General features: G+C 43.3%; 1 protein-coding gene across 5 annotated transcripts; it reads right to left on the bottom strand.

Moving 5' to 3' along the window:
• Window positions 1-35,153: 35,153 nt before the first annotated feature.
• LOC147446313 (RNA-binding protein BRN2-like) lies at window positions 35,154-54,635 on the bottom strand. Of its 5 annotated transcripts, none has more exons than XM_086525570.1 (12): window positions 54,500-54,635; window positions 54,238-54,424; window positions 53,440-53,522; window positions 53,308-53,359; window positions 53,088-53,210; window positions 39,140-39,219; window positions 38,410-38,583; window positions 36,804-37,173; window positions 36,580-36,738; window positions 36,263-36,507; window positions 35,586-35,638; window positions 35,154-35,500 (listed from the first exon to the last, which is right to left on the bottom strand). In XM_086525570.1, exons 2-10 carry the CDS (start codon window positions 54,398-54,400, stop codon window positions 36,380-36,382), a joined length of 1,332 nt encoding a protein of 443 aa, XP_086381696.1. In that variant the 5' UTR covers window positions 54,401-54,424; window positions 54,500-54,635; the 3' UTR covers window positions 35,154-35,500; window positions 35,586-35,638; window positions 36,263-36,379. The 5 variants fall into 5 exon arrangements, with proteins under 5 accessions (XP_086381696.1, XP_086381698.1, XP_086381695.1 ...); XM_086525572.1 differs by having other exon boundaries at window positions 35,154-35,398; XM_086525569.1 differs by having other exon boundaries at window positions 35,154-35,638.
• Between the last annotated feature and the right edge of the window lie 17,454 nt (window positions 54,636-72,089).

Here is a 72,089-nt window from a genome sequence, read left to right as displayed (position 1 = left end):
GAGGGATCCAATTTCAGGGTTTAAAAATGTTGACTTAATCACACGGGTAGATTGCCATTTGCCTTCTTTGTGGGATTTGTGCATATTCTTGAGCTCGTTTGCTTTGAGTTTAAGTTGTTTGGTGGTCAATTACTTGCCAATCCAAAATATTGTTCCCTTAAGAAGATGGGATTGGTACAATATCTGCATAAACTTCTTTCTCCTTGAAGGCGAGATTCGAGAGGAATGCACCTATTTGTGTCATTGATCCAAAAGATTATGTTGGGTTTGATGGTGATCGGTTGGAAGATATCATTGAGCATGGAGATCAACTCTTCTAGTATCTCCTCGTTGGTAAAACATGGTGATCAAACCCCTAATTTTTACTTTGAGATTGTAGATTCTCAAAGTTGGCATTCTTGAAGGGTGACCTGTATTTTCATGTCAATCTTCTACGTGATGTGTCAACTTGTGGAATTTTTTTTGAACTATGATAGACTCGATGAGGGAGGCTTCAAACTCTACTACTTTTGCAAGTAGGGTTTGACTCACTGCTTCCTTAGTGATCTTTTGCTTGTGTATCCAATACTTAAAGATTGTGTTTCTCCATGTGACCTCCTGAATCAAGGCCTCAAGAGCAAAGATTCTTGCTTCTCTGTGAGTAGAGTCGGCCTTTTGGGGGGGGGGGGGGGGGGGGGGGGGGGAAGGAGGGCTACCACATCAAGGAAGCTCTAGAGGTGAGATGTCATTGTGCCAAAGGTAGACATGTTGCCCATGAGCTGTATGGTTGAGACTTGTCGACAGCTATATTGAGACCTTAAGAACTCAAATGATGAGAAGGTAGTGCATTGAGTTGAAGAGATGATGCCAAGATAGGTGTGGTGGGCTTGTTGTGCTAGTTTGGGAAGGACATGCAATAATTGCCCTGGCTAAGCAATGCAACGTAGTGGAGAGTGTACAAAAGCTTGGGTTGAGAGAGAGAGAGAGAGAGAGAGAGAGAGAGCGAGAGAGAGAGATTTATTTTAGTAACGTCCTTGGAGGATAAATAAGACCTATGGGACCAAAGATACATGTGACGTACTGCGTATAAGGCTAATAAGTGATTCTTGATGCTCAAGGATTGTGTGATGTGAATTTCAATCGAGAGAGCACACTGTGGGTGGGAGAGAAAAGTGTATAGAATCCAAGTCTAAGCTAAAAATATGATGAGAGGTAACTTGAACACAAGCAAAAATTGAGTACTCTAGTAGTATGTAATACTCGACTCTCAAACTTTTAGTAAGCATAATGTTCAAAGTCAATTAGACTCTTCTCCAGTGCTACACCTCCTTCTCTCGAACCCAAGGGATGGGGAGCTAAACCAAATGGCTAAATTAGTGATTAACATTGACAAGGGATAGGCTCAAGCATATAAGGGTGAGTGCGGTTTCCTCTTTCGGTAAAGAACATTTATTTATAGTTGGGAGCAATAGAGGTTGTGTAATGTATAAGGCATGACCCATCAAATTCTTCCCATGTTGTAATACATTGGTCTTGTAAAAGCTTTATTCACTTGGGAGTCCATTGAGGCATCATGTGTAATGTATCCCATCTCGCAAACCATTCCTTAAAGTCTTCCATCCATCTTGTGCTCAAGGTCTTGTTTCTACGTGTCTTAATTTTTTTTTTCTTAGCTTCCCATTAAAATTTTAAAAAAGTTGATGCAAGAGGTATTGATGCATCTTTATGATGTACTCCACAACCCTTTGCCCATAACCTCAATTGGAAGAGATTTCGCTACAAAAGTGAGTGTATATAGTGTTTGTCTTAATTTGGAGACAGTTTGTAAAAAAACGCTTTTGAACATTCTCAAACTCTTTGCAAGTATACTTTGAAATGCTCTTACCCCACACCATAACTGACACACATGAAGGCCTTGAGCCAAAACGAATGCGGCAAAGCTTGACTTTTGACGATACAAGTGGAGCATCCAAACCGAATAAAGTTGACCAATCCAATATATGTACTAGGGGAATAATCTCTAAGGGCTACATAAACAAGAGCTATCAAAGGGTTTGAACTCCAAGACCTTTGACACAAGAGGCTCTTGCTCTACCACCTACCCTAGCGCTCGGTTGACGTATAGGGATTGATTATTGAGTTGAGCAATCTTTAATGAGGCAACATGACTTACAATAAAAAGGCTAATATGTCAATTAAAACAAGTTATCTACTCACTATGAGAGCTGCTTCATATGAATTTCATTTGTTGCGCTTGGTTTCGGTGATAGACGATGGGGACACTCCCCGATGCCTGCACCTAGCAGACATTGGTTGAGATCATGTGCAATTAGAGAGTATGCAACTACGCTAGATTGCCAACGTACAAGTCACAAAGGTGCTAGAACACTTTCAAGGTTGTCCTAAACCCTAGAAGTAGGAATTAGCTTTCCCACATGCACATAGGATTAGATGGGCATGTGACTTCACTAGGATCGCCTTGCACCTACCACAAGCTTAAAGTGTAACCTCCCGTTTGCATGAATTGCTACCCGCCAGTTGATTAGATTTAGCATGTTTATCTTACACGCATCTTAGCAAGACTTTAAATTGCTCACTTAAAAAAATATCATACAAAAATATACGTTAAATGAAGTAAAAGCATGTTCCCACATATATTAAAAAAGTCTCGAACATCAAACACATCCAACATTGGCGCCTACCCTACTGTCTTTCCAGCATATATTAAAAAAGTTTTGATAGGCTCACATTGGCGCCTACCCTACTGTCTTTCCAACATATATTAAAAAAGTCAAGCATATTGAAAACATACAAAGTCTCAATAACAACAAGGTTAAAGGCTCATACTGACATTCTAAAACAATAAATTAAAAAAACAGGAAGTAAAGTCATATGTAAGGCTCTTGGCGAAAAATACCCATTGCCAAACTAAGATATTAAAGCTTACATATGAAAACGTAAATAAAACTAGCATAGAAAATAATTTAACTAAATGGGGGAATCTTTTACAAAATAAAATATCAAAGACAAAACTGAATTCATCAATTATTCGCATCGGCTACGCCTATCGCATTTCTTCACTAAAGCTTATTTTAGGCAGCCAAAAATGGATTGGAAAAGAGTTAGCTACGACAGTAAAGATGAATTGGGAACGAGAAAGGAGACGCGAGCTAATCGACTCCCATCACTCACATGTTCATCACTCCAATACTAAGTTCTTTGATCAGTCCAATAGTTCCTTCAAAATTGTAGCAGCAAAAGTCAACCAAGAAAAGGCCAAGAAAGCTTGGACACACAACTCATAGGATAATTAAACTTTAAATATGGGGTCATAAATCAACTCGCAAGATATATACAACACCATGAGCTCCATCTGGAGAATTCTGATTGAAGCAATGTAATAGAGATATCAAATGTATGCCTTTGTATAACAGCCTCACGCATGCTCGACGAAGCTTCAGCTGTAAGAGACTTCTCTCAAAGTCTTCTCAGTCTATAGTGACGGGCATATTTCAATAGGGGTGCAATCTCTTCCTCCCCACACATAAAGAATTCAGATAAGAGATTTTTTTGAAGTGATTACATAAGCTGGATAGTTTGCAAAAAGGTGAGATCGTAACTCCCTTCAAACTAAAATTTTGCATCACAAAAGATAAGCGCATCCCATCAATAGACTCCTTACGAGCGTTACCCCTTTTTGACACTTTTGCCAGCTTCACAACTTCATCCAAGACATTGAGATCACTATGTTTACTACACACAAAAGAATTCAAGAGAGCTCTATATGTGGATCACGGACTTAAGAAAAGCGGCAGAGACTTGAGAGACTTTTCATGAATTACTAATAGAAGCACTGCAGAGACAAAATTTTCAATAGATTTGGATAATTAAAAGCCCACGACCCCATAATAAAATAATTGGCACCTAAAATAAATAGGCCCAGATGTGGACGGCCAGCAGACGCGGCCAGTCTGTTCAGGCTGCCCTGTTCTAATGCAGTGCTGTTAACCCGTGTGTGCAACATATAAGAATTTGAAATTGACGCAGGTGCGTACAACGAATCGATGACGGCTTCTTGGATAGATCGCATGGCTACTGCAGGCATGGTCACGGAATCAAGGATGCATGCTGCAAAGGTGCACGGACATGGTATGTTCCCGAGTGCCTTTTTTGCACCAATCCTCAGTCCACGATGGATGCAGGGTCCATCCGTGAGCGTTTTGCCTTGCAGTCTGAACTACCCCTAAATGCAAATGCATCAGCCCAAGAGACACACTTGCCATACAAAGCATGCTGTGAACCATAGTGAAACAGCAGAATGGTGTCCTCTCAGCACCTGATGCTGAACAAACCACCAGAAGCTGAAGTTGTGAGACAATGTTTGCTGCAATGTCAACTGAAGGACAATATGAGTGTAGCAGCAATCCCGGGAATGACAACTGCCAAGATATCTCTGAAAGAAGATGCCGTCACACGCAAGTAGAGAACTATTGTACTCCAGCTCTACAAGCGAAAGATACTCTCTTAGAGATAGGACCCATACTTAGCATGGCAACTACTCCTTAAGACTCACTAGTCATAACAGAGTGCCAATAGGCCTGCAAATGTCCAATCTTGCTGATGGAGATCTATGGTCACTCACCCGAAGCAAAGAGCAAGAAACCGCAACCCCAAGCGGCGAGGCGCCTCTGGAAAGGTTCAATCAAGAAGAATGCACCACAAAAGTCCTCCATAACAAGAAAAGCCAAACTCGGCAGTTGTATTGTGGTAGCTACTATACACTGCAGCAGTCGCCGATAGACGGCACGCAACCGGGGAATGGTATCCTATCAGTGAGTAGAGCCCCCCAAGATGAGGGAGAGCCATACGAAACAGTTAGCTCGTAATCATCCTCCATTACAAAGCTAGATGTACGGGTCTGCAGGGTTTCCAGCTGCAGGGAGTTGTCAGAGGAGTTGCAGGGTTTCCAGCTACAGGGCATGAGAGGGGTGCAGAGCATGTGCCAGGACATCTCAGAGGCAATTCCAGCTGAGTAGCACACGCCTCTCGATCCAGTAGCACCCAGGTGGATGGGAGCCTTCACACGACTGGAGGTTCTCATCTCAGTCCGGGCCTGCTCAAAGACTGTTCCCTCCCTTTTTTTCGAGTTACAAGGTGAGGGACGCGTATAGCGAGTTGCAGTAGAGGCCCCGCAGGTGGCAGAGTGCTATTTTCAAAGGATCCGACTGGTGGGCATATGTGGGAGGACTTGTGTCATCGATCCTGACCCAGCAACTCTTGAGACTGGACACTGAAGACTGTGGGCTTAGGAGTACTGTCCACTGGCACGAGTACAACGGGATCCTGGAGAGTGGCTTTGGAGGGACCCTTTCTCTTCTGCAGACCACCCAGGTGTCCCTTTCTTTCAGTACACTGTTCGACTGGGACGTCACATACTGGCAGCACAGAGAGAGGCTCGTCCCGCTGCATCACCTCATTGGCAGGAGGAGCTGAGTTCTTGGCAGCCTTTTGGGAGAGGTTGTGGGACTCCAGACAGCCGAAGCGAGTCACCTTGTTTCAGTGGCTGGTCGCACACAGAGCTACAGCAGTTGGGAGCTGGCTAGTGCATAGTGGTCTCTCGGGCGCATGTGCAGCTTGTGAACATCTTGTGGAGAGTCAACGTCACTGTCTTTGGGACTGTCCTTTGGCACAGCAGGTGTGGCTTCGTGTTCTTCGGCTGATGCCTGCTCTTTCCACGGCTCGACAGTACACTTGGGGAGCAGCTGCTTGGTCCACCCTCACAGGCCCGGCACTTCAGTTTGAGCTATCTTCCACCAACAGGATGATAGTGATGCAAGGGGGGCAACCTACACTCCAGCCTGCCACAGAGCTTACTCCACAGGAGTGGTGCAGTGAGAGAGAGGAGCGTTGGGAGCTCATCAGTGGCCTGACACTCTAGTTCATCTGGCGGGCCCGTTGCTTCCGCATCTTTCAGGCTCGCCCTGTGCCACCAACAGAGACTGTTCGCGATCTTTGGCTAGAGCTGATCCACACTCTCAAAGGACAGCTCGAGAGACTACAGGGCAGCTCCGACCGCATGCGGGAGCACAGAGAGGCTTTCCTTTGACTTTTGCGGCCTGGGCCTTTTTACACCATGGTCCAGGGTGTACTCAGATGGCACTACCGACCACTGTGTGGCTTTTCCCTCCTCCCATCTCTTGATTTAGTCTCTTTGTACACTCGATGTTTTTTCATTGGGAGAGTCTCCCCATCATGCTTGTTTTAGCCCTCTCTCGCAGAGGTGGTTGTAGCCCTATGGGCAGTTTCATTAACTAATAGAAGGATCTTTTTCTCAGAAAAAAATTTATATATGTCTGCTCTTTTGTAGGACCGGTATGCTTTCAAAAAAGCACACGCATGATGCTCTGATACCACTATCACAAGATGGGCACCACGTGCCAATAGAAAAGAGCAGACTAAACAGACTTTTAACACTTCAATAACAACTGAACTGAAAGCGAGAGACGACACGCGACACAGTGGCGGAAATCCACCCCAGAGAGTATTGGCCCCAAACCTTGGCGCCCCTTTCGGTATTTCTTTATATTGCATCAACACAGTACAAGCCGGTACTCCAGACTCTGCACCTTCTCTAGGAAGCATGCCAGAGAATAAGCCCTAACCTCATATTTAAAGGCCCTTGGCCTAAAAAGCAGTTACAATAAAGAGCCTTTAAAACTCAAAAGCTTCTAGTCCAAAAGCAAAGCCAAAAAGCTGTAAGCGCAATTTACGAAAATCCGTACAGCCTGCCACATCATCAACCAACGCAAAACGTGGAAATTCGTACAACCTGCCACATCATCATGTCAGCGCAATTTTCGAAAATCTTCCACGTCATCAGTTTTTGCGTGTGTCCGGGTCCTGCTTTATTTTAATCCCTTTATGTCACTGGGGCCCCATCGGACGAGGTCCCCATAAGTTGGTAGGACTTCTTCTGTTACTTGTTCTTCTTAGGGTTTAGGCCCCTCGGCCCATATCTGTAAGTTGGCTCCATTCTTTAGGCCTTGACACGTCAACACTTTGTTACAGATGCACCCTCCCTTTCTCTCACACGGACACACATCGCTAGACTCATAGATCAGGATTCGATTCAACTAGATACCAGAAGAACATGGATACAGCTGGTAGAAGAGTTGGGCACGAGGATGGCTTTCTATAGAGAGCATCTGGTCCAACTAGCAGAGGATGGATATGTGATCAGGCCGGCCTATATGGACACTCATTTATCCTATGGGATACAATGTGCTATTGGTCAGATGCGCACATCATGGCATCAACTAGAGATTGAGACTAGCAGATGTAGGAGAGTACCACCAGAGCTAGCATATGCAAGTTGTGTCATGTAGAGCCAGAGACAATTACTTCACATTTGTCACTGTCCGGTGGTATACTATGAGATACAAGGCCGCTTTCTCTGTCTATTCAGAGAGGGCTTTGGATTGTTGGCTAGAGTCATGAGATATCGCAATCAGAGATGCCTCGCATTGTTTTTGCTAGAGCTGCGTAGACATAGGGAGAGTCACTTGAGGAGACCAGGGAGTGGGAGACATTCACAGAGGGAGATCACTGACTTCTATAGAGGAGGGACTTAGGAGCCACATGAGCATGCTTCATAGCAGACTTCGGAGCCCACTTCTACAAGAGGTATATTAGTGGATACAGCCACTAAGCTCAGAAGAGGTAGATGCCCACGCCTACGGGGGCAACCACGACATTAACGGAGGCTCCACCAGAGAATAAGGACTATTCTAGCGCGACATGGGAGACGCCCATTACAACTATTTACAGAGGTGGACATTGACGAAGCTCTTCAGCGGACCAATGCAATACTTTGTCGGACAACCCCCGATACCCAGCATCCTCGGGCATGGATGATAATGATGATGATTTCAATGTGACGATTTGTCTTTTAGTTTAGTCTTTCACTTTACTTTATTTTATTTTGTACCCAGACATTGGATTAGATCTACAAGGATTGTATCAATTTGGTCGCATAGGCCATTTTGGCCTTTTAGAGACCTTTGATATAACATTTCATTTCATCCATATCTCTCTCTCTCTCTCTCTCTCTCTCTCTCTCTCTCTCTCTCCCCCCCCCCCCCCCCCCCCCCCACCCACCAGTTAATCAAGTTTTGAAGTGATAAAATGTTGTAGAGTTTTGCACATTTTAGCCGCCTCTGTGTGTTTGTTCAATCCCTCACCGGAAGTGATTACATGTGAGGTTACGGGGGGTTAGTGTAGGCAACTCTCAAGGTAACGATTCAACCGATCAAGGGAGTAGAAGAGCAACAACAAGCCCAACCAAACCAATCTCAAACAACTCTGGATGTAACAAAGAATCCGAAGGTCATGCCTCTAGTAAAAGAGATCCAAAAACGCTTGAGATGGCAAGAACATATCGCGAGGAAGCGCAACACCAAATCTATTAGAACGTGTGCTCTCAAACCATGTGAGTGGGCAAAAAACTCAAGTGTTAGAGAGATAGATAGATAGATTGTATTATCGTCCTCGGAGATCAAATATGACCTATGGGACCAAAGTTACATGTGATGTAGTATGTGTGCAGCTCATGAGTGATTCTCCATGCCCTAAAATTGTGGTGATGAGAATCGCAATGGAGAGCCCACACTGTGGCTGGGAAAGAAAATGGCTCAAAACGTGAGGGAAGCAAGTTCGGATGTGACCAAAAGCTAAGCACTCTAGTAGTGTGTGGTACTCAGACTATCGAACTTGAAGTGAGCATGATGTGCACACTCGATTTGACTCTTCTTTATTGCCCCAACGCCATGTCTCGCATCGAAGGGAGTGGGAGCTAAGCCGAATGGCTGTGATAGTGTGTATCGCTGACAAGGGGATAGGCTCAAGCACGTAAGGGTGAGTACGGTTTCCTCTTTCAACAAAGAACATGATTTTGTAGTTGGGGGCAATATGGGTGGAGTAATGTATGAAGCGTGACCCACCAGATTTCTTCCAAGCTGTAATACATTGGCGATGTAGAAAAGCTTCATTCACTTGGGAGTTGATTGAGGCATAATGTAGCAAGTGTAATGCATCCCATCTTTCAAACCACTCCTTTATATCTTGCATCCATCCTTAGAGAGAGAGAGAGAGAGAGGAGGGGGGCTGATTTGTTCCCCGTAACCATGGTGACCACACACTCTAATGTGGGCACCAAGCAAAGAAAGTGCCCCCAGCCCTTGCCTTTATACCACGGTAGGATTGCTTGGAGAAATACCCGCTGCCCTTCGCATTGCGGTGGGGGTTCATCTGTCACAGTAATCTAGTGACTTGTCAGTCCAAGACATTCCACATGTAACAGTTCAAAGTGTCAACGATTATGTTGTTGTTCCTCCACCTCATTTGACATGTATCATTTATGTTGTGTTCAGCCCTAGATTTTACCCACCCACCCCCCACCCCAAACACCCAACCTTTGCATCTCCTCAAGAATGATGATGGGGTTTTTCATATAGCAAGGCAATTGGAAAAATATTGCCAAGGTTGGGAAAAATAGCCCCAGCCTGCACGAGCCTAATGGCCATGGAACCAAGCCTAAAACTTGAGCTAAACATGGTTAGACATATCCCAACATAAGAAACCTACCTCTCACTTGCCGGGCACAGTCACAAAACAGCCCTCACTCGCTAACATTTGTCCCTGGGATAAACTAGGACAGACTCGACAAATCCAGAGAGATGCCTGAACTCTAGCACCCCCTTTCAGCTCCTGGAAAGGAAGTCGGACCACGGTGCTGGATTGAGCAATCTGCACCTATAAAGAGAGGGTTTCATGGACGAGAATATCTGCTACAAAACTCCAAGGTCGAATCAATACACGACCGTTGAATCATCTAAGCACTACCTCCGAAAGACGTCCAAGACGTACACTGTTGTCCGCTGAAAGTGAATCCAGCTCTATCAAGAATCTCCTCAAGCCAACCAACTCACAAGTGTCACAATCAGCATTTGCAAAAGGTTTGGTTGCTGACCACTACAAGAGAATGCGTTAAAATTGAGGGTAAAGGTGTAAACGACTGGTATCTGGATCATTTTCCAACTCTAAAGTGCTCCACCCTCCAGGAAAGAGTCGGAAATATGCACCTCCGGCCATAGTCCACATGTTGAGACTGCAGCTAACACAACAAGATCAAGGGACTCCACACCCAAGCCTTCCAAGAGAAGAGCACGGTGTTATAGAAAGCCACCATATAGAATGTCAATCATGTTCACTGCACATGGAACCACTCGTACTGAAAGCAAGTAGTCTAAGCAAACTAGCTCCCTAGCTAGCTTCACATCCCCCTCTGAAGGCATAACACTCAAAACTATGGATAATCGTCATAACTCTACAACGGTCTCTACCTGTGTAATTGGATCACCACAGTTAGGTGAATCCAAAAGAAAAATATACATGTGGAACCTGGAACCAAATCTAGGAGAACTAAGAAGATTGTCTCCCCTTTGAAGAATGTCGACTTACTATAATTGGTTCCTAGTCCAAGAAGGACCACTCTCCACCTGTTCGAAGCAACATACTAGTCTAAGGATAAGAGAAGTAGGTGAACCGTGAATGGTACAGTCTCCAGGGATCAATCTGGAAGATGAGGCATAAGAACTACTGCTTGGATACACTGGGAAGAGCAACTGTCACACCACAAATCCAAAAGACGAGGCAGCCACCAAAATGGCTAAAGAGGAACATTCGCCAAGATACTAACTGCACTATGAGATAAAGCACACCATCCAAAGTCGCAAAAAATGGGCAAGGAAACCGAGGACTAGAAGACACCCTGCATGGTACTCGGTTGAATGGAGCACCGGAAGTTGAATGACGATAATAAACTGGAAGCCCCCTTTGAAAGAGAAGTATCCTCAAAAGGATTGAGGTAACATTTGACTCAATCGTCGGTTGTCGATCATCAAGAACACTGCCCGTAAAAGGTTGCAAGCTTGTCCCATAGTTGGTGCTAACAAGCTCACAAGAAGGCAAAGGAATGAATTTGTACGGCCACACTACCACCGGGGAAGGAGAGAACATGGAGAAAAGAGAAGTCCGCACTCCATCAAAACCTTCTCTAATTGTGGTCATTGTCGACTAAGGGTCTGGCACAACATGCTCCACCTCTAACGCTCATCCAAAGCAGTCAGATAATCAAACAAGAATTGGTTCTGGACATAGAAATATGACCCTCTGCCTGTCAAAGCCAACTCCAACACATGCATTGGAACATGCATCTGAACTATTGCATACCGAATAAACAAGAGTCACCTGAAGCCGGATTTGGAACTTCCATCCTTAGATGGACAAGGGAAAATCAAAGAACATCCTCTGTTCCAAGAAGGAAAGCGATCCCCCTCTGTCATCCACAATCCACAATCTAGTACAAAAGTGCCACTAAATCATAATCTGCTACCCATCGGATAGGTAGCTCAGTTGACAAATCCATGGAACATGTGCATTTGTAAAACGCACAACAAATTTGCCAATCCATTTCCTCGAAGAAAACAACCATAGAAACCTCCTCCAAAAGTGTTGACGAAGATCGTACTGCTGTCCAAACACTTCTCTTTGAAGAAGCTAGAAATAAAAAGCTCCCCGTCTAGAGGCAACAACCGCATGTTTGCTCCCCTTGCGGGAAGGCACGGTAATACAACTCCATCTAGGACATCCAAAGCAATCCAACACCAGTACACATCCTGAAGCCTCCATCGGGTTCCCCTCACTGAAGAGCGGTTAGGGTAAGCAAGGTAAAGACGGGGAAGTCGTAGACGAGGATCAAAGGCCTTCACATACCCAAATCAACCCCAAACATGGAGAAAACCAGGAATAAAGAACGAGCTTCTTCTCTCTCAATCATGTCCAAAACGGCACCCAATCAAATCCGAGTATCCAAGGTGGTCGTATCACCTAGGGCTTTGATACCATGACAAAGACAAGATGCAATGAAGATAAGAATTGGCTCGTGATCAGGTGGGCACCTCGACTTCGATCTAGAACACGTGCAATGCCAAACACATGAACAAGGTACACTTGTGGAGAAGAGAGATCACTAAGGTAGAAAGAGAGGACATCTGTGAATGTGAGAATGTGTGTGTGTGTGTGTGTGTGTGTGTGTGTGTGTGAGAGAGAGAGAGAGAGAGAGAGAGAGAGAGAGAGAGAGAGAGAGAGAGACACGGAAAAGGCTCTCCATGTTGATAACAAGTTGCTTATACAAGAGACCAAGGGTGTGGTCCGACATAGAACTCATATGCCAATTGGACAAACCCAAGGTACACACAACTGCGAATGCTACTGACACTACCAACTACTCCTACACATGAGACCACTGTCACGATCTCAACATGGGCTGCCCTAGCCTCCTGTGAAAGAGAGGCTCTTGCGGTATCTTTTCCTTGCAAGAGAACACATCTGTAGAGAGAGGGAAACATGCCTTGAGTAGAGAGCATGGAACCTCCTCTCCAATGTTTGCACCTCTGATGTGGTGCTCTACATCTTGGTGATCACATCGTCTCCGTATAGAAGCTCTGAGAAGAAAAACACTAGGGGAATGCCCCTGTTGCCCATCATCTACATGGCGGTGCCACCCTGATCATGGTGGAGAAAAACGCTAGGGATGGGGACAGCCAGCAAAAACGCTAAGGCTGCTACCCGCCCCACACACCCCCTCCCCCGCGACCCTTCATGCACCTCCTAGGGTTGTCGCCCTGCACCACAAGACTCTGCACACACACACACACCACCTAGTGCCCTACCCACTCCATATATAACCTCTTAAGGATCGAGTCAGCCAGCTATCCACCAGCCACGACTCGGAAAAATGGGGGATGTGTAACAGACTTAGACACTCCAAGTCGAGAATATACCACGACAGCACCAAATAACCACTTCAAAACACTTCACGATTCACAATTTATTCGAAACTGGCCCAGCAGAGTTCCGTGCCTAGAGATATTGGCCCGATAGATTGGCGCCCCTTTCAGTATTTCTTTTTGTATTAATTTGAGTTCAAAGTACAAGAGTGCGGGCAGGCGCTCACACTCAGACTCTGCGTCCACATGCTCAGAGTTGTGAGGGGCCCTGCCTGCTTATTGAAAGAGTACAAAGGGATGCTAAAAGCAGAACCCAAAAGCTGAAAATCAAAAGCTCTTCATAAATAAAGCAGAAGAGGTTTTTTTCTCTCACAAGCATCTCGGCAATAAAAGCAAAGCTTTTAAAAATAAAAGCACTCTCTCTCTCTCTCACTAGCTATATGGCGTAGAATAAAGCAAGCAGCAAATACGGTAGGAAAAAGCTCTAAAATCTGCCGCAAAAGCTACCTGAATTCACAAAATTCCGTACGGGGTGCCACGTGTCATCTGTTCCCGCAATTTGGGGAGTTGCCGTACAACCAACAGCGTCAGCATTTCCGAGAGTCTTCTGCAGCCACGTCACCATTCAGCCTGCCAAGGGGTCCTTGCCGGGGGGGGGAGGTAGCCACGTCACCAGTTTGTGACACACCTACCCCCCTCTTGAAAGCATTGTAATCGCCCTTGATTACGCCTGCAAAACAGACAGAAGCCATAAACTGCCTTAGCAGACACTGACAGTTAGTACCTATGCACTAGGAACACACATCTAGCACATGTACCAATCGACAGTCACATCACACGACATCACAGGACATCACAAGACATCAAAAGACAAATCACATTCAACATTCGTTCGAATCTTAGACAATGATTTATCAGAAAAGCGGTTAGCAATCCCATCTAGATCCACTCAGGACCTCATAGATGCCCGACTGACTAACCCCTATTGCAACCATGTCTATTCGAGATCATTTAGACCAAAATTCTGCAATCATTTCGTCTATCAGTTCCTGCACTTAAAAACAAGTCAAGAACAAATCAGTTTCATATTCCAGAATTCCATTTCGTAAAGTCATCTAGTAGAATACTGTCAGCTCTCAGTATCCCTGAAGCTCAAAGAGACATCAGTGACTCTAGTAGTCAAAAATCGAGGCATTTGTTGACAAAGGAGCGGAGTAACTCCCCTCTTGTACAAACCCACTTCACCAGATATCCGGCCAAGCTGAATTCCGGATTCCATTTGGAATAGAATATGCTAAACCAAAAGCTTCAAGGTAAAGATTCACATTCCAAGGAATATCTACTAGGTCTTCCTCCTCCATTGGCTTCGTATCCATTGACAAGTAGGTCTTGAATTTAACCAAGAACCGTCAGTTCGCTTTACCTTCTTTCTTTCATTCTGTGCCAATTTCTGTTCTGGAATGAGTATCTGCTCGTTTTCGTCCAATTCATATCTAGCTTCCCATCATCAGGTACATCGCCTTCGAAAGTCTTTAAGAGACTCGCATGAAAAACATTGTGAATCTTGCAAGTATTCTGGCAGCTTCAGTCCAAAGGAGATATCATTTATCTTTTCAGGAAATCTACAAAGGTCCACACTATCTCATGCTAAGCTTTCAAAAAAGACACTCCTTTCTCTTCTTTTTCTTTCTCGCGAGTGCCTTCCCATAATGTAAGAGCACCCAATCATTCTCCTTCAATTTCAACTCGCGACAATGGCGATCCTGCTGCCTTTTTCAGTCTTTCTTGAAATTTCTGCAAAGCCTTCCAGACAAAGTCCCTCGTGAATTGGTCGGCTTCAAAGAAAAATCTTATCTTTCGTGCTAAGAAAGGGTGGAACCTTCATAGCAAATTGAAGAATCTCATATGGCACCTTCCCCATCAAAGAGTTAATCGTGTTTCTGTAGGCATATTCCATCAAAGGTAGAAACCTTTCCCAAGTCGTCTTCTGATCCAACAAAGAAGACTTCAACAGATCCAGTACCACTGAATTAGCAATCTTTGATTGCCCGTCAGTCTGCGGGTGGAACGATGACGAGAACTGCAACCGCGTGCCTATGTTCTCCCAAATAGCCATCCGAAACAAACTCGTGAACCTCGAGTCCCTGTCGAAGGCAATTGTCTCAGGCATGCCATATAATCTGAAGACCTGGGCAATAAACAATCGTGCCCATACTGAGTTCTCAGGAGATGAAATCCATTACAATACTTTCCCAGGGCGAGTGGATATGGGTAAAAGGCTGTAACAACCCTGTGCTTTATGCTTGTCAAACTTGACCTTCTGGCATACCAAGCAACTGCGCACAAACTCGTCCACATCCTTCTTGAGTCTCGACCAAAAGAAGTATCTCTCTACCCCTTTCAAGGTGGTAGCAGTGCCGCGGTGACCCGTAACAGTGGCATTCGGTAAGAACCTTTTCCCTCAACGGCTGTGTAATGCACAATGTCCGGGTGCCACTCGAACTACCTCTGCCTGTGGCCTCAATCTATCGGACGTAATTTCAAATCGAGCCGCCAATTCCAAGTGAAAAGAAGTTGGCCTTGGCTCCTTCAAAAGAGCTTCGTGATCTTTTACTTTGCCGCAAAAGCGGCAAAGTTTGTACTTTCATTCATTTGATGCAGTTCAAGCCCCACGCAATGTGGTACAAATTCTGCTTTTTATCTGCCTTTTCTGCCACGTCCCTCAGCTACTTTAGAATCATGTTCATTTGGTGCCTTGTTAGGGCACTTCGCGGAGATATGCCCAGTTCCCCCGCATTCAAAGCACTTCCTCTTCTTTTTGTAGAGAGCCCTCTCTTGAGGAGTAAGCTTGGGTCGTGCATCCTTCTCTTTCTGTTCGGGGTTGCTCTTCCTCTTTCTACTTTCATTTATCGAAGTCTGTTCGGCTCTCTACGTCATGATCTCATATGTGGGGTAGGTCAAACTGCCTGAGTGAATGGCAAAACCCCGTTTCGCATGACTCATCAACTCTTGAATGGAAGATGACTTTTGTTCCAAGCAGTGATCTCTGTAGGTAGACCCAAGGTAAACCGCTCAATCTATTCCTTGAACGAGATCTTCTTAAATGAAGAGGCGGGTAGAAATCTCTCGCAATAAGCCTCCACTATATCCTTCTTGGTTATCCAAAGATGGTTCCAAGCGGTTCGTATATCGCATTTTTACTCTCGAGTCAGCCAAGAAGAAATAAAAAGCCTCTTGAATTTCAGTCATTTAACTTGCGCGGTCTTGCTTAATAGAAGCGTGGACCACCAAGTTCGAGCATTCCTCTTTAAGTAAGAGGCAGCTCTCCGAATCTTAGAGTGCTCTGAGTAACGCACTCCCACGAAAGCGATGTCAAACTGCTGTACAAAAGACAAAGCCTTCAAAGCATCTCTATATTCCGAAAACATGTCAAATTTAATTGACTGTCTACCTTCCTTAAACTCTTGGACTTTCTTGCTTTTATCTTCCAGAAAGTCATACTGGTTGGCTTTGGAAAAATTCTTCTTCTTTGCATAGAAGTTGCTGTCGTCAGAGTCTGAACTATCTGTAAACGAGTCCTTTGTAGAACTGTCACTCACGGGGCGAGATTTACACTTCTTTGCCTTTTTCTTACCCTTTCCGAAGCGTTGATTCTTGCTTCACTTTTTACCTTTTCTGTCTTCTTCGCTCGAGTCCGAGGAGCTAGAAGAATTCTCAGAAGAAGAAGAAGAACTGGGTACTCCTTCAAATCGAACACGCTTCTTCTGCTTTCTTGCCTTTTCAAAAGTAGACTGACGACCCAAATAACCCGAGAAGTCACTGCCTTCCTTCTGCTTTTTGTCGTGCTTTTTAGCTTTGATCTGCGCGTCAAAAAGCTGAGCAATTCGTGCATCAACCACCTCTTCTAATTCTTTCTTTGTATACTTCTTGGGAGTAGGAGGTTTCTTGAAAGGGGGTTTTTGGGGTGGTTCTGTGGTTTTCTGCCACTGCGTGTGCACCTCCTCCAAAGAGGTCTTAACTCATATATTTTGCCATTTTCGGGTCCTTGGCAAAATTAAGCATCGTCTTTGTTGCATCGCCGATCAATCGTTGACGCTCCATCTCTCGACGCTCCGCTTGAGTAGGCCGAGGCAGGCCATACTCCTTGCCTGAATCTTCGTTGTGATCCCTTCCCGCATCTCCGGATGCAGAGGGAGTTGAATGATCTTTGCTCAGCTGAAGTCGTAGGTGCCGGGGAAGAAAATTTTGGGATCGGATTTCCCGTAGACAAGAAATAGGCCGTGCGCTGATACCATTGTAACAGACTTGGACACTCGAAGTCGAGAATCTACCGCGACAGCACTAAATAACCACTTCAAAATACTTCACAATTCACAATTTATTCGACACTAGCCCGGCGGAGTTCCGTGCCTAGAGATATTGGCTCCATAGACTGGCACCCCTTTTGGTATTTCTTTTTGTATTGATCTGAGTTCAAAGTACAAGAGTGCGGGCAGGCGCTCACACTCAGACTCTGCGTCCAGATGCTCTGAGTTGTGAGAGGCCCTGCATGCTTATTTAAAGAGTACAAAGGGATGCTAAAAGCAGAACCCAAAAGCTGAAAATCAAAAGCTCTTCATAAATAAAGCAGAAGAGGTTTTTTTCTCTCACAAGCCATCTTGGCAAGCAAAGCTTTTAAAAATAAAAGCTCTCTCTCTCTCTCTCACTAGCTATATGGCGTAGAATAAAGCAGCCAACAAATAGGGTAGGAAAAAGCTCCAAAACCTGCCGCAAAAGCTACCTGAATTCACGGAATTTCGTACCGGCTGCCACGTGTCATCTGTTTCGCAATTTGCGGAGTTGCCTTACAGCCAACAGCGTCAACATTTTCTGCAGCCACGTCACCACCGGAGGTGATGGGCATCCTGAGCCATGATCAAGGCTAGCATTTTCAAGCTAGAGCAAAAACACTAGAAGCGCTAGAAATCAAAACATCAAAATAGTGTGTTACTAAGTCAAAGAATAAGCAAGCGTTTAAGCTCCCCACTTTTATTGAATTTACTACTGATTATCGTGAACATTCCAAAGGAAGAAACAGTGAAATAAGCTTACTATGATGCAAAAAAGAACGAACGTTTTCCACGATTCTTTTGAATGAGTATCCTTTCTCAACAAGTAAAGAAATAAGATGGCATGACCAAAGAACGAAAGCAGATTTACTAGAACAAAGACAAAAAAATCTAAATAGTTGACAACAAATCACACCGTACATAGCTAAAAGAGTAATGTTTAAAGAAATGTGAGGCATATAGATGATATTTATTCCAATCCAAGCCATTTATCATAGATATCTACTTCCAATACCAAGGGAGTTTGAAAAATTTTAAGGTCTAAAAAGACACAACAATTGGTCCACTTAAGTTTACAAAACTCCTTAAGATAAATTCCTCCACCTATAGAACTCGAATTCAAGTATATAAAATCTTGAAGAGGAGGAGCGTCAAGAACTAAAAGATCATCTACAAAGCGCCTTATATTGCATAACTTGTGCAGAAATATTAGGCAAGTGTTGTAAGGGCAAGGCGCTCCATAAAATCAAACTCATAGATAAAAGATACAAATAAGCAAGAAAAACAACGGAATTGGTGCCCATAGGGATACCAATTGTTTGCTTAAAAAGAGTCACCAAATGTTATATATAAATTATCCAAAAGAAAATCTAACCAAGATATGATGTCAATGTCATCTACAATCCTAGTGAATCTCTTTCTTCCTTTGCCTATGTTTGCATTCTTACCTTTGAACCATAAGAAGTCAAAGTTCAAGGCTGACTTTTCTACTAGAAATGCCTTATAATCCTTCTCAAGCTTGTATGCAAAAACTTTTGAAAATTTAGCTTCATATATAGTGTTGTAAAGTCAAAAGTTTAGAGACATAAAGGAGAAGATTTCCCCTTAATGCTGCTTGAAGAGTTCAAAAACAGGAATCACACCTACTCAATCATTTAAAATCCAACTTGAATTGGTAGGTACGTCTGCTTCCTTTAGGAGATTTTTCCATAGTTCATTTACGTTAAGTAAAATGGCTTTGAAACAATACCTAAGCCGTTTGAAAACCTCGGTCAAAGAGGTGTTACAAGAAGTAGCTACAAATCTAGGTTTTATAGGATTTTTGTGGAGCTTCCAAATGGTATACAAAAATGGTAATTTAGGCCGGCACTTGAAACCAAAAGACTCGCAAAAAACTTGATGTTTCAAGATACCTCTTGCATCAAAAGATCACAACCATTATAAGTTTGAGACTTTACTTCACCTAACAAGCATTCTAAATAGAGCTTTTTGCACTAACAACAAAGTTATTAGAGCACTTATCTACATAAGAAATTACAAAATCACAATGAAATTTCCTAAGAGCATAAGGATCAGAAGAAGATGAGCTATTCCTTCCTGAAGAAACGTTCCTAGAGCAAGATGCTAATTTCAAGAAAACTTTCTTGAGGACTATAAACTTCCAATGCGTAAAAACACCTTGAACTCCTAAAGACTCTAGAAATTCCTTTCTCTATGACTTTAAGAAGGCAAGAGTCATCCGAGGAAGGGAGCCTATAATTAGTACCTCTAGAAAAAAGGTCTTTCAAGAAATCAAAAGAAAAAAATAGAACAATCGCCAGTAACTACATGACCCGAAGCTCCATTTACGTAAGAAGAAAAGGCAGCTTTGCTATAAGGGCGACCAATAGTTGAGATTGCTAGCCTTCTTGCTTTCTAAGGTTACGTTTGTTGTCAAGTTTTCACATATTTGAAAGCTACGACGAGATGGTTCCATACCTTTCTTACACAAGGAGGGAGAGCATCTAAAGCTTCTTCAGATCTTAAAATAGAGCTTAATCCAATCCTGTCTAATCAGGGAAGGTAGAGATAGTTATCAACATATCTTTCTTTCCAACCAAAGAATTTTTCATACTCAGACAACTTAGACTTCAGAAATTTACCTTACAATGTAACAAACTTGGACACCCCAAGTCAAGATTCAACCGCGACACAGTAGAGATTCACTATAAAACAATTCACAATTCACACTTGAGTCGACACAGCTCGACGTAGCTCCGTGCCTAGAGATATTGGCCCCAAAGATTTGCGCCCCTTTCGATATTTCTTTTTGTATTAATTTGTGTTCAATGTACAAGAGAATGGGAGGGTGCTCACTCTCAGACTTTGCGTCCAAATGCTTTGAGAAGAGAGGCCTTGCCCACTTATTTATTGGTTACAAGGGATGCCCAAAAGCTGTCAACTTTAAAAGCTTTCAAAAATAAAGCAACCGGTAAAAAAGTTGTCTCAAAATTCAGCCAGCGTAAAATCAGGAATTCCGTACAACTGTGTCAGCGTAAAAAGCGAAAATTCGTTCGACAGGCCACGTCAAGACTGTCAACGCTTTTCACGCCGCAAAATCCGGAGATCCATGCGGCAATCCATACAACCTGCCACGTTAGCCTGTCAGCGCTTATCCGAGTCTGCTACCGCTCTGTGTGCCACCAGGAGGTGTATTTTTCCTGTTGCCTTCCGTAAATAAGTACTAGATATATTTATTTTATTTTTACTTGTTTGTCCCGGAACCCTTGAAAAGGTGCAAGTGGACATTGCATGGCCAGTGTGAAACGGCTGCAGCCAAATGGGTTTCTCACATCGGGGATCTAGGTCGGTCATATAGGGACTGCTATTTAGGGAATTGCTATTTTTGACCGGAAAATGTGTTCGCGTCATTAGCTCTGGAATGACAAGGGGAACATTTTATTGCTCTGCTGCCAAGTCAACTGACGCACCAGTTGAGATATTTTTAGCAGGGAAAGCCCAAACTCAGAAACTGGGCGACGTGTCAGCCTGTGAGCGATTCTACCACTCTGGGAGGCAAAAACGAGTTGCATATCAACAAAGGGGGCGCCATTTTCAGCCTCAGGTGGATTGTAGCAGGTACAGAAGCTATGGAATGCTTACCTTGCCCTCTATGCACAGTATGGTGACGGGAGTGATGCCCCGCACGATACATACTGCTCTCTTTCTCCCCTACGTACAGTATGTTATGCCCCACTAGTGGGCTTCTAATTTGACCTATGTACAGCTGTGGGGAAATATGCTTTCATGCCGAGGCAAGAGCCTCTTTGCACAGGAACCGGTGTAGCTAGCTGTTGCACCAAAGCAGGTCCACGAGAGGGTGATAACCTCTCGATTGCGCAGTAAATTCAGCACTGTTTGCTTGCTGTTTTTACTCTGTTTTGATACTGTTTTGTGCCCGGGATGCTTCCAGAATCAAGGGGCACCAAGCCCAAGGTGCAGGGAACGGTGTAGGGACCGTCGTGTGCCCAAATCAGGTCAAAAACAGGACTGAACCAGAAATTACAGCGACCTGGAATTTATTGTTTTGTGCTGCCGACTGAGGGATAACGCCAGTGGGATAGAGTCCTGAGCTTGGAAACTGATTCGGGTTAATTTCGGTACCGTTATGCTGCTGAAATTTTGCCGAATCTGGAGCGTACTAGCTGGATGCAGGTGTTATCTTCCAAGGACTCTCTTTTTTGTAATTCTCTCTCTCTAAATTAAAGAAAAAGCGAAAGGGGCACCAGTCTTTGGGGCCTACAGGGTGTCGGTCTCGTGTGCGCAGTGACATTCTAGTAACTGTGTTCTCTTCCCTTCTCAGTGCTCTGTGTAAAGTTTACAAGTAATTGAAATAGTACCGCCCTCTACGTTGTACGGGCTGGTTATATGGTTCCATCGACGGGATAGTCACTTTTTCTTCAAAAAGTGCAGCGTGGATTGTTGTAGGTGAAAGCAACACAAAGCTTGTCGATATGGCAGAGAAGAGAGACCAAGTACTTGAAGAGGGATCTTCCTCACATGGCACAGAGAAAATTCCTTCAACTCTTCAAGAAGAGGACAGGTTGTTTAGAACTCAACTGCGTTGTTACATGGACATGTTTCAGCAGTTGGCTAACAACCCAAGGATGCAGGAATTCTTACAGGCTCCGACACAGGGTTTTCAACCTCCTACACAGGGCATGACTGAGCCATTGCAGGAAAAGGAGATTTCCAATGCGCAGAGGACTCATGATGCTCGAGGGAAAGCCCATGTGGTTGAGCAACTAGCAGTGTCCAATGATCCAAAGCAACTTGCTTTAGCTGGACAGGAACCGTTTGTGAATGGTCAAGGGAGCAATGAACAGGCTATGCGTCAGACCCTTCCATTACCTAATACTTATCCTGGTTATTTTGGAGGTGGTTGAGTGTTTCAAGCTATGGCTGGACCTTCCACAGGTTATATGCCAGGGAATGTGTTCGGGACAATGCAAACAGGCATGGGTAACCCTATGTACACGAACGTGGGTGTCCAACAAGGTTTTCAGGGTGCCTATGGCCAGTTTCGAGTGCCTGGAACACAATTTGGTATGGCTGGTTTTTCGCAGCCATACGTACAAAATGCAGATATGACAGGGAAAACAGTTGATGCGAGTGCTGGAATGAACACTCATGGAGCACCACTGTTACAGGCACCTGTTTATGATAATGTGGCTCCTTTGAGTCAACCTAAGGATTACAAGGAAGGTGGGCAGGGAGTGAAGTTTGAAACTTTCAGAGGAACTGAGGACCAATTAAAGGCTTTGACCTTCATACAGCAGTTCGATGCAACTTATGTTGGAGGCAACTTCACGGAATCTTCAAAGATACGCAAGGCTGCCACTTTCTTGAAAGGGAATGCGCTTCAATGGACCGCATTGTAGAACCAAGGTCAAGCCCCAACAACGTGGGTCCAATTCAAACAACTTTTTACGCCTGCATGGTTGACAAACACTTTTGAAGTGGATGTGATGACGGAATGGCACGAGTTGAATGCTAAACAGTGTGCGGATATGGAAGAGTACAATAAACGGTTTTGGGCCCCACTGTTGCCAGTCACCTCTTACAGGTTTGTGCCTTTGTCAAAACAAATTGAGAAGTACTGTTGCGGATTGCCCAAGAAAATCAGGGACTACTGCACAAAGACTACTGTCATGAATATGTTTCAATTGATAGAGAATGCAAGAGTGGCCAACAATCTGTCGAAGGGAGATTCCGATGGATTTAATAGCCACAAGAAAGGGGCCCAAGGCAAACAGTTTTCAGCCAAGGGCAATGTTGCAGCAAAGCCTTCTGAGTCTCCTGCAAAGAAGCCCTCCACTGAAGAAGCTGATACGTCCAAGAAGCAATCTAAATCTTCTTCAGAACGAGGACAAGGACAAAAAAGGCATTTTTCTGGCAAAACTTTTCAAGAAAGGAAAGCTCTTAGGGAGGCCAAGAAATGCTACATTTGTGAACAGGAAGGACACTTTGCAAATGAGTGCCCACAGAAGAAGTCACAAGACAAGGATGACAAGTCAGACCATAAAGGGAAGAAGCCAAAGCCGAGTGCAAGACTTGTTCCAGATTTAGTTGGAGATCAGCCAAACACAGATGCCACGGAGCTGTGCAGAGCTTGGGGCAAAGTTAGAGACCAGACAGTGCTGGTTTTCTTTGATCCAGGAGCCCGTGCAAATTTCATATCACCAGAATTGGCATCAAAGTTGGGCATTCGTGCAGAGGAGATGGGTATGACAGGCGAAGCAGGTTTGGCATGCCCAGGACATTCAGAGCCTGTTACTCCCATTCTGGGAAAGCTTCGTCTGCACATTCAGAGCTATGTGGATGCGGAAGAATTTCATATTATGCCGCTTGAGGGCTGTGATGTGTTATTGGGTATCCCATGGTGTTACAGGTTGCATGCTATGGTGGATACTTACAACAAAAAGATTACCCTTGTACATAGAGGAAAGACTCATGTCCTTGATGTAAAGCTTAAAGGCGAGTCTGTTCCAGTTGTTTCTGCTTCTGCTATTTCATCTGTAATAAAGAATCATCTTTCTGCGTACTTGATCTTTGCAAAAGAAGTACCTCAAGTTGTATCTAATTTGTCTACCTTAGATAAAGACAGGTCAACTTTTTTGAGTGGTTTCAGTGATTGTTTTTCGGACTCTTTGCCAGGGGAGTTACCTCCTTAGAGACCTGAGGATTATACTATAGATCTTGTGCCAGGTTCTAGTCCACCGAATAGACCACCATACAAGGTTAGTGCAGCCCAGCAAAAAGAGATTATGGGTCAGGTCAACGAGCTTTTAGAGAAGGGGCTGATTCAGCCCAGTTCATCCCCTTTTTGTTCGCCTGTATTCTTAGTGCAGAAGAAGGATGGTTCATGGCACATGTGCATTGACTATCGCGCCTTGAATAAGAATACCATCAAGAACACGTTCCCCATACCAAGGATAGATGACATTCTTGATCGGCTTGAGGGAGCGTCATTGTTTACAAGAATAGACCTAAAGAGCGGGTATCATCAGATACGCATTAGACCAGAAGATGTCCATAAGACTGCGTTCAGGACAACATTTGGTCTCTATGAGTTTCTTGTCATGCCATTTGGTCTCACAAATGCTCCTGCCACATTTAATAGAATGATGGACAGAATTTTTAGACCATATAGAAACTTCGTGGGTACCTTCTTTGATGACATGATTGTCTACTCAAATTCTGAAGAGGAGCATAGGGATCACTTGACCGCAGTTTTCAATGAGCTACGCAAGAATAGGCTACTCATTAATGCGAAGAAAAGTGAGTTCTTTTTGCAAGAGATTCACTTCCTTGGGCACATTGTTTCAAAGGATGGGGTACGCATGGATCCCGCTAGAGTGGAAGCAATTAGGTCATGGCCAAACTTGAAGTCCGTACATGACATTCGAAGCCTTCTAGGCTTATGTTCCTATTACAGGAGGTTCATCCGAAATTTTGCTAAGATTGCTTCTCCACTCCATGCATTGCAAGAAAAAGGAGTTACTTTCAAGTGGACAGCCAAGGAAATTTTAGTGTTCAAACACTTGAAAGAGAAGCTGACTTCAGATCCGGTAATTATTTTGCCAGATCTTTCTAAACCTTTTGTGGTTCAATGTGATGCGTGTGGCCATAGTCTTGGTGCGTTTTAATGTAGAATGGCCGAGTAGTCGCATATGAGAGCAGAATTCTTTTGAAGACTGAAAGGAACTTGCAAGTCTATGAGAAAGAATTGCTGGCAGTAATTCATGCTCTCACTAGTTGGAAACAATATTTGCTAGGGGCTGATTTTGTTGTCCAAACGGATCATCAAACCTCGCGATATTTTCTTACACAGACGAAGTTGTCTGAGAAGCACATGCGATGGGCAAACATCTTGTCAATGTTCCATTTTCATATTGTGCATGTGCAAGGGAAAAAGAACGTGGTGGCTGATGCGTTGTCACGAAAGCCCCAAATTTCAGCAGTGTCAATTCTGTACCATTGTGAATTGGACGAAATGAAGACACAATATGTTGAAGATTCAGATTTTGCAAGGATCTATGACCAGCTTGTTGATGGGCAACATCATGAGCACTATATGCTTAAGAATGACTTTCTCATGATGCATGGAAAGTTATGCGTTACTAAACAATTACGGCCAAAAATTTTGATGGAAAGTCATGTTCCACCTTATGCTGGGCATCGTGGAATTGATGCGACAGTGAAAGGGGTTGAGGCATTCTTCTATTGGCCAGCTTTGCGTCAAGATGTTGACACATTTGTAAGATCATGCTTAGTATGCCAAAAAGTCAAATTTGACAGACAAAAGCAACCGGGATTGTTGCAGCCATTGCCGATCCCTGATAGGCCATGGGAAAGTATAGCAATGGACTTTATCTTTGATCTTCCAAGGACGCAAACAGGAAATGATGGGATTTGGACTATCATTTGTAGGTTCAGTAAGCAGGCCCATTTGGACTATCATTTGGACTATCATTTGTAGGTTCAGTAAGCAGGCCCATTTCATTCCTGTTAGGAAGAAGATAAAGCCAGAACACATGGTCAAGATATTCACGAGCAATATCTTTAAATATCATGGGATGCCTCAGTCAATTGTCAGTGACAGGGATCCACGTATGACGAGTCTTTTCTGGAAGGCATTGTTTGAGAACATGGGCACTACGCTCAAGTTCTCTTCTTCGTTTCATCCACAAACTGATGGACAGTCAGAAGAGGCAAATTCTACTGTCTTGGACTTGCTCAAATGTTATGTCTCAGAGCACAAAGCAACTTGGGAACACCATCTCCCATTGGTTGAATATGCTTACAATAACACTGTGCATACGTCAACAGGTAAGGCACCATTTTAGATAGAGGAAGGAGGAAAGAAAGTCCCGCCCATTTTGCAGACTAAGGACAAGATATTTGAGGCACACAAGTATGTGCAAGATATGGATGAAACATACAGGAAGATAAAGATTGCCCTTGAGAAGACTCAGGCTAAGCAAAAGAAAGTTGCTGATCGTCACCGTCGTGAACTGGTATTTTCACTTGGTGATTGGGTACTTTTGCGCTTTGAAAAGGCCAGGTTAAGGAAAAGTAAAGGCAAGGAACGCTTGTTTCCTAAGCTCAGTATGCGATATTATGGTCCTTTTCAGATTTCAGAAAAGATCAGCGATGTAGCTTACAGGTTAAAGCTACCAGAAGGCTGGAAAATACATAATGCTTTTCATGTCAGCCTTCTAAGGCCCTTTGTTGGTGATGTGCCAGAGAATATGCTTGATGAGGAACTACCCGAAGTGGAAGAATTGGATGAAAAACTTGTTCCTGAACAGATATTGGCACATAAAGAAAGAAAGGTTAGAGGAAAAGTTGCAAGACGCTATTTGGTGAAGTTCAAAAACTATCCATCGTTAGATGCCAAATGGATGGAAGACTCTGAATTGGTTGATTCACCTCAGCTATTGCAATTGTATCTTGAAGCCTTTCAAATGGAACCCACAATGACTTGATGCAGCCTTTTTGGAGCAAGGCAAGAGCATGGTTCATGATGCTCAAGAGAGTAGTTAAGCAATTGTATCTACTCTTTCCATACAGAATTTAGCTAGAGAAGTTTGTGCTCAAGAGTACACTAGAAGACTTCTATGCTTGATATATGTGTCGTAGCCAGGTTGGTGGGATTGTTTAATCGTCCAACGCTACATTTCCGGAAGCATGTATATCTTGGATTCCCATCATAGAATATATGTGATATCAGGAGATATCCGCATGTATCATTGGCATGCAAGCGAGGTCGCTTGCAGTATTTCAAGGGTGGGGTGTGTCACCAGGAGGTGTATTTTTCCTGTTGCCTTCCGTAAATAAGTACTAGATATATTTATTTTATTTTTACTTGTTTGTCCCGGAACCCTTGAAAACGTGCAAGTGGACATTGCATGGCCAATGTGAAACGGCTGCAAAAATGGGTTTCTCACATCGGGGATCTAGGTCGGTCAGACAGGGACTGCCCGGGCCAGTTAGCTCTGAATTCTGATGAGTATGGAAGCTCGTGTGCGCCAAACTGGAATTTGGGACACTCGTCAAGTCACTGCAACTTTATAAGTTGAAAGGGGCCAGTAAATTAACCCACATTGTAGATGTTGGTCAAATGGTAGTCTTCAATGATGGTCAGGAGACCGATAGGGACGCCATGGAAGCATCTCCTAAAATTTAGGGAACTGCTATTTTTTACCGGAAAATGTGTTCACGTCATTAGCTCTGGAATGACAAGGGGAACATTTTATTGCTCTGCTGCCAAGTCAACTGACGCACCAGTTGAGATATTTTTAGCAGGGAAAGCCCAAACTCAGAAACTGGGCGACGTGTCAGCCTGTGAGCGATTCTGCCACTCTGGGAGGCAAAAACGAGTTGCATATCAACAAAGGGGACGCCATTTTCAGCCTCAGGTGGATTGTAGCAGGTACAGAAGCTATGGAATGCTTACCTTGCCCTCTATGCACAGTATGGTGACGGGAGTGATGCCCCGCATGCTACATACTGCTCTCTTTCTCCCCTACGTACAGTATGTTATGCCCCACTAGTGGGCTTCTCATTTGACCTATGTACAGCTGTGGGGAAATATGCTTTCATGCCGAGGCAAGAGCCTCTTTGCACAGGAACCGGTGTAGCTAGCTGCTGCACCAAAGCAGGTCCACGAGAGGGTGATAACCTCTTGATTGCGCAGTAAATTCAGCACTGTTTGCTTGCTGTTTTTACTCTGTTTTGAGACTGTTTTGTGCCCGGGATGCTTCCAGAATCAAGGGGCACCAAGCCCAAGGTGCAAGGAACAGTGTAGGGACCATCGTGTGCCCAAATCAGGTCAAAAACAGGACTGAACCAGAAATTACAGCGACCTGGAATTTACTGTTTTGTGCTCCCGACTGAGGGATAACGACAGTGGGATTGAGTTCAGAGCTTGGAAACTGATTCGGGTTAATTTCGGTACCGTTATGCTGCCGAAATTTTGCCGAATCTGGAGCGTTCTAGCTGGATGCAGGTGTTATCTTCCAAGGACTCTCTTTTTTGTAATTCTCTCTCTCTAAATTAAAGAAATACCGAAAGGGGCGCCAGTCTTTGGGGCCTACAGGGTGTCGGTCTCGTGTGCGCAGTGACATTCTAGTCACTGGACGCAACTGTGTTCTCTTCCCTTCTCAGTGCTCTGTGTAAAGTTTACAGGTAATTGAAATAGTACCGCCCTCTACGTTGTACGGGCCGGTTATACTCTGAGTGTCCAGGAGAATGCCACGTCACCCATTTGTGGCATACCCCCCTCTTGAAAGCATTGTAATCGCCCTCGATTACGTCTACAAAACAAACAGAGGCCATAAACTGTCTTAGCAGACACTGACTGTTAGTAGCGATGCACTAGGAACAACACATCTAGCACATGTACCAATCGACAGTCACATCACAAGACATCAAAGGATATCACTTGACATCACAAGACATCACATTAAAAAATTCATTCCAAAACTCAGACCATGATTAATGGACAACGTATTTAGCAATCGCATGTAGATCCAATTGGGACCTCACAGATACCTGATTAACTAATCCATATTGCAATCATGTCTATAGAGATTTATGAGACCCAAATGCTGCAGTCATTTCGTCTATCAGTTCTTGCACTTAAACAAGTCAAGTACAATCAATCAGTATCATATTCATTTTCGGGAATTCCAGTTCATAAAGTCATACAGCCGAATACTGTCAACTCAACAGTATCCCTGAAACCCAAAGGGACATTAGTGACTCTATATCGAAAATCGGAGCAATCTGTCGACGAAGGAGCGGAGTGACTCCCCTCATGTGCAAACCCGTTGCACTAGATTCGCCCATGTTGAAATCTGGATTCTATCGGAGTAGACTATGCTAAACCGAATGCTTCATGGTAAAGGTTCACAATCTGAGTATCATTTGCTAGGTCCTCCTCCTCCATCCACTTCGCATCCAATGCAGGATAGTTCTTGAATTTAACCAAGAACCACCTAATCACTTTACCTTTAATCTTTCTATCTTTATGTGCGAGTATCTATTCTAGAACGAGTATCTCCTCGCTTTCTTCCACTTCAGGTTGGCTCATCTGGCTTCCCGTCATCGGACACATCGCCTTTAAAAGGCTTCAAGAGACTCATGAAAAGCATTGTGAATTCTCTAAGTATCGGGCAGCTTCAGTCTAAAGGAGACATCATTTATCTTTTCTTTTATCTGGAAAGGTCCATAATATCTCATGCTAAGCTTTGGAAAAAGCCGCTCCTTTCCCTTTTTCTTTCTCAGGCGTGCCTTCTCAAAACATAAGAGCACCCAAACGTCTTCCTTTAATTTGACGGTGTCGATCTGCTGCCTTCTTGTGTCTTTCCTGAGATTTCTCTAAAGCCTCCCGGACCTTGGCAAAAGTAGTGTCCAAGTCCCTCGATTACTGATCGCTTCAAAAATCTTATCTTTCGTACTTAGGTGGAACCTTCAGAGCACCTTCAATAATCTCAAATAACGCCTTCACCGTCGAAGAGTGAATCGTGTTACTGTAGAAAAATTCCACCAAATGCAAAAACTTTTCCCATTGAGTCTTCTGATCCGAAATGTAAGACATCAATAAATCCAGTACGACTGATTTTGCAATCTCAGATTGCCCATCTGTCTGCGGGTGAAAAGATGACGAGAACTACAACCATGTGCCAATGTTCTCTAAATAGCCTTCCAAAACAAACTCGTGAATTGGGGATCTTTGTCAAAGACAATTGTCTCAGGCATGCCATGTAATCTGAATATATGGGCAATGAATAGTCTCGCTAAATGATCCGGCTTGACTGTTTTCTTCACTAGAATGAAATGAGCTTGCTTGCTAAATCTACCAATAACAGTCCAGATACCATCGTGCCCACTCAGTGTCTTCAAGAGTTCAAAAATGAATCCATAGCAATACTTTCCCACGATAAAGGCTATAACAATCCCTGTGCTTTATGCCTGTCAAACTTGACCTTCTCGCATACCAAGCAACTGCGTACAAAATCGTCCACCACCTTCTTGAGTCTAGACCAAAAGAAGTATCGCTCCACACCTTTCAAGGTGGTGTCAATGTCGCGGTGACCAGTAAATGGTGGACACTGGCATTCGGTTAGAACCTTTTCCCTCAACGGCTGTGTAACGCACGTCGTTTTCTTCATAAGTAGCCATCCCAAATGGAATATCCCGCTACTACCTCCCATTCTGTATTCGACCGAATACATCTGAAAAATTTGGATTTGTGGCATACTGATCAACCATGTCCTCAAAGCTTCTATGATGAATCGCAGAAATAGCCAAGACCAACAGCTTCCGGGACAAAGCATTTGTCACCAAGTTCTTTTTGGCGTACTGATCAACCATGTCCTCAAAGCTTCTATGATGAATCGCAGAAATAGCCAAGACCAACGGCTTCCGGGACAAAGCATTTGTCACCAAGTTCTTTTGTCCCTGCACATGGACAATCTAGAAGTGAAACTGTGACAAGATGTTAGCCCACCGCATCTGCTTTTCCAAAAGCTGCTTCTGTGACAAGAAGTAGCGTAAACTCTGATGATCAATGAAGACCATAAAATCGGCTCCGAGTAGGTAATGTCGCCACTGAGTAAGAACATGGATAACCGCCAAAAGCTCTCTCTCATATATCTGTGTTGTCAATTCCGGCCTTCAAAACAATCGGCTCTCATAGGCAATGACATGGCCTTCTTACATTAAGACCGCACCGAGACTACGACCACAAGCATCACAATATACTTCACATGAGTTCTGCAAATCCGACAAAGTCAAAACTGGTCCTGTAGTCAATTTCTCTTTCAAAGTCAGAAAGGTAGTCACCTTTGTGGGTCCCCACGAGAAAAGGTACTCCTTGTGTGTCAAGATATGCAGAGGGGAAGCAACCTCTGCAAACAATCTAATGAAACGCCGGTAGTAAGAACATAAGCCCAAGAAACTTCTAGCTTCATGGGCATTCTTCAAATCAGGCCAATCACGTATAGTCTAAATCTTGGTCGGGTCTATCTGCACTCCCAAAAAGTGTATCTCTAATAAGAAAAATTCACTCTTCTTTGCATCGATCACCAACTTGTGATCTCCCAATGCCTGAAAGACTTGTAGCAGATGTTCTCTATGTTTTGCATCATCCTTGGAGAAGACTATAATGTCATCAAAGAAAGTGCCAGATCTGTACTCTCTGAAAATCCTGTCCATCATTCGGTTAAAAGTCGTTGGAGCATTGGTAAGGCCAAAAGGCATTACCAAACATTCATATAAACCGAAGCTCGTCCGACAAGGTATCTTGTAGACATCTATCAACACGATTCGGATCTGATGATATCCGCTCTTCAAATCGATCCTGCTGAAACAAGAGGATCCCTGTAGTCGGTCAAGAATATCATCGATCCTCGGAATCACAAATCTGTTCTTGATGGTGATTTTATTGAGAGCTCTATAATCAATGCACATTCTCCAAGATCCGTCTTTCTTCAAAACCAACAACACTGGAGAGCAGTAAGCTGAAGTACTCAATTGGATAACACCCTTTTCCAAGAGGTCTTTCACTTAGTTCATAATTTCTTCATTCTAGGCTCAGCTCACACGGTAAGGTGGTCAGTTCGATGGTGTGCTTCCAGGTATCAGATCAATAGTATGATCCTCAGGACGAGCTGGTGGCAACTCGCCTGGCAAGCCCTCAGAAAAGCAATCGATATGAGTGTGGAGAAAATCTTGACGTTCTTTATCAAGTTCAAACATATTTGTCATATGTTCATCATTCAACTCTTTCAAAAAGATCGAGTAAACAAACAGACTTGATTTCATTAATTTCGAAACGGCTGAAGCCGATACAATAGGGACATACTCGCCCTTCAATTTCACATCAAGTACAATGTTTCTGCCCTTTTCAATAGTCAATGTCGCTTTCTTCGCTCGATAATCGACCACGGCGTTGTTCTTATGGTACCAAGGGACTCCCAAGAAGACATCACAACCTTCTGAGGGCATTATGTAGGAAGTCCTCGTGCCCCAAATACCCCTGACAATGCAACCAAAGTTTGCCAATGACAGATGTAATGGCCACATCCCTATCGGGTGCCGCTAGAACTGTCTCTGCTTGCGGTACCATCCGATCGAGTGTAATCTCGAGCCGCGCCGCCAATTCAGATGAAATAAAGTTTGCCTTGGCTCCTCCATCAAAGAAAATCAGGGCTTCTTAATATTTCAATTTGCTGCAAGCTCGACAAAGTTATGTACTTTCATCAATCGTACTTGGGTCAGTACCCATGCAATCTGGAACCAGTCTTGCTTTCATCTTGCCTTTTCCTGCACGTTTCTCAACTGCTCTCGAACTCTCTGGCATGTCTTCATTCTGTTCCTGATGTGCCTTTTTAGGACACTTCGGGGAGACGTACCCATGTTCCCTGCATCCAAAACACTTCTCCTCTTTGATGTAGTTGGCCCTCTCCCGAAGAGTGAGCCGGGGTCATGAATCATTGTCTTGGTAACTCTTTTTCTTTCTACTTTCATCATTAGAAGTCTGTTCGGTTCTCTGAGTCAAGATCTCATCTATGAGGTAAGTCAGATTGCCCGAATGTATGGCAAAACCCCCGTTCCTGATGACCCATCAACTCTTGAATAGAATCTGACTTTTGTTCCATGCAATAGTCTCGGGTTTCTGTAGAAAGTCCGTAGCAAAACCGCTCAATCTGTTCTTTAGACGAGAACTTCTTAAATGAAGAAGCTGGTAGAAAAGAGCTTTTAATCTCTCGCAATACGCGTCCAAAGAATCTCTCTTGGTCATCCAAAGATGATTCCAAGCAGTACGTATATCTCCTTAGTCAGCCAAGAAGAAATAAAAAGCCTTTTGAATTTCAACCATTTAACCAGAGCTTCCTTGTTCAGTAGATAGCAGGTGGACCACCATGTTCGAGCATTTCCCTTGAAGAAAGAGGTAGCCCTCCGAATCTTGGAGTGCTCTGAGTAATGCCCTCAAGAGAAAGCTAGGTCAAACTGCTCTATGAAGGCCAAAGCCCTTGGAGCATCTCGAAATCTAGAAAAAGTGTCAAACTTAATTGACTGTCCACCTTCTTTAAAGTATCTAACTTTCTTGCTTTTATCTTTAAGGAAGCCATATTGGTTGGCTTTATAAAAATGCTTCTTCTTTGCGTAAAACATGTGATCGTCGGAGTCCGAACTATTCCTCTATAGAACTGTCAAAAATTGGGCGAAACTTAGGCTTCTTTTGCCTTTTTCTTGCCCTTTCCGAAGCTTTGTATTTGCTTCGCTTTTTCCCTTTTCTGTCTTCTTCGCTCGAGTCAAAAGAGCTAGAAGAATTGTCAGAAGAAGAAGAAGAAGAAGAATTGGGTAGTCCTTCAAATCATACACCCTTCTTCTGCTTTCTTGCCAATGCAAAAGTAGATTGATGACCCAAATAACCCAAGAAGTTGGTTCCTTTCTTCTGCTTTTTGTCATGCTTTTTGACTTTGTTGTTCACGTCCAAAAGCCGATTGGTCCGTGTATCAACCACCTCTTCTAATTGTTCTGCAAACATCCTCAGAGCGGGAGGTTTCTTGAGTGCCGGTTTGATGGGTGGCTTTGTGGCCTTCTACCACTGGGTATGCATTTCTTCGAAGGATTGCTGAGTCAAAAAATTTACAAAAATTGGATCCTTCGCAATGTTGATCATCATCTTTGTTGCGTCGTCAACCAATTGTCAACGTTCCATCTCTTCAATCTCAGTCTGAGTAGCCCGAGGTGGTTCGTGATCTCCTCCCGCATTCCCAAATGCAGAAGAAGTCTGGTGGAATCCATAAGTGTCGCAAGAAACGGATCGGATTTCCCAGTAGAAGAGATATCGGCCGCGCTCTGATACCACTGAAACAAACTTGGCACCCCAAGTCGAGATTCTACCGCGACACAACAGAGATTCAATTTAAAACAGTTCACAATTTACACTTGAGTCGACACGGCCCGGCGTAGTTCCGTGCCTAGAGATATTGGCCCCAAAGACTGGCGCCCCCTTTCGGTATTTCTTTTTGTATTAATCTGTGTTCAAAGTACAAGAGAGTGGGAGGGTGCTCACTCTCACACTCTACGTCCAGATGCTCTGAGAAGTGAGGCCCTACCCACTTATTTATTGGTTACAAGGGATGCTCAAAAACAGAGCCCCAAAAGCTGTCAACTTTAAAAGCTTTCAAAAATAAAGCAACTCGCTTAATAGCTGTCCCAAAATTCAGCCAACATAAAATCAGGATTTCCATACAGCTCTGTCAGCGGAAAAAGCGAAAATCCGTACAGCAGGCCACGTCAGCACTGTCAGCGCTTTCCATGTCGCAAAATCCGGAGATCCGTATAGCAATCCGTACAACCTGCCACGTCAGCCTATCTACGCTTGTCCGAGTCTGCTGCCACTCTGTGAGTGTCCAAGAGCATCCTACATCACCCATTTGTGACAAACAGTAGTTGAGTACTATGAGACTTTCTTAATTCCAAATCTTCATGAGAGTAGTTATCAAGGGTATACAAGACCTTAAATAGGATATGTATATTATACCTCTCCAATAATTTATAAGAAAAAGAACCGAATTCCATGACTCTAGATAGGTAACTCAATTTCCGTTTGTAATCCCTATATGCAAAAGACTCTATGGTTAGAAGGGCCATCACTCTCAATTCTAGCGATTGAAGCCTTAGGGAGATTTGTACACCATAAGAAATAGTGTTGTGCAAGACAACTGGATTGACTTGAGGGATAGGTGGATCTGAACAAGAACCGTTAGGGATCCAAGCTCCTTTAGACTGCCTTAAGTGTAGGGGGGGGGGGGGAGAGAGAGAGGACCATAAGTGTGGCCAGCTGTGTGTTGGACAAGGGCCTTGGCATGCACATGAGTACGAGTATGCATAGGCATGAGGGAGCAATCAAAGAAAAAAAACCTGATTAAGAATCAGACAAAACCCATACAGTGCTCCTCAATACCACTACAAAGGGAGGTTATGCAAGCAATCCCAAATAAAACTACAATAATCTTCAATATTCCCAAAGATACACCTTAATGAATGCCTATCATACCTAACCTTGCACAACTGCCTATGTTATATTGATTTTACCTTGTTCAAACTCTGCACAAGTCATCCTTACTCAAGTGTAGAGTCTACTCTGCAATTAGCTATATCGAAAGAACAGTCCAGAACCTGCAGTTTTTCTCCAGAAGAAATGAATCTTTGAAACAGGTTACTTATCATCTGAACCAACCAGGTAGTTTCACTTTGGTGGAACAATTGCAATGAGGGAAGCTACCAAACAACAGGTGCAGGTTAAAGGGACAAGCATGGAAAAGTCATACAAGCATGCATTGAGCAGGACAAAATCTTAACTTACCCGTGTTTTAAAAACTCCCAGAGCTGAAATGTGGCAAAAATTGGTCTCCAATACTGCATACAAAACACCCGAAAAAAGAATCAACACTCCCAAAACTTTTCGAGGACGAAAGCCAGAAAAAAGCGAACACAGGAAAACTAAATTGACCAAATTTAGGACAGGCAGTCCAAGGTCAGCACAAGGCCATGATGTTCATAAGACATACATGAGTACACCAACCCCTTGTGAGAGGACTAATCAAAGACCAAACAGAAAACTTGCACTATAAAACACACACAATACCTGGCAATCACCGGAAGGCCACGAAACACAGCTCGGCACAAACTTTAACAAGGACGCTACGATACTTCACATTGCTGCACAAAATCCTGGATGGGCAGATGCCCTCATTTCACACAGAACAAAATATAACACCCACTTTGACATGACCTGAACACTCCACAAAAAGCTCAGGCTAAATTCAGAATATACACAAGCAACTCAGTGCATCATCACATTGCCACAAAAGACACTGACAGATTACAAATATAGCACAATCTTGAAACTCAAGATTGCTTGGATCAAATGCAGCAATGTAATGCTGCAGGCAACAAATAAGCAACCAGACTATGCCGCATTCCGGAAGAGACTGTCTCGTTACATATAACTTTCACAAAAAGGGAGCAACAGCCCCACACCTTCAAAATTTTGTTGATGATGATCATCTCTGAGTAACCGCCTCAGTGGGCCACCAAGAGCAGCCAAATCAAACACTTCATGTTGATATACTCGGACCAAGCAGCGGTAATATTTCTTCAATAAGGTTTGTTCTGCCTGCTGTCCCGTTTCAGCTGTACTTTTAGTCTCTTGCCCCCTAGTGGAGCACCGTTCATGGTACTGATGGCAGACGCGGCCGCCTCAGCTGCATCAAAACTGACAAAGCCTGCAGGACAATGGTTTAAAAGTTGGATACTTCTTGACCTACTAACCAAACACTGAAAGATGCAGAACTTACCAAAACATTTACTTAGGCCTGTATTTTTATCTATATAGACTTTGGCACTTATAACATTTCCAAAAGGTTGAAAGGTGGTAATCAAATCATGATCACCAAAATCTGCAGGAAGATGGTAGATGAAGAGATTTGAACCTGGGGGACCTGAAACATTGAAAGCTTTCAAAATTCCATTAGGCTAGCATAGAAAAGCCACTCATATGTGCATCATGTAAGACACTTACCTTCAACCTGTGGAAGGACCATTGTCTTGGGCGTGGGCACCATACTTAGAGCGGAACCTATCCCAACATTTGGCAATCCTGCACTCTGATAGATTGACGTGGTATTACCCTGCGGCATAAAACTTGTTTGATGTACTGCAGGATATTGCACATTTTGAACCCCTGTATAGCCAGTTGTGTAACCATAGCTCGCAGGTTGTGTTGCTCCATATGTATTAGGGTATACAGAACCAGTCCCACTTGTAATATCATATCCAGCAGAAGGTACAGATCCAGGAGCATTTGGGACACCCAGCATTCCTCCAGGGACAGCGGACTGCCCTGGCAAAGATGTTGTTGGGTATTGCGGTAGTGTGTAGGGATTTTGTGCCTGAGAAAATGAACATATGTAAGGTACCACATTCTAATTGGAAACAAACTCAGAAATAGACACAGATGGCCATTCACTATTCAAAAATTTTCAGCTGACATAACACAAGAAACTACTGTTTTACAAAGGTTTATAGTGGAAACAAGTAGACAAAGAAACTACTTCAGATTAATAACATAAAAAATTCAATTATCTATCCACTATTAGAGAGGTTGGAAACCTTCAGTGTATTCTTAGTCATCTCTTCACACACTCATCTGAAATTGAATCATTGCAAAGCAGCAAGCCACAGTTGCCAAAGGTGTCACTAAAAAAGAACTATTGTCAACATTCCTCACGTTGGCAAGCCACAAAAACATTCTGCTCCTCAAAAAACAGAAACTAGCTGTTTTCTAACCATTCAGTGACGAGTCGTGGAACAAGCCAAATTACTTCACAAGACAGCTCATGAAAGGAAGACTATCTTTGGGCTCCCACATCATGAAAGGAGGAGCGGTGGAGAGCGAGTTTCTTAGACACTTTGATGGTAGCAGCTCCTTAATCAAGAAATCAGAACCCTTGAAACACATAACAGGAGCTCTTCCATTCAGTTCACACATCCTTAAGAAGCAGTCATCTCCAGGTTCTTTACTAAATGCAGAAAGGTTCTTTACTAAATGCAGAAAATGAAGTTCTCCGATGCTGTGGTGGAATAAACCCCTGAATCATAAAATCGGAACCTTTGCCTGCTTGGACATCGAGCTTGAAGTGTATAATGTTTTTACGAATGTTAAATAACTATCATTCAGGCTCTCCAAGAATAGTTAATTTTGAAAAAAACTGACATAGTTATGCAAGACATTCCTACAAGGCCATGGGTCTTCCCTAACCTCGCACACTATTCTGCGGTGCAATAAAAGTAAAATCATGCTGACTTCACCAAATTGTATGGGGAACTACAAGCTCTTCCTTTGAAACCATAACCTCCCAATCTATAGAGATATGCATCAGAGATAGCAAAAGGTTCCCTTTTATGTGTGTGTAATTTAGTCTTTCAAGGTACACTCCCAGAGTACCTTTCAAGGCAAAGCTAAGAGTGCTTCTCATCAAGAAATATCCCGTCTCAAACAATTGTGCGAACACAAATGTGTCTTGTACTTAGAAATGAAACCAGAGCCTATTTATCCGTGCAAAGTACACGCTGCATGTAAAAGAATCACAAATAATCGTCAATCCTAAAATTGACAGTTCAAATACCTGGTATCCGTAGCTGTTCAAAGAAGCAGCAACACCATATGCACCAGGAACAAGGCCATAAGGCGCTGGTTGTTGAGAAGGCACTGCAGGAACAACTTGAAACCTTTGCTGCTTTCGAGCCTGCTTGTCCTTTTCTGTGTCAGCCCATTTCACGACGAGAGGCGTCGTCGAGCCCTAGGCAAATCAAAAATGTTCCAAAGAAAAATAAGGATAAAAATATCTCACAAGCAGGCATTCAGGATGTCAACGCGGTGTAGTCAATGCAATGCAGGGTGGAGCTTATTGTTATATTGTAGATGACTCCTATGGACTTTTACTTGTACTTTCCCTTGTGATTCTGGCCTACTTCTGGTTTCATCTCTCTTTTCGTGTGTTTGTATGTGTGCCTGTGCAGTGTGCATGCATGCATGCTCATACAAATGCGAGTGTGCGTATACGTGCGTGCGTGTGTGTGTGTGTGTGTGTGTGTGTGTGTGTGTGTGTGTGTGTGTCTCGCATGTGTACTTACGATGTTATTTTCACCGATAAAGTAGTCTCAACCTGCTGTTTACTTGAGCAACGTCGGTGCACATGGCATTTTAAACTTGGTCTATGCACATGACATTAGCAGCATACATCAACCCAAAGGTTTATGCACTAAGATATCTCACATCTCCGGAGATGCTAAATGACCAACAGATATGTATAGACTTGATCAAATCAACTCACACTGGATAAACACCCACATTACCTCCATTTTGTAGATTTCATTCAAAGACTTGATAGCTGCTAGTGCTTGCTCTTTCAACTCGTACTTCAGAAAAGCACATCCTGCAAAGATGACATATTCAAGAAGTCAAATTACTAACAAAACACAAATAACAGGAGTGAAAAAAGCATAAATTGCACATAGCGGATAATAAACATGACATTGATATCACACTATCCAAACACCCGTTCCTTGTTTAGTTGCACTACTCCTTAGTTCCTTGGTTCTTAGCTAAGGAAATGTTTATTGACCTCAAGCAGGCACGGGGGGGGAGGTGTTCACGGTGTAGGACGCATCCCAAGAGACCACAAAAATCTATCTCAAACAACCACGACGAGTGATCCCAAAGAACATTTTTGTCAGCAAATCGGAAAGTTTGAGCTATTGAAATATACCTAGATGAATCCAGGATAAGCGAAGACCCACCTTTAAAGGAAAGTGCAAGGTATACACTCATGGTAGTCATCAAAAGCCAATATAAACATCAGCTCCATCATGCACAGTATTGTCTAAATACTATGCCATCCCCACTAACGTTGTCAATGCCCAATAGTGGGTGTGCAGAAGCATAAAGATAGAGAGAGAACGCACAAGAGAGAGAGAGAGATTGCTCAAACAAACTAACTCTGCAATAAATTGGATGGTTATAACAATGGGGGTTGGGGGTCCTTAGATACCCCTCAACTCCATGGCGGGACCCAATTATTATGACAAATAAGTTTAGAAACATCTAAAGTGACAAAATAAATAAAAAGGATCACATTGGGCATTAACTAGAGATGCTTAGCTTTAACACCCTCTCTACAAGAGATATGTAGGAAGACCCAAGTCGGTGAAGAAGCTACCATTGTCACGTGCACATCTAACCCTATGTGCATGTGGACAAGCTATCCCAGGTCTACGGTTCAAGTTAGCCTAGGAAGTGTTCTAGAACCCTTATGAGCCTATGCGCAAGCCGTGCATGTCCAGGCACTTAAGAGTAGTTGCATATCCTCTGATTGCACAACCCAATATCACCCAGCATTTGCATTGTCCAAGCAGTACACCCAAATTCCATGACAGTTTAGGGGCAGTTCAGTTGCAGGCATTTTTATCATTTTATTTATTTAATTTATCCATTTCCAAGGTCGTGGGGCTGTAGGGAGGACTGCTCGACCGAGCCAATGGACCTTTATAAGCAAGACCGGGGGGGGGGGGCGCTCACTGTAGGCATAAGAGGCAGCAGAAGAAGTTGACAACTTGCAGTGCTGCTCCTCAACAAATCGGTAGAGAGCCTAGCGTTTTCAGCCAACAAGACACGTACATTTTTGGATCTCCCAGATCAGCCAGCGTTTTCAGATCCCAGCACTTGGCATTTTTACAGACTTAAAGATCAAGCCTAGCGTTTTGCAGACTTGCAGAATTGCCTAGCGTTTTCAGTCTCCAGCATTCTGACCCGGTAGAACTTGCCAGCGTTTTTGGTTTTCAGCCATCGACACTTGCAGATCAGCCCATAGCTTCGCAGTTCTCACCCTTCCCGTAGCAGATCCGCATCATCCCTTCAATTCAGCCAGCGTTTTCCAAATCAGCCAGCAGATTTCAGATTTCAGCACATAGCGTTTTGCTAGTAGTCATCGCTGTTATCACCACCGTAGTCGTCGCCGACATAGTCCCAGATTCCCGCAGCACATCAGCCCTTCCAGATTTCAACATTTCAGCCCTAGCGTTTTCAATTTTCAGCCCGTGCACATCGTAGTCGTCGAGATCGTAGGCAAGTCCATTGCATCTAGACCATTGTACCAGATTTGTGCAATCTAGCCGAGTTGTTGGCAGACTACAAGGAAGCCATGCAACTCAATACCAGTACCTCACTTTAAAAAGGAGGGGATGTCACATGCACATCTACCCCTATGTGCATGTGGAAAAGCTATCCCAGGTCTAGGGTTTAGGTTAGCCTAGGAAGTGTTCTGACACCCTTGTGAGGCTTTGGCTTTCACCCGAAACTTTACTTTAAAACTTTAGGATACAATGGAACTTCACAAATAAGCCTGTGACTGGAATTCAACACTTCAAGACAAACCACGGCCTGGCAACTAGAGCGCTAGCAAGCAGACAACGACACCCTGTTGGCCCCAAAGATTGGCGCCCCTTTCGGTATTTCTTTATTCTTATTATACTTGAGAAAAACATGTAAACTTCTACAAATGTCCCACTTTTATCGGGCTAAAATTCCTCTACTCCAACCCAATTTAGGTAACATAACCACAATAGAAACCTCCACGAACAAAATCCCAAGCAAACATTGACTTTCCACGCACTTTAGGGCTCTTTGCAAAACCTAGCAAGAAATTGCAACTCGCTGAATTCTCTGTTTTGCGCTCCGATCCGCGTGTCGATCACTTTTCTGGGTAGCCCTCGAGCTCTCGCACCTGTAGGGTCACTTGCCCCTTAAATTAGATGGGATTCCTCGCGAGAAATCTCTCTAAATTGTCATGTACAAGCACCCAATGCTTTCCCGCGGCTCCCTTGGCAAATAAACGATCCGAACGCTTTCACCTAACCCTCACCAAGCTGTCCAAGCATGTCTATGGCTGTAATTGCAGGTTTTTGACCCAATTTCGCCAACATAACGGCGCAAATATCCCTGTAGGTCAAAAGTACACGTCAAGGACACTTCCCCTTGCAGTATGGAAGCTTTCCAGTGAGCTGCATGTCAATTTCAGCATACTATAATTTTTTGTTTTGCCACTGTTAGGTGCCTACTGCCTTGTACACGCATCCCAAGGCCTTTCCTAGGCTCCCCTAGCAATTCTAGGCAATTTAGGTACGAAACCCTAAACCTACAAAAAAACAGAGCAGGCTGTAATTCTTTGTTTTTGACCGTTTCGAGCGGAACAAGCACGCCTACGCATGTCTCAGGTGCTCCCGCACGCAATGGGACAGTTCCCTTTCAAATCGGACGAATTTTCACACGAGAAAACTCTGTTTTCACATTCCTTCGCGATGGAATTGTGCGTACCTGAAGGGGATTGGCAATTAGCTAATCCGGTTCCTGTACATAAGGCTCTTGCCTTGGCAAACGTGCATAAAACCCCCAGAATTGTACATGGTCATCTGAGAAGCCCAACTAGTGGGGCATTACTATATGTGCAAAGGGGAGAGAGATGCGCGAGAGCAAATCATCGTGCTACATAGAGCAAGGGAGAAGGCAAGCTTTCCATTAAACCTGTGATCACCTGCACTCACTACTCACACACACACTGTAGCACTTAATGAGCAAAATCAGCCTCCTCTCTCAATTTGGGCACCCCCTCTTCATGCAGATTTGGAAGAATAATCTGGAGCCGCCATGTGTCCCTTATATCTCTTTTGAGTTAATTTCCTAGTACCCACCAACTTATAAGTGTTGCGAGGAGCCTAAATGACTTTGAACGGAGCCTAGACACCCTTTTTACTGCTCGTGTTCCAGTGCCGATTGGCCCGACCAACTCGTGGTGACCAACCCTTCCCGATTGCGAGTGAAACTCTCGGCCATCAGCCATTTCACACTGGCCATACAATGTCCGATCAATTGCAACTTCAAAAAGAGGATCCCAAAAATAAAACAAAAATCATTGGAAGGAAACCAACATCTCAAGCCACGTCCTCGTGACATTTTCTTACTGTCTCCCAATGCATTTTGCAATCCCTCTTTTTTAGAGCCAGTCTCTTATGATTGTCCATTGTAATTTTGCTTCGTCATCAAAGAAAAATATGCCCAGATCTCCCTACCTTTAAACAATAGAGATCTCACTATGGAAATATTTTGCCTTTTCCATAACCAAAGTGTTAGGTAAAGACAGTGTGCCTCAAAAGAATAAAGAGGTCTCACTCATTCTAAAGTACACAGGATGTGGATGGAGCTCCCAAATCTCACTGTATGAGCACAGTGTGAGAATGAGTGATAGCTCCTTATTCTTTGTATGAATAAAGAATAAGGAGATAAATGTGGATAGCCGGACACTTCCCGATGGACACGGGCAAAGCACAGTGAGGCAAACCGCCTTTACCTAACACAAAGAAAACCCCAAGTACCAACTCTCATTCATTACACCATTCTTCACTGCTCGTTTTGGCACCTTGTCAAACTAAAAGCAAGAGAGGAGGTGTACCTTTTGTTCACATACTCACAACCACTTTTCAACATGGATTTTTTAGCAAAGGCAACTCAATATAGAATCAAGACTCCTTAAAACAGTAAAGGCCATTCGCTTCATTGTACTTCCTAACAACAAAAAAATTGTTCATGTAGGTAGGAAAAATCTACTAATGAAAGAATAGGAATAATTAAAAGATAGTAGGTGTAGCATCACAAAAACGCATATATGTCATAGAGATGTACCGGATTTGTTTGCAGTTGAGTAAAATGCCTAGATATTAATATGATACACCAAACCTTTAAATAATCAACATTTAAAACACATCAAGTAGGGTGGGTCATATCAATGGATCATGACGTGAAGGAGAGGGGCCGAGAGCACAGCAGAAGAGGAAGATGAATCGCGCACACACTCTCACACACACACCACCATAGCCACACACAGGTTGAAGAGGGAGAGCCAACACACACTTTGTGTGCCCCCTTTCTTTCTTCTCCATCTTATGCACTAAGGCACAATATACATTGTACTTAGTGTTAGTGGCTCACACAAGTGTATAGTTGTACACCTAGGGTTAGTAGCAGTTAGTGATGGGCAATCGGCCACATGGCCATTAAATATAACATTCTCCCACATGATGGCCAATGTGGGAGACCATAAGAATGGAAGAGAACCACTCTTCACCCAATGCCTATCAACTCGTGACAATGCTGAAACTGATGGCTGGAGAGACTTTTAGTGAGTGCATACGCTATGTTCTCTGATGTAAAAATCTTCACTAAATCAAGACTCTAGTTTGCCAGGCATTCACGACTGAAGTGATAACGCACATCAATGTGTTTCGTTCTGGAATGAAACACTGGATTGTTAGCCAAAACAATAGCACTCTGACTGTCACAATGAAAAACTGGTGTACACTGCTCCAATCCAAGATCTTTCACTAGGCAAGCAAGCCACATAGCTTCTTTGCATGCCTCACTCAATGCAACATACTCTGCCTCTGAGGTAGAAATGGAGAACAGATCTCCAAGAAATAGCAGAACCAACAAATGTGTAAATCCAACCTGTTGTTGATTTACGACTATCAACACAGCCTACATAATCACTGTCTACAAATCCCTGAATGGATGACTCTCTACGACCATAGCATAATTGTCTATCTGCAGTGCCACTGACTTGACAGCATCCCTATGCTTTTTACCAGGGTTAGACATAAATTTGTTGACAACTCCCACTGCATGTGCAATATCAGGTCTTGTAGCCACCATGGCATACATGAGACTACCATAAGCTGAAGCATAAGAATCCTTAGCCATTGCAGCTTTTTCCTCATCAGATTTGGGACCGTCGTTCTTGCTAAGTTTCAAATATGCAGGCAATGGAGTACTCAAAGCCTTCCCCTTCTGCATGTTGAAACGATCAAGAACCTTGTGCACATACTCTTTTGGTGTAAGGTGCAACGGAAGTGAATGTTGAACTTTGCTCAAGATGAGTGCTCCGAACTGTGCTCAAGCGTTCCTTTTACTTACGAAAGGGAGAGCCTTCCGTTCCTTTAGTGAGAGAGTGCAAATGATCACAAACAAAGTGGAAGACACTGTGAATGAAGGTGCTGAGACTCAGAGATAGAGAGAGAGAATACGACACCAAAATGTTGTCAAACCCTCCTCCGAAGGCCCCATTCTCTACGGCGAGAGCGGTCTACTATTGATTGCACAAATCTCTACAATGCAATGGACTTGCCGACGATGAGGACGGCGACGAGACGAGCTGAAATATGAAAACGCTAAGGGCTGAAATATGCAAATCTTGTATCTGCTGAATTTTGACTCTATGTCGGTGATGACGGCGATGACGACGATGCGACCACGACGCGCTGAAAACGCAGATGCTGAAATCTGCGAATACTCGGCTGAAATTGCAAACAATGGCTGATCTGACCGTGCGGTGAGGATCTGCTGCGGGAAGGTGAGATTTGCGAGGTTTGGGGGCTGCGATACCTAGTCTATCTGCTGAAAACTGAAAACGATGATGCAGAAAAGGGGTTTGTCTCCAGGAATCTGCAAAACGCTAGGCTGTATTGCTGATCCAAAAACGCTAGGCTTGATCTGTTGGAAATTGCTAACGCTAGGGTTGATATGTCGCGGGGGAACCGATGCGGTGAAGATATGCTACCGCAAGGACCATGTCGCGATGTCGTAAGGCTGAAATCTGCAAACACTAGAGCTTGAGGCTGATCCAAAAACGCTAGGACAGATTTGATGTCCTGTGCAAACACGCTAAGGGATCTGTTGTGGTCTGCTATCGCCAGGCTGATCTGCACCTGCAAAACGCTGGGGCTGATCAGCACTTGAAGAAAACGTTGGTTCTTGGTGGCTGAAAACGCTAGGTTGCCTGCCGAGGGAGTCTTGTTGAGGTGCACTGTCGGACACTTGGTCCCTGCTGCCTCTTCTGCCAGAAAGTGCTAGCGCTATGTTTTCTTATATATCTGCTTAGCCAAATTGCCCTACCCAATTTCCCAACAAAGTCACTTATTAATAATAAGTGAAAAATGGCTAAAATGGAAAAAATAGGTTTGTGCATTGTAAAATTGCTCCTGATGGGTTCTGACTGTAATCTAATGATCATGTTGTGTGCAACCAGAGGATATGCATCTACTCAAAGTGTCTGGACATGCACGGTCTGCGAACAGACCACAAAAGTACCAGAACACTTCCTAAGCTAAGCTAACTGAACCCTTGTCATGAAGTAGCTTGTCCACGTACACATAGCGTTAGATGTGCACGTGACATTTTGAGAAAGGTACTACAACCTTTTCTTACGGTCACGAGTAATACGCATACCCAAAATGTGATTGGCTTCACCCAAATCATTCATGTCAAATTGACTTTTCAGCTTGGTTTTCAAGTAAGCAATGTCCTTCTTGGAATGACTAGCATTAAGCATGTCATCTACATAAGGATAAGCATAATAAGTTGTCCATTGGATTGTCTTTTTACATAGACATGGATCCTCATTACTGCGCTTATAGCCGAGGGAACGCATCAATGCATCAAACTTTTGATACCGTTGTCTGGATGATTGCTTCAAGCCATAGAGACTTTTCAGAAGCATACAGACCAAATGTTCCTTGCCCTTTAGCACAAACCCTTCAGGTTGCTGCATATAAAGCTCTTTCTCCAAATCACCATGTAAGAAAGCTGTGATGACATCCATTTGATCAAGCTCCATATCTGCAGTGGCAACCAAAGCAAGCAACATTCTCAATGTGGTCATCTTGACCACTGGAGAAAAGATTTCCGAGAAATCGACACCATATTCTTGCTTGAACCCTTTGGCCACTAAACCAAAGGCAATCTTCTTCTTGTAAACCCATTTACAAGGCAATGCTTTCCTACCTTTTGACAATGGAACAAGTTCCCATGTTTTGTTCTTTGCAATACTGGACAGCTCCCTCTTCATAGCATGTTCCCACTGAACCTTATCATTGGCTAGCATCACCTCTTTGTAACAAGAAGGCTCACCACTATCCGTCAGCAAAACAAAATCCACGCCTGGAACAAAACTTTCTGGCAAATGTGACTCTTTATGATCTCCGTGGCTGATCAGAACTCGTACTAGCCTGTGTAGTAGGTGGCTCGGGGAGCTGTTTGGACAAGAGGTGATACATCGAAAATTGTCACTTTCCGGAATTCAACCTCTTTCATTGGCTCTCTATGCATCTTAGTCTCATTAAAGACAGCACCACTGCTACAAATCACTGATCGACTTTCCGGATCCCATAAACGATAGTCAAATTGACCATCTACACCATAGCCAATGAAGATGCATTTCCTGGACTTAGGATTTAGCTTAGCACGCAACTCCTTGAGTACATGTGCATAAGCTTCACAGCCAAATGTGCGGAGTTTTTCATAAGACAATTTATGTCTTGACCATAACTCCAAAGGTACGCGAAACTGTAATGAAGCATGTGGTGATCTATTGATCAAGTACACGGCTGTGTATAATGCTTCAAACCAAAACGCTTGCGGTAAATTAGCCTGTGATAGCATAGACATAATCCGCTCTTGGATGGTCCTATTCATTTGTTCCGCAACACCATTTTGTGCAGGGGTATAAGGAGCTATAAACTCACGCTTAATTCCCCTACTTGAACACAAGTCTGTAAACTCTTTGGAGACATATTCTCCACCATTGTCTGATCGCAAAGCTTTCAACTTATATTCAGACTAAGTTTCAACACTAGATAAAAACTTCTTGAAGTAAGAAAAGGTCTCATCTTTAGACTTCATGGCGTAAACCCAAACATGTCGTGTTGCATCATCAATGAATGTAACATAATAGGACGCACCACCATGGGATTTAGAAGGCATAGGTCCACATAAATCAGTGTGCACAAGCTCTAAGGGTTTTCTTTCTTTGTCAAAAGAATGCGTACGACGTGTCCGTGTTTGCTTTCCATATTGACAGTGCTCACAAAAGGAAAAATCGAAAAATGACCAAGACGGTTAGTAGCCCAAACGAGTGTCTCCATTCCCTTCTTTGACATATGTCCTAACCGCGCTATGCCACAAAGCAACGGTTGGCAACTCCGTTTGTCACGAACTACTGACATGTCAAAGCCCTCAAGAAGAGAGCCAACTTGCACATGCCGGCTGAGGGGCCTAAACACTAAGAAGAACAAGTAACAGAAGAAGAAGTCCTACCAACTTATGGGGACCTCGTCGGATGGGCCCCAAGTGACATAAAGGAAATAAAGCAGGACCCACACACACACACACAAAAGAAATTGTGTAGTTGCTGATGACGTGGCAGATTTTTGAAAATTACACTGGCTGATGACGTGGCAAGCTGTAGGGATTTCCGTAAATTACGTTGGTAGCTTTTTGGCATTGCTTTTGGACCAGGAGCTTTTGAGTTTGAAGACTTTTCATGTAAACTGCTTTTCATAGGCCAAGGGCCTTTAAATATGTGTTAAGGGCTCATTCTCTGTTATGCTTCCTGGAGAAGGTGCAGAGTCTAGAGTACCGACTTGTACTGTGTTGATGCAATATAAAGAAATACCCAAAGAGGCGTGTAACAAACTGCTGACGTGTCAAAGCCTAAAGAATGGAGTCAACGTACAGATGTGGCCGAGGGGCTTAAACCCTAATGTCTGCAAGAAGCCCTAATTGCTGAAACCCTAATGCTGGAAACCCTAACCCTAAAACTTGCAAACCCTAACCCTAAAACCTGCAAACCCTAATTTCTGTCAAAAACCCTAACCCTAACCCTAAGGCAACAGACAAATTCCGAAAATTGCGCTGACATGATGACGTGGCAGGCTGTACGGATTTCTGCGTTTTGTGTTGACTGATGATGTGGCAGGCTATACGGATTTCCGTAAATTGCGCTCGCAGCTTTTTGACTTTGCTTTTGAACCAGAAGCTTTTGAGTTTTAAAGGCTTTTTACTATGACTGCTTTTCAAGCCAAGGGCTTTTAAATATGAGCCTAGGGCTCATTCTCTGGCATGCTTCAGTACGAAGGTGCAGAGTCTGGAGTACCGGCTTGTATTGTGTTGATGCAATATAAAGAAATACCGAAAGGGGCGCCAAGGTTTGGGGCCAATACTCTCTGGGGTGGAATTCCGCCACTCCGTGTCGAGTGTCGTCTCTCTCTCCATTTCAGTTCAGTTGTTATTTGAAGTACTTAAAGTTGTTCAATCTGTGCTTTTCTATTGGCATGTGGTGCCCGCCTTGTGACAAGGCACCAACGTGTCGCATCTCTCTCTCTCTCTCTCTCTCTCTCTCTCTCTCTCTCTCTCTCAGTTCAGTTGTTATCGAAGTGTTAAACGTCTGTTCCGTCTGTTCTTTTCTATTGGCACGTGGTGCCCGTCTTGTGACTCGGTTACAGAAATAACATTGTTTTTATCAAATACAAAAGGGGTTTAAGTTAAACCAACTTTAGAACCATCGGCTATAATAAGATGACCCTTCGCAACACGCCAAGACTGCTGATGAAAAGTGACTTTGTAACCCAAGTCATCAAGACATCCAACAAAAATCAGATTGCATGTCAAGGTTGAAACATGACGCACATTATGGATGATAAACTTCACCCCATTTGCCATAACCATGGCAATATCAGCCAACAAATATAACAAGAGTAATTGTCACCAAGTGTAGCAAAGCCAATGGTTTCCTCGTATGTAGTGAACCAATGCATATGAGGTGTGACATGCAACGAAGCACCCGAATCAAGAATCCACGTGTTGGATACTTCACAACTAACAAGGAGTTCAGCTGTCATAGAACGCTGCAAAGATAAGAGTTTCCTATGCATCATAAAAGAAATCTTTATTTTCAATCAATATATTAATGTCTTGCGCATCACTGTCATCCTGAACTATGTTGAGTTCTTCAATCTTAACCGAACTCTTTGGTTTCTCCTTTTATCATCATGATCTTTGCTTTTACCTTTGCTCTTCTCTTTGTCACGCTTCCAAGCATAACAATCCTTCTTTATGTGACCAACCCAAAGTTACATGGAACGGAAACGGGGACCTCCGGAACGTCCGGAACGCGGGACCCTCGGAAAAGCGGAATGGGACGACGGCCGGAATGGTAAGCTTACAATATGCTCAAATTAGGTTGGATTTAACATGTACATTAGTAGAGAGGGGCCCGTTCAAGCCGTTCCCTATTACACTGTGTGGCCATCTACCATGCATGCATTGCCAATGTATCAACATGCCATACATGAACTGCATGACAAATATATATCTGAAAATGGCTACAACTTCTTCATACTCCTCTTCTTATGGTTATTGGTGTATTTCGAGTTCTCCATAGCTACTGAAAATTGCCATAAATCTGGATCAGATTACCAAAAGAGCAATCAGCTAGGCTTGGTACCACTTTAACCGACTGGGGGCTATTGCCTAAGTGGTGGAAGAGAGCACACATAAGTTTCAGCATAAGGGACGGAGTGAAAGAGAGTTTTCAGCTCAAAGACGAGTGATAGAGATTGGAGCTCACAACTCCTAGCATTACACAGTAGAGAAAGAGAGAATTCAGCCCATAAACAGTGTAGAAGAGATGGAGATGATGAGGTAGAAGATGAGAGAGAGAGAGGGGTCAGATTTTTGAAATTTGAAACATGCGTTCCGGCCTCGTTCTGCCCCGGCTGTTCCGATTACACTCTGAGCCGAAACACCGTTCCACTCCCATTCTCGTTCCGAGGCAAAATGCCTATCTGGAGCGCGTTCCGAGAACGAGAAAAGCCCGTTCCGAGCGTTCCCTGTTACTCTCGACCAAACTTATCACAATAATGGCATTGAACATTGCAACAACCACGAGACTTTGATCTACCCTTTGATACATCTTTATTGCCCTCTTTCTTCGACTCACGTTGCGAAGAATGGTCCTTACGTTGCTTATCATCCCTTTGCAAATAATGAGCTTCGCCAAAATACGAGCTAGTCATAGTATTCCGACGCATCTCCTCGACAAAAGTACAATAGTAACATCATCGTATTTTAGCGTACCATTAGAAGCAGTTACTAACAGTTGTGCAAAGATATCCCAAGACGATGGCAACGAACAAAGCAAAAAGATTGCTTTCATCTCATCATCAATGGTTATGCGATGTGCACGAATCCGGACAAAAAAAGAATCAAATCATTGATATGACTGGCAACGCTAGTTGACTCCTTCATACGGAAGTTGAAAAGTTTTAGTATCAGGAAAACCTTATCACTAGCCGTATCCTTTTCGTAAGTGTCGCATAATTTCTGTCATAAAGCATGAGCAATCTCACATTCTAACACTAAAAAGTACACCGACTCACCAAGGTGCAGTCTAATCGTAGACCTGCATAGCTCATCAAGCTCCTCCCACTAAAACTAAGTCATGTGCATATCTTCAGTTCTAGCCGCATAGACAATAGGGAACTTTTGCTTCTTTTGAAGAAGCACATCACACATTTGGTTCTTCCAAAGCTGAAATTAGTGCCATCAAACTTCTTTATGTCATTCATGTCACAGTCTTTGCTAGTAGACATGGTGACAAAACTACCAAAAGATTCTGGAAAAATTTCGACAGTCTCCTTTGTATTTGGGACTATGTCAACCAAAATACGAGACAAAATGACCAAGTATATCACTCACCACACATAAAAGAGGGCAATGCCTCTCAAAAGCACACTATATAGAGACCAACTGAGACGCATAAACTGTCAAACTGACCATAGACCGCCAACTCAGCGTCAAAAGCACCTATATCACTCTATATATGTCCTATGGCGAGGCCTCGTAAGGGATGCTCCAACTACCTGTATCACCGAAGGTATCTCCACATTTGAGAATACCCCAGCTCGATAAAAACATCACGCTATCGACCCTCAACAACGTAGGTTATGCAGCAAAACGTATAGCCAAGTCTCAAACATGGCTATCATTCGGACCAAGTCTTAGAAATGGCCGGGACTGCCATACTAGCCAAAAGATGGCTCCACAAAAGCGTACAATGGTAGTATCCACAAAAACGTACAAGTCTGTCACGACGCTCAAACAAGCGCAAAAAGCATGTACATGCAAAGAAATATCCCTGCAGGAAGTCAAACCGCTCTTTTGAGAGCTCAAAACACTATCAAAAGTGTCAACATATGCATGTACGCATAAAAAATTACTCCCACTAGAACCAAAATATCGCAAGCATGGAACCATGTAGACTGAGTCGATGCCGATGCCGTAGCCGATGCCGAAATCGAGGCCGAGAAGCACAAAGAAAGCTAACCAAGCCGCTCTATGTACCTGTACATGTACCTATAGTCGAAGAAAACAATGTCGTCAAACTCCCACTCTGTGTATAAGACCGCTCCGAAAGAGACTACACACTCCCAAATGAGTCGTGGGCTCTCGTGGATGGAAGAGACTGCAACAATGGTACATGTAATGGCTATGAAAGCTCTGCAGCACAAACTACCAAAAGAGGGCTGAAAAATGCACCTCTTGAACCGTAGCTTGAATGAGGTTTCTAATGACACAAATGGCTCCGAAAGGGGGGTAAAACCCCAAGCCGCCTATGGAAACGCTCTCGGAATGCGAATTTGCCGATGCCGAGGTCGAAACCCTGTTTGTACTCTTGAAAGTGCGGAAGCGATTTCGAGAATGAGACAGCTCTGATACCAGATGAAGGAGAAAAGCCGGGAGCACAGCGGAAGAGGAAGATGAATCGCATACACACTCACAAACACCACCATAGCCACACACACAAGTTGAAGGGGGAGAGCCAACACACACTCTGTGTGCCCCCTTTCTTTCTTCTCTATCTTATGTAATAAGGCACAATACACATTGTACTTGAGTTAGTGGCTCACACAAGTGTATAGTTGTACACTTAGGATTAGTGGCAATTAGTGACGGGCGGTCGGTCACATAGCCATTAAACCTAACATGATGAACCTCATTCAAAGCTTCTAAAACCAAAAAGCTTTGATAGAAAAAGACCCTCCTTGACCAATACTAAACTCTTGCCAGCATCAAAGAACTCCTTGGTTTTCCATTCGAAGAAATACAATTCAATTGGACTCAAATTACAACTTTGTAAACTCTTCAATTCAAGACTCATTGATTTACGTTCAATAAAATACGATCAAGTTGGACTCTCTACAAACTCTTCAGTCAGGTAATCCTTGGAAGTCTCAAATGACAAACGGATGTAAGCCACCACAAAGTGCATGCTCCCTAACAAAAGAAGAAACTCTCCCATGCAAAATCCAGGTCTTTACACAAAAGTTAATCTGAAAACATCAAGAAAGTAATAGGTTGTACCTCTACTTGCTTGAGACCCCTTGATAACTGTTAACTCTTTAATCACACCAAATGGAGAGAAAACAGGAGTCAAATCAGCCTCTGAGACATTTTTTGGAAGCATTCCTACGAACAGCTTATGCTCTGCAACCCAGACAAAAACAAACTAAAAAAGGACGAACAACTTTGCAACACAAGGTGATAAAGCTAAGGATATCAGTAACTATTTACAAACACATACCAAGCCTTTCTAATTCGCCTTCTGCATATTTTACTTGCAATGGTGTTGAAAGCTGCAAATACACTAAAATTAGCACTGTCGTGAATCCCACTTAAAAAGAATTTTGTAACTACAAAACATAAGTGTTCGTACCGGTGGGAGTTTGCGCTGGTTATGAAATAACGCAATCGCATTGTCCGCCTCTTGCTTGCTTTCATAGATCAGAAAGCAACATCCTGACCACGTAACAAATTAGTGAAAAGAACGTACATAATGAACAGGAAAACTACGCAACTGAGACTATCTTGAGTTCCAAACCATGCACATTATAATAGTACACAACGACGACAGAAAACAAAAGGCATGCTCTTCAGAATCGCTAGAAAAGAAGCGCCGGATTCTAAGGAAAGAATAAGAATTGGTCCATCTCCTAGACAAAGAAAACAAACATCCAAATAGTATCATCAAGAATCACAGAGCAGATAACTTGCTAATAACCTTTTTAGCAAGTTATGCACTATTTGTGATTTTCAAGCAAGACAAGACTCAACTACATAAGAGTGGCTTACTCATCTGCACAAAGCCCTTCAAAAGTGCCAAACAACATAATTTCTTCATTTTAAAAGACAACAAAAAAAAATGAAAACCTAGAATATTGATACGGCCATAATGTGGAAATTCTATTGATTTTCGTTGATGAGGAAAATGCTCTCTGCCAGTAGCATTTTAAGCTTGCCAGGGTACAGAACTAGGTGATGTTTTCTATTACCTACACACATGTGCTGGACGTGTTGACCAGCTCAGCAGACAAGCGAGAACATCCCTACTCGCTACTTCTTTGGCAACATCACCGACAAGAGCATTTGATTCTTTTAAACTAACAGCACTTGCTACTGGTTTTCCTACAAATTATGCCCTAATTATTAGTACGCCAGAGCTTTTCAAACCTACCTCGAGAAGCTTTTGTTGCCTTGTCTTTGATGACGCTAAGCTCGCGCACAGCTCCAGCTTCTTGAAAGATGGGAAGAAGCTGCTCCTCTGTCATGTGACGAGGAACCTGGCCGACAAAAAGCTTGACACTGTCTGCCGTGTCGGCTCCATTGAGGCTCTCCATTCGTTCACGAAAACCCTAAAGTCCCTGTAAAGTGAAGCAACAATGGTTTCTGCCACTGCAAGAGGAAGTGCCACACAAGCTTCGGTGAAGAGAACCTACCGGCTGAGAGCCTTTCAAGTTCGGCTGACGTCTCGGCTATGGCGGGACGGTCCAGTAGACAACGCCCTCCAAAACCCTCTTTGGGTACAAATCTTGATGTAAGAGTGGCTGCAGAAGCTGAGCAAAAGAAAAATTAAACCTTACAAAATGGTGTCCGAACTCATGTAGACTAAAGAAAATTAAACCTTACAAAATGGTGTTCAACTTGTCATTTGTAAACTACTCTTGTGTATGCATTCCCATTCCTATTCTCTCGTTGTCCTCCCTAACCTACTGCAGACCATGGAGTGCAACTTGCTCGTCGTGCTCACAATTGTGAACACAAAGAACAACCTTGTGTTTCATGCTAGTATTCCATATCACGGACCATCCACAACTAACCTTTCAGAATTCAACCATAGGATGAGCAAAGTTTTTTTAAAAATAATTGTAGTTGCTCGCTATCATTTGGGTGTGTTTTTAGAGTCTCCAAAGAACTCTTGTGTATGCATTCTCATAGACATCATATAGTCTTTGGGGAAACTTAATACCATGTGGCAATCAATGATGACAATCATTCTCTCTATATTATGGTCGTTGCAACATGTAGGACTCTTAGGAATGCTACGTTCTTTTCAAGGCATTCGAGGAGACACACCTCTATACATGTTTAGGTGTCATCCACAAAAACTTGGGCAGGTATCAAATCATTGTCCATTTTAGGACTAAGAAAAATGGAGAGTGCTAGGGTATACCTTAAGGATTGTGGTCTTCTTTGGATATTAGTATCATATGACATTTTGGATAGATAACTTAGCAAATTTTGGTTATGTAAGTCTACCTTATAAAACACTTGCAATTGTGTGGATCTTCTGCACTTGGGTCCTTATGACACCTTTTTGTTAAGAGAGTGTTGTGGTATTGTGTCACTCCTTCTATTTGTGCTTCATTTATTCAACTCACCTACATGCAATACCAAAAAAACATTTTTCAAGTAGCTTGATTTTGGCTATAAGCTTTGAGTCCACCTCTTTCAACACACGATATCTTTAGTGTTGACCTACTTTCAAGCAATTGCATATACCTCATTCATGGAGTTCATGCATGTGCACCCAAGCTACAAGTATCGACACAGATGAAGCTATTATTTTCCTTTGCATGCTCACACAATTGATGGGCCATGGAGAGAGAGAGAGAGAGAGAGAGAGAGAGAGAGAGAGAGAGAGAGAGAGCACGGCAAGCGAAATTTTGTGTACATCAAGAGAAGTTATAAGATGGGGAGGCAACAACAACTTTATGCATGCAACTTGTAGAGAGAAAAAGAACGAATGATAGAATCACAAGGCTTTCCAATTATATGATGCAGTTAACTTTCAAATAAACAATCCATGTCTCTAATGCTCTCTCTCTCTCTCTCTCTCTCTCTCTCTCTCTCTCTCTCTCTCTCTCTCTCTCTCTCTCTCTCTCTCTCTCTCTCTCTCTCTCTCTCTCTCTCTCTCTTTCTCTCTCTCACACACACACACACACACTCTCTCTTTATTGCATCCTCTTGTAAGGCTAAAGCATATTGTATGGGTATACATAAAGCAATAAACAAAGTTAAGTTTAAAAAATTGACATAAATAGCACTCCCTCAAGCATGGAAAACTTGAATATACAATGATATCTACATCACATCTATTTCACTAACCAAATCATGACATTATTGACTGCTAATGGTCTATCACATCCGTTGCAGTAACCAAAACATGACATTATAATCGGCCTACCGGTCAATCTGTACCAAATAGCTATTTCACCTCGTTGCTTGCTACTTGCAAGGTTCTTGCTTACACTAGACCAACAACTTTGTGAACACAATGGTTAGAGCCAATACAATTTATACTGACCATGTGAGCACATTTTGCACATTTTAATTCTAGGTATATAAGGCAGTCTGTAAATGGAATTAGGATTCTGAGCCTCATTGGTTGAGACCACCTCTAGTGTGATCACGCTCATGAGGTGTGTGTCTATGGAGTCTTTGAACTTCTCCTTGCTCATGTGACTTGATTAATGTCGCTAATCAATGCTTAATTCTCTTACACTGTGCCTCTTCCTTTCTTTTGATTGTATGTGATGCTTGATTAGCTACATCTTAAGTGTGTTGCATGGTGGAATTAGTGATGTTGTGCATCATTGTAATCGTTAGTGTGCATGATAGAGTTGATTGAGGTGAAGAGAAGTGGATCTGGAGATTGCCAATCTTTGTGGCTTAGTTCCTCCATAGGTTGAAAATTCACCTCATAGAGTCACGATTCGTATTGTCATGATTAGAGGAAGGGGAGAATGTTAATTGAGCCAACGTTAGTTAACAGGTTATGTTAAAGGCCCAAGCCTAGCAACTACACATCAAAGACGGATACAAAGAAGCAGTAAAGATTGGAGTTACACATTTTCCAAAAATGGCTCCTTGTTTCATGTGGATCTTTGGAAAATGTGAATTCCTTTAAAGTATTGTACTCGAAAGATAAGAATTGACTTGTCATAGGAGGCCTTGTGGGCAAATTTGCAAATGGGTACAAAAAATGTGAAAGATCTGATTTTACAAGGACAAATTGATTATAGGAGAAAAGGTTTTCAATAACCAAGCCACTTCGGTTTGCATGCAGATTATCCCCTAGGAAATTAGGGAATGGATTCTCTTTGTCAAAAAACACAAAGACTCCAAAGAATGGAAGCAAGCACTTCTATATATTAGAGCAAGTGCTAATTGTGAGCTTCCACCTACAAACCAATACCACCTTGATATAGACTCTATAGTAGTGGCTAAGCAAAAGACATATGTCGACACCCTTTTGTACCTTCTGACTCCTCAAAACACATACTGGAGCTTGAGGCTTACTGTACATTCTTTTCTATGATAATACAAGTCTACCACTCACAATTGTGAGTATGGCAAACAAAGTTTAAAAATTGACTCGAATACAAGATGAATGGCTTTTGCAGCTAAGAATTTAAATAGCCTCTTGCTTTCAAAAATGTCATAAAATCTAATATCTAACCAACCCAAATGATTTTCTCATATTCAACTGATCATTTAATGTGGGAGAATAAATGAGAACAAGGATTAGAATATAGACATGTGCTTACGGATCTATCTCGACACGGGCCCAATGGTAAAGGGGTCCAAATGAGAGATGGTTTGTCAAAACACACACCCTCACACACGGCAAGCTTGGTACAAAGAAAGCAACTAGGACACTTGTCAAGCTCCTCTTCATGTTGTCCTCATAGTGTGCATAAAGCCTATCGGTTGGCCACCCAATGTTCCACTGATAATTTAGTCAATTTAATTAATTGTATATGCATTTATCAAGTCCTCTCTCTCAAAGGGGAAAGGGGGACATTTGTCCCAAGGCTAGCATGCTTGCTTGATATGCACTAAGCATGTGATTGTCCAGGCTTGAGGAGGTCCAATCAAGTGCAGGCTAGTGCTAGAAGAGGGGGTCAACCAAAGCAAGGAGGGGGCTAGCTTGGGGGGTATACTCTCCCACTCTCTCTCTCTCTCTCTCTCTCTCTCTCTCTCTCTCTCTCTCTCTCTCTCTCTCTCTCTCTCTCTCTCCATTGAGTCCGGATCGCTTCCCATTGAGGTCTTGGGCATGGAAAGGGTTGTGGAGTACATGCGTAAGACACAACGTAGCCCTTTGCATCGACTTCCTAGAATCGCATATGAAGCAAGTCAAAAGGTTCAAAAGACATGCAAGAGCAAAATACTAAGTTCGGGGTGGATGCTTGATATCAAGAAATGGTTTGGAAGATGGGATGCATGTCACTTGGTCAAGGATGCGTCGATCGAATCCCAAGTTAATGAGGCCTTCTTACAACGCCAATGTATCATGGCTTGGGAGAAATCTGGAGGTTCTCGCTTCATCCATTACACCACACATGTTGCCCCAAACCACAAATCTCTCTTCTTCTCAGAACGAGGTAACCGAACCCATTCCTACATCCTTGAGCCCATCCCGTTGAGTGCGATCCGCACCATTGCCTAGTAACAAGATAATTGACAAACATGGGGGCATCATCATTAGCACTTCATGTGCAAAATCAAATTTATCAATCTTCATTATACTCTCTTGGTTATTGTCAACCATGCTAATTAAACTTATGTGTAGATTACTAGCGGGGAATGAGGATAGGGACGAGGAAGAAGAAACATTCATAGGAGAAAGAAATAGTTCATCACTTATCACCGCTCTTCTTGCTTGGCATACATAATAGCATAGTAAGAAGATGGCAAGCTTAAGCATTGGAACATGGCTCTTGGTTGGATTTGCATTCCATAGCCAAGAGCGTTGGTGTAGGCTCTCAACTTCTCTACAAGCTTGGAGAAGGAGATGGAGCTCTTGCACTTTGCACCTGTGAGAGAGAGAGAGAGAGAGAGAGAGAGAGAGAGAGAGAGAGAGAGAGATGTGGCCTTTGGAGATGAGGGCTTCACGGAATGTTCCAAGCTACGCCATGTAGCTATGCACTTCCAAAAATCTGCTCACCAATGGTGGGCTAGCCTTCGTGGCAACGGCGAAGCCCCAAAGACATAAACTCTACGAGTTTCCATCATGAATTGCAAGTGATGCAAAGGACAAAGTGCTTACCCAATGGCGGAGTTTGAAGCTTCTATCCCATGAGTCTATCCACAAACCACAAATACATGGATAGGTTTTGGTATATACATATCAAGGCTACTGTCTTTCAAAAGATAGACTTCACTGAGCAAAAGCAACAATTTTTTGCGGGATTACCTACAGAGATGGCCGAGTAAGTCAACTCCCAACGCCACACTATGGTTGCTTCATGCATCAATTTCCAACAAGGGGCTAGAAGGAATGTCAGGCCCATGGAAAGAAAAGACAAAAGTGCTGCAAAGGGGAAAACCAATGCCCAAAATTCTTCCCAAGGCAATTCCAACAACAACAAAAATCGGTTCAAGGAGAAGGGAGTTTACAAAGGAAAAAATGGACTCTCTCCTGAAGAGCTTGAAGCTTTTAGCAAGGACCACAAATGTTTTAAGTGTGAGGAGCAAGGACATGGCTATCGTTCTTGCCCCAAGAGAAATGCCCGCAATGAGACTCCTAGAGCTTCCACTATCGAAGCTCCAAAAGAGGATGCTCATTGCAAAGGATCACCTCTCTCCTATGCTTGGGGAAAGGTAAGGGAACATGATGCTTTCATCTTGTTTGACCCTAGCTCTACTCACAACTTCATATCAACAGAGTTGGCCACTAAGTTGGGTATTCAAGCTTTCGAGATGGGAGATACTGTAACTGTCGATGCAGCTTTGAAGGGGCAGCAAGCCTTCGTTACTCCCTTGATTGGGAAGTTGAGGCTTCATGTCCAAAGCTACGTCGACAAAGAATACTCTTTCATCTCTCCTCTCCAACATGAGGATGTTATCCTAGGGGCACCATGGTTCAACCGCATGGCTGCCAACATGAAGTTCCCTAAAAGGAGAATCTACTTCACCTACACGGAAAAGAGCATGTATATAGATGCTAGTGAGTCTGGTTGTACTATATCACTTGTAAATCCTCCTGCTTTTGATAAATCAATGAAAATCTTAGTTTTTGCATACATGATTTTTATCAAAGAGTTCCTAAAAGATCCTAATGTTCATCAAATGTAAATGATAGGAATCAAGAACCTCCAAAACGAGGGGTTGATGACCATCGAATTGAGCTCCTACCAGGAAGCTCACCGCCTAACAAGCCTACTTATCGAGTTTCCCAAGCTCAACAAGAGGAGATCATGAGGCAAGTACAAGAATTGGTAGACAAAGGGATGGTGAGGCCTAGCCCCTCTCTCTTTTTTTCTCCAATTCTTTTAGTACAAAAGAAAGATGGTACATACCGCATGTGTGTGGACTATCAAGCACTAAACCATATCACTATCAAAAATAGATTTTTTGTACCTCGGGTAAAAGATTTGTTTGATAAGCTACAAGGCTCTACCTACTTTAGTAGAATTGACCTTAAAAGTGGCTATCATCAAATTAGGATAGTGAATGAAGATATCCTAAAGACAACGTTTCGTACAACATTTGGTCTTTATGAATATCTAGTCATGCCTTTTGACTTGACTAATGCACCAGCCACGTTCAATCGTTTAATGGAGAAAATATTTAGACCCTATCGTAAATTCACTGGAGTGTTCTTTGATGATATCATCATCTACTCCAAGTCCTTGGAGGAACACAAAAAACATCTCCAAGTGATTTTTCAAGCATTGAGGGAGAACAAGCTTTTTATCAACCAAAGAAAAGCAAATATTTCCTTCACGAGATTCAATTCTTAGGTGATATTATCTCTCAAGATAGTATCCGTACGAATCCATCGAAGTTGGAGGTAATAAAAGCATGGCCTAATCCAAGGAATCTACATGAGATAAGAATCTTTATCGGTATGTGTGCATACTATAGACGCTTCATAGCAAAATTCTCTCAAATAGCAAGACCACTACATGACTTAACAAAGAAGAACATTAAGTACTCATGGACTGCTAAGGAGAAAAATGCTTTCAACAAGCTCAAAGAGAAGCTTAATCAGTCCTTAAATGGCTCTCAAAGCCATTTAAGGTCCAATTGATGCTTGTGGTGATTGCCTCGGAGCAGTCTTGCTTCAAGAAGGGCATGCCATAGCATATGAGAGCCGAAGGCTCAATGCCAATGAACGAGTCTTGGGCATATACGAAAAAGAGCTTTTAGATATTCTACATGCCCTAAACACATGGAAGCACTATCTATCGGGGACTCCAATTATTTTTACAAACAAACCACCAAAGTCTCAAGTACTTCATGATGCAAACCAAGCTTTCCGACAAACAAATGAGGTGGGAAAATTTTCTTTTGCAATTTTACTTTCATATTTTTCACATTGCTGGTAAGCACAATCAAGTGGCCGATGCACTTTCACGATGACCAAGAGTTAATGCAGTGTTTATAGCAACTCACAATGGTCTATCTTCTATGATAGATAAGTATGCTGCTAACCCTCACTTTAAAGACAGAATGTCAGCCCTTGCTTTGGGGAAGAAAGAGGAACCATTCACCTTGCGAGATGGTTATCTTGTCCATGGCAATAGGCTATGTGTTACCCACTCCCTTCATGAGAAAGTTATGTATGAATCCCATGCTCCTCCCTATGCAGGGCATACAACCATTCAACCTACTCTTCGAGGAGTAAATACGTACTTCTATTGGCCCACCAATAGTATGCATACAATAATACTGTCCATATTTCTACGGGAAAAGCACCTTTTGAAATCATAAAGGGAAGACCTAAAAGTCCCTTGCTACTTAAAGTAAACGGGAAGATCTTCGTTATTGCGATGAGTATAGCCATGACCTACAATAATCTTTCCAAAAGATTAAGGAGGCTATATCCATCTCTCAACAAAGGCAAAAAGCTATTGCTGACAAGCACAGAAGGGCCTTAACGTTTAAATAAAATGATTGGGTCTTACTTAAGTTTTTGAAGGCTTGATTGAGGCAAACGACGGGTAAAAATCCTACGGGCCATCAAAAGTATTATGCTAAATAAGCAAAACGATACTATGGTCCTTTTAAAATATTGAAGCCAATCAATGAGATGGCTTATTAACTCAAGCTACCCAACCATTGGTGTTAACCCTCACGGTTCACGGACACACTATCACCTACGAGACGGACGTTGTAACCTACGGTGGACATTGTATTATTTATTTGGTAGAGTCAGGTACCGGGCTTGTCGGTCCAATAGGAAAAGGGTAAGAGTGATCGCCGATAGGAGGCGCACTCTAACTGGGACATTCAAGGGATTAGTTGGCTAAGCATGGGCGCCCAAGTGTGAATGGGGTGAGCTCATATAAAAGCCAACTAAACCTAAAATTCACTCATTCTCTCATTTGTGCAATAGAAGAGTGCTCTTGCTCCATCTCCATCTCCATCTTCTTCTTCTTCACCTCCTTGTGTGTGTGTGTGTGTGTGTGTGTGTGTATGTGTGTGTGTGTGTGTGTGTGTGTGTGTGTGTGTGTGTGTGAGAGAGAGAGAGAGAGTGCGATCGAGCATTGCGGCGGCACGACGGCGGTGAAGCGGTTGAGCGCGACGTAGCGGCGTCTCCTTCTTCTTCGCGGCGAGGAATCCTCCACGGCAGGAGCATAGAGCGGTGAGTGACACACCATTGCCCTCTTTTGAGCTTACTAGTTAAGGTAGTTGTGTGCTTGGAGCCGTCTGTGGCTCGCACACAGTGTTAGGCAAGGCCCTTGCTTCGACAGTGCGGCAAGGAGCGCACATTTTTGGCGCCGCTGCCGGGGAATCGCCCTGCACTAAGCCCAAGAGGCACTTTGTGCTTCTCCTACGAGTTGTTTGTAGTAGGAAAGAAGAGGAAGAGGAAGAGGAATGAGTTGTTTTTCTGCAAGTTGTTAATTTCTGTATTGTCTGCAAGTTCTGTGATTTCTGCATAATGTTGTGTTTTCTGTTTGCACACAGTCTTTGCACAATTAGTAGTCGTTAGCTTGTTTGCAGTGAATGAATAAGTAGGAAGGCAGTTAGCAATTTCTGTTTGCACACAGTTTTCTGTCAAGGTTTGCCTGCACACAGTCTTTGCACAGTAAGGTAGTGAGAGAGGAAGTAGGTGGACAGTTAGCTCACTGTCAGTAAGCAGTTAACAGATTAGTTAGTGGTTAGCAGCACTGCACTATTAGTAAGTAGATAAGGTAGTGAGCTGTTGACAGAGAGGTTAGGTAGGTGTTGACAGTGTGTGTGGCCAAGAAAGGGCCACCTAAACTGCGGGCGGTCGTCGCCTCAAAAAAAATAAATAAAAAATAAATTAATTAAAAAATTTATTTTAAAAAAAACCGAAAATATTTAAGCGTGAGTGATTGGGGGGCTACACTAAAATTTTGATCGGGATCATTTCCCCAAGCCCAAGCCCAAGCCCAAGCCCAAGCCCAAGCCCAGGCCTCAGTCCTCAGTCTTATGATATATACTGGACTCACTCTTATATATATACCCTACCCCCTCAAGAGGGAATGAGAGCATGTGGGGCAAGTCCTCCACTCTCCTCCCTTCTCTTCCCACTTGCACCCTTAGAATTTCTAATTTGGGCCTAGTTCCCTACTAGAAATCGACGGTTTTAGAGATTTCGAGGGCATAAAGTGACCAAACGGAGGGCTGTAAAGCACGGCACGTCCCTCTGACCGAGACGCTTGTTTTGAGCTATCATACGTTCTATTCTATAGCTGGGTTAAAAAAAAAGGATCAAAAAATCAAAAAAAAAAGAAGAAAAGACTTGGGTTGCAAAACACCCAAAAAAAATACTAGGTGAGCAGCCTTCACGGGCACTCACTGACACTTCTAGGGGATCCAAGTCATATGAACCTACGCTCTGGACGAGTGTTAGAGCACGAGCATATTGGTAGTGTCTCCATTTACGCGGGCACCCATTATTCCTCCACCCTAGGTTCTGGACCTTCAGCCGGGACTCAAGGTAGCGCGACCCAAGATCCTCATATCGCGTCTAGTGATTCTTCCTCTGACTACGAAGTCATGGAGGGGTATCCTACACCAAACCCTGATAGTTCAAGTCAAGACATGCATGCCATGGGCCCACGGCCCGGGTCCAGCGTGTTTAGCCGCTTAAAAGAGACCCTTAGTAGAGCTACTCGCTCCGAACATGCGGTTAATGAAATAAATGAAGGGAGTGGGGAAGTAAATTCGTCATTCATGCCTAAAATAGACCCTATGCTTCTTGAGAGTGTGCATGTGAATGTTCCATCCACTTCACCTCCTGATCCTTTAGGACTATCTCCCTCTGAGGTTCTACTACCCGATGGTAGGAGTCTTGCCGAAGTGCAAGAGATCGAACGCTATATGCAAGCAACAAGGGAGAGGGAAATTGAGAACCTATGAAGGCTAGAACAAAGTCGAGCCCTGAAAGCAAAGGCTCCTATGACAACAATCATGCCAGCCGAGCAACCGAGTGCTCCCAAGGTAGCAGTCATGGAGGGGCAAGCGATGGGGAGCAATAATGCTTCCACTTCGAGGGAAACCTCCAGCACGCCAGGCCTAGATGGGATATTCCTAAATGAAAATTGGGAGTATGACCTACAAGAAGAAGCTTTAACTGATCAGTACAGAGGACACATCTATCATGTGGGTTGGTTAGATGTTCTACAATCCACATTGGGTGCTACTAGCATAGATGAGCAACAACAGAAAGTCTGTGATGTCCTCCATAGGATTGTCGAGTTAGAAAGACAGAACACAGGGATCAACATGCCTTCAACATGTCTAATGAGATTCTTGGATACGGGAAAGGCCAACCAACCAACCCTGTCACAAATGGAGACTCCCTCAGTGAGCCCCATTGATCCTCCATATGTTGTTTCGCCAGGAGCCTCAATACAATATGAGCCCACAAGTGGCAGCTTTACCTTCCCAGATCTAGCTCATCTTTCTCTTAATGACACTAAGGCTACCATTCATATCCCAGTGGTGAGCATGACAAGAAGTACACCATGGAGTTCATTTGTTAACATTGCGCCGATGCCTAATAGCACAGTGCCCCCAACTATACCTACATGTATGTATCAATCGTGTGCACCTATCGTACCTCAGCCTCATGTAGCTCCTACACCTCTGATTATTCCAAGAGCTTATAATCCACAATGGCATTATCGAAGCTCTTATACAAGTGGAGCCATGCCATTTAATAATAACATGCCATATCAGGCACCCCCTATGCCTAGGGCCACACCTGTAAACTTTGGACCACCGTTTGGTACACCACCATACGAAATATGGGACCCAAGAGCCGCGCGTATGCCAAGGCCAAGGCCAACTTCCATCTCACATGTGGTTCCAGGAGCACATACACCCATTATACCTGCTCAAATAGGAGATTTGGCAACATTTGCTCAAACTATCGGTCGCTCTATTGCAGAAAACATGTGTAGTGCACCTAATAGAGAGCCTAGGAGCAAGGCAGTTCAAGTAGCTAAGCTCACACAGAAATTCACTGGAGACGGAGATGCTAGAAAGCATATGGAAGTCTTTGAACATGTGTGTGATTCCTTGGAAGAGCACAATGAGCTACATAAGTGTAAGGCTTTGAGTTTGACCCTAAGCGGAAAGGCTGGAGATTGGTATAGAACCTTAAGAGTAGAAGAGAAAACGATCTACTCTACTCTTAGGAGACTGTTCTTAAAAGAATACATACGAGAGGGAGTACTTTAGGGTGTAGCCTCTCAGCTCCAGAAAGCCCAACGAGAAGAAGGTGAATCCGTGAGAGACTTCATTAGTCGCCTAAAGAATTTGAATTCTCGATGCAATCCAAACGAGAGATTCAACAACAACCAATTGCTCGATAGATTCATTAGGGGACTACGACATGAAAGTATCTATAATGGCCTAGTCATTAGAGGTATCACTACTTGGGAAGCAGTCACCATGAATGCAATCCAATTGGAGGATAATTTAATGATTGCAGGAGAAAGAGTGTCTGCCGAGCCGAAGTCAAGTAGCTCGCAAGCATCAGGGCATGAGCCAATGAAGATAAAGCCAATCGTGAAAGAGCAAACGATATCTGAGATGACTTTGGTATCTCACCAAGGCCATCCAAGAAAGCCTTAGGGGTAATCGTACTCCACAAAACACTCATATGTATCCAAGAAGGGAGCAACAATGGTGCTGAATTTGCTTGGGCCCACATACTACGAGTGAATGCCCTACTTTCAGAGTAAAGTTTAACGGGACTTGTAATGCATGTGGTAGGTATGGCCATCAAGCGAAGGATTGCCTAATGCTTAAATGCATCATGGAAAATAGACCGCCTATAGCTTGGGCAGACTCACCTCGAGTTCCTGCATTGATGCCTATCCCACCCATGGAGCAACAGTTGCCATTACAGCACATGGTCCCTAGAACCCAAAATGTGGTCCAAACCACACCGTTGCCACCTCCAGTGCTAGGACCGCAACCCCCTCATCCAAGAGTTACACCTATGAACCAAATAGGTTGCGAGTCATCTAGTACTTATGTAGATTGCGAAGAGGACATAGACTCTCGTATCACCTATGGAGTTGACATGCTTGAGGAGTGTCCCATGTACTATATGGAAGACCATTGGGGACAAATCAAACCGGTATATCAAGCTACTGCACTAGCAGCAAGAGGCCAAAACATTAATAGTTTTGCCAGGAGACCACCTCTTCAGTGCTACGAATGTGGTGAACCACATCGAGTAGCTGAGTGCCCCATTAGAATGCAAAAGAATGCTGCACTAATGCAAACAAGTCAAGGGAGTGCATTGGCAATGCCAATACTCACTTGTAATCGTTGTGGCATAGATCATTTGATCGCACAGTGTCCTAACAATCCAAATGCACCGAAAATCACACCATTGAACATAATAGAGATTGTTGATGGGACACCACCAACTATAAACATAGCACCAGTGAATGCACTCACACGGTCGATGCTCCAAAAGCAAAATTACATCCTCGAAGAGAGAGATGCTGCATCCATTGGCCGAGAGAGAAAGAAGAAAACACGAAGAAAGAAATCCCTTAATGCTTCTAGCTCAAAACCTAGTTCAAAGACTAACATAGGGACAGGAGAGGATCCCGTGTATATGAATGACCCTGAGGATGACTCAGATTCGATAGAGACCACGGAGACCAAAACTGTTACTACAAAGGAAAAAGCCAGTGAGGAGGATCACGAGAGGGAATTACGACGAACACCAAAAGAGTATTCAAAGTTAAACCACCCAGTTGCGAACCCCCAAGATAAGCCACGAGAGACAAAAAATGAGGATTGCAAGAGAAATATTGGAACCTATCCAAACCCAACAGTGGAAATTGAACGAGTCCAACAACTGAGGGGTTTGGTGGAAGAAACTCAACGAACATTAGAACTTGAACCCAAACATATCCAGATGTCGGACACAGTGTTTCCCACACAAGTTCAACCTCACAAGAAGTACAGGCCGTTAGCTATACCCAGTATCATTCGGGAAGAGAGTGAGGGTAGGACATCTGAAAGTGGACACACACCTTTCCTACTAGAGAGAATGTTTGGTGAGGGAATGCCTGACCCCCTTGAGGAAGTGGAGATTCCATCTTCACCATTCTCTTGTCAGGGTCCTACGTCCCATAAGATGCCATTAAATGCTGCCAAATTGATGGATTTCATGTCTTCAGAAGTTAGAACCACCATCATGTCCAAACTATATAAAGACCCCGAGTTAGTCTCAGCTCTTCGAGCCTTCCTCAATGGAGAATTACAGGCCGGATTACCACAGTTTGCACATATGAACAAACCTAACTCGGTAATGAATGATGAGGAACATTTAGCACCACCATCTGACCTAGCGGGACATGAATCTGTAATTGAAGTACCCGTTAACAAGTTGGGGCAATACTTTGAAGGTGATGAATCTAATGCTACTCTACCAATCACTACTAAAGGATTAACTGTAAAGGGGGTCCTTGACGGTGGTGCGGGAGTCAGCATGGTGACAAAGAGTTGTTGGGAGTCTATGGGGCGACCTCACCTTGAAGCCACAAGCGTAGTGGTAAAAATGGCTAATGGATCCATTGTTACGCCTATTGGAATGCTAAAGGATCTCAGGATCAAGGTCTTGGGACACAAGGTAAGGCAGACTTTCATTGTTATGGATTTTTCCAAGCGTCCTATGTCATTTGAGATGATCTTAGGGCGTCCATTCATGAGGGAAGCAAAAATGGTGCATGACTGGTCCAAAAACCACGTCTACTTACAGTTCCAAGACTCTGTCATTCGAGTTGATCTTTTAAGTGGTCGAACGCATCCGCTAGGAAATAAATTCATCATTGATAATCGATCAGACACAACAATTCACTCAGCTCCATTACAGTATTATTACACGTGTAACGAAGAAACGGATATTGGGGAGAACTCTCCTTATATGGATATCCTACCCGGAATGGCTGAGTCTGACAATGTCGATTGCGTACACCTAGCGGCAACTATGGATACATGGGGAGCTAGAGGAACAACTTAACACCAGATGGGGAAGAGATACCACACATTGCACCAGTAAACATGTTAGGTGTAGCGCGTGTAACATCCGATGATAAGAAAGAGGCACACCTACTTGAGAGTGAAACTGATGATTCCTCAAAGGCTTCAGGCCAATACACATCGGAAACGGAATCTCAGGAAGAAATAGATTCAGAACCTGAGGAAACATCGAGTGAACCAAGTATAGAAAATAAATACTCAAGGCCTAGTACGACCGTCTATGGTAATTTATATGAGAGTGAAGAAGATACAAGCGAAGACCTATCAGGCGAGTCGAGTTCAAACATTTACCAAAATCAAAACCTTAACAAGAAACAAAGGTCATATAAGAGACGACGATATCGAGCAAATGTGAGAGCTAGGATAAACAAGGAAAGATCTACTGCAGAATGGCTTAGCTATCTAGGGGCATGTGATGCTCATCGAAAGCTAGTAGACAATTGGGGTGAACATCTCCGGAGTGTCATGTGGTGCAGCCCGCGACCCATTGACCTCGCTCAATTGGAGGTTACAAAGCCAAAATTGAGTCGAACTATAAGAAGATGTCAAAACCGAGAGTTAGCACAATAACAAAAAGAGGCAGAACTAAAAGAAAGGTCTCTGTCAGGACAAGAGCCTGCTGACTTACATACGGCTCCTGAACATTTTAAATCTTATACCACGGGGGAGCGAAAGGTTGTGTATGCCAAAGCCCAACGAATACCTACCAATGGAAGCAGTGGAGTCTTTGATGGTCCAGCGGTAGTTAAAGAGATAGAATTAGCAGAACCAGGTGAGGAGTCTAAACCAGTCTTTATTGCTCAAGACCTTACCGAAACTGAAGAGGCTGTACTTAAGGAGCTCCTCAAGGAATACAAGGATATCTTTGCTTGGACATATCATGACATGAAGGGTGTTCCACCTTCTGTGGTGCAGCATACAATTCCCATGATCAACACTGCTAAACCCGTCCAGCAACGACCATATCCAATGAATCCTAAGTACGCCAAAATTGTACAAGAGGAGATTGAAAAACTTATCCAATGTGGATTCATATACCCTATTGAGCACTCAGAATGGGTTTCTCCAATAGTCATTGTGCCAAAAAAGAATGGGAAACTAAGAGTGTGCGTGGACCTCAAGAAATTTAATGCAGCTACTAGGAGAGATCATTATCCCTTGCCATATTCAGAACATGTGCTTGAAAGAGTTGCGAGCAAGGAAGCTTATAGCTTTTTAGATGGGTACTTTGGTTACAATCAAATCACAATTGCATTAGAGGACCAAGCTAAAACTGCTTTTATCACAGAGTTTGGAGTGTTTGCATTTCGTGTTATGGCTTTTGGCTTAACAAATGCCCCTGCTACATTCCAACGATTAATAAACACTGCGTTTAAAGAATTTCTAAGGGAGTTTTGTGAAGCTTTCCTAGACGACCTTTGTGTTTATTCTTCTTGGGAGAAGCATTTGTTATATCTACGAAAAATATTTGAAAGGTGCAGATTTTATCGCATCTCATTGAACCCTTTCAAATGCCAATTTTGGGTTAAGCATGGAGTCATTCTAGGGCATATAGTGTCCAAGAACGGGATATCCACAGATGAGAGTAAGATTAAAGCCATTGCCGATTTGCCACCACCTACGAACTATAAAAGAGTTCAAAGATTTATGGGCCATGTTGGTTATTATCGAAGGTTTATTTTAAACTTTGCCGAGATAGCGCGTCCATTGTACAAGCTTCTTATCGAGTTTCACTGGACGGAAGAATGTCATCAATCTTATGAGTTATTAAAGAAGGCCCTAACAAGTGCTCCAATCCTGCGAACACCTGATTGGAATGTACCTTTTCATGTGCATATTGATGCATCAAATTTTGCTATTGGGTGTGTTCTAACTCAACCAGGAGAACATAAATTGGACTACCCTATTAGCTTTGCAAGTCGCCAATTAAATGATGCCGAGATGAACTACACTACTACAAAGCGCGAAGGTCTAGCTATGATTTACGCAGTAAAGAAATTTCGCTATTACATTCTTGCTACCAAGTTTGTGTTTTATGTTCATCATCAAGCATTGCTATATTTGGTAAACAAGTCGTGTTCCACAGGTCGAATTACACAATGGTTGTTAATTCTTCTTGAGTTTGACTTCATCGTTGTTGTGAGGCCTGGGAGGAAACATGTCATGGCGGATCATTTATCTCGTATCCCTAATGGCGAAGCTCCTACGGCGGTTGATGATGAATTGCCTGATACTCCTTTGTTCATTGTTGAAACAATGCCTGAATGGAGTGAAAAGATTGTTAACTTCTTAGTTAATGGTTTTCCACCCGAAGAGCTGCGAAAAGATATAGCTCGAAAATTAATCAAGGAATGCGAACCCTATTGCTTACTGGCTGGAACTCTCTATAAGAGAGGAAAAGATGATGTTCTTAGACACTGTGCTCGCGAGGATGAGTATTTATATATTCTACAAGAGGCACACATGGGCGTAGCTGGTGGTCACTTTTCAGGAAAGTTGACTGCCCGAAAGATCTTACAGTTAGGCTATTGGTGGCCCACTCTGTTTAAGGATGCATCACTTTTTGCAAAGGGATGTGATGAATGCCAACGCTTCAAGAAGCCACAAAGAAGTGATAGGATGCCTCTACATCCCATCAAGGTAACCCAACCATTTGAAAAGTGGGGCTTAGACTTTGTAGGACCGATTAGTCCGGCTGCACGTAACACGCAATCACGATATATCATTGTGGCTACCGACTATGTAACCAAATGGGCTGAAGCAAAAGCAACACGAAAGGCGGATGCAAAAACAACAGCTAAGTTCCTCTTTGAGAACATTATCACACGTTTTGGATGCCCCTTTGAACTTGTGAGTGACAATGGAACTCATTTTATAAATGAAGTAATAAAAGAACTCACATCAAACTTCATGATATCTCACCACAAGTCTACACCCTATTATCCCCAAGCAAATGGCCAAGCTGAGAGTACCAACAAAACTCTCATCTCCATTTTGACAAAAACAGTTGAGGCTCATCGCACTGATTGGGACCTAAAGCTTACATCAGCTTTATGGGCTAATCGTACTGCGTATAAAGTTGCTATTAATTGCACACCGTTTAAGATGGTGTATGACCAAGAAGCAGTTATGCCATGGGAGTTTGTCATTCCTAGTCTTTGAGTAGCTTCTCAAGAAGGTTGGGATGGTAACCCCTTAGTGGAGCGATTATATATCCTGGAAAGGCTAGATGAAGAGAGGCAATTAGCTGTGCGAAATGCTCTAGTGGAGAAGGATAGGAGAAAGAAGTGGTTTGATAGCCATTTAAAGGATAAAGACATCAAGGTTGGTGATAAAGTTCTTATGTACGGGGTACGTAATGAAAAGAAGAAATTGAAATACGCTGGTAAGGGACCATATCGAGTGTGTGAAAATATCCCGCAAGGTACCATTCGTGTGGAGACTCTAGATGGAGTTGAAACCATTGGATTCCTTAATGGGAGTAAATTAAAAAGATATTATGATCCTCTAAGCCATGAAGAGTTGCAAGCCATC

Source organism: Adiantum capillus-veneris, chromosome 12 (genome assembly GCF_014529385.1).
Source record: "Adiantum capillus-veneris isolate H3 chromosome 12, ASM1452938v2, whole genome shotgun sequence".
NCBI classification, from domain to species: domain Eukaryota; kingdom Viridiplantae; phylum Streptophyta; class Polypodiopsida; order Polypodiales; family Pteridaceae; genus Adiantum; species Adiantum capillus-veneris.
Note: the sequence above shows the minus strand (reverse complement) of the source record. Positions and strands in the feature narration are given on the sequence as shown.

Coding starts and splice junctions, on each gene's coding strand:
- LOC147446313 (XM_086525569.1), bottom strand. CDS start 54,400: ATGGAGAGCCTCAATGGAGCCGACACGGCAGACAGTGTCAAGCTTTTT. Junction 53,523..54,237: donor GGCAACAAAAGCTTCTCGAG/GTAGGTTTGAAA, acceptor TTACGTGGTCAG/GATGTTGCTTTCTGATCTAT. Junction 36,508..36,579: donor AGGCCTAAGTAAATGTTTTG/GTAAGTTCTGCA, acceptor ATTGTCCTGCAG/GCTTTGTCAGTTTTGATGCA.